This window comes from Pinus tabuliformis, chromosome 3_2, assembly GCF_031772625.1.
Source record: "Pinus tabuliformis cultivar Carrire ecotype Pingquan chromosome 3_2, CPIR1, whole genome shotgun sequence".
Lineage (NCBI taxonomy): Eukaryota > Viridiplantae > Streptophyta > Pinopsida > Pinales > Pinaceae > Pinus > Pinus tabuliformis.
The window spans coordinates 64,100,598-64,172,686 of NC_142302.1; the positions used below are offsets into that span (position 1 = coordinate 64,100,598).

At 38.0% G+C, this 72,089-nt stretch overlaps 2 protein-coding genes and 1 pseudogene across 2 annotated transcripts; 2 read left to right on the forward strand and 1 right to left on the reverse strand.

Moving 5' to 3' along the window:
* Positions 1–29,679: 29,679 nt before the first annotated feature.
* LOC149179856 (fatty acid elongase 3-like pseudogene) lies at positions 29,680–30,664 on the forward strand (annotated as a pseudogene).
* Positions 30,665–30,812: 148 nt separating this feature from the next.
* LOC149179857 (fatty acid elongase 3-like) lies at positions 30,813–37,190 on the forward strand. The gene is made up of 4 exons (XM_089415824.1): positions 30,813–31,309; positions 32,723–34,465; positions 35,253–36,803; positions 36,938–37,190. The coding sequence occupies exons 1-2, from the start codon at positions 31,109–31,111 to the stop codon at positions 33,407–33,409; spliced, it is 888 nt and encodes a 295-aa protein (XP_089271950.1). The 5' UTR covers positions 30,813–31,108; the 3' UTR covers positions 33,410–34,465; positions 35,253–36,803; positions 36,938–37,190.
* Positions 37,191–40,384: 3,194 nt separating this feature from the next.
* LOC149179858 (putative disease resistance protein At5g63020) lies at positions 40,385–41,017 on the reverse strand. The gene has a single exon (XM_089413670.1). It carries the CDS (start codon positions 41,015–41,017, stop codon positions 40,385–40,387), a length of 633 nt encoding a protein of 210 aa, XP_089269796.1.
* Between the last annotated feature and the right edge of the window lie 31,072 nt (positions 41,018–72,089).

Consider the following 72,089-nt stretch of genomic DNA (forward strand, 5'->3'; position numbering starts at 1 on the left):
CAAGTGATGAAATGCCTCCACTAAAAATCCTTGCGCTTGCAAGAAAATTACTACTAGTGGCTGCTAAATGGAACTGGAATATATGCTCAGAATGAGCTAAAAATTGGTGGGTGGCCTCCTCACTAATAACCTAGTAGAACCCATAAATATCTCATGGACCAAATGGTAGAATGTATCGCCCAATAATCACTGTGCCACGCTTTGGAAATTTTGTTGTTATTGTTGGAATGGAGCTGATATTTCGACCTTCATACCTACTCAATTTTTTTCGCAAAATTAGGAGTGACTTTCTCCCTCCAAACCCACAAAAACCTAGTAACAGTTTGGGCAGAACCCAAGTACTAAAATTGACCCCTAAATAGTGCGAGTTACCCAACCGACTTACTGAAATGGGAAATTGTCTGGAATGAATAGTTGGAAATGACCCTTCACTTTGCACTACTGGAATCCTCCCAAACTCCTCTAAGAATCACTCGGAAGGCCCAAATCCTCAATCTTCTTCAACTCCTGGATATGCCCACAAAATGCTTGTGCAAGGTTGCGCAATCCATCTCTACGCATTGCCAAAATATAAGGGAATCATCCCACAAGATTGGCCCTACTATAGTCTCGTAACTTGACTCCAAAATTTCAGCAAAACAACAAGAAGATATCCCTGCAATTTATCTCTTAAATCCCCACATTATCCTGTGCAATAGCCATATCGATTTTCCCTTCTACACCTAGGAAATGTGCTCCACTAAAGTATCCCTACAATACAACTCATGGATAATCCCTAGATGGAGTCCTCAATTCTCCACTAGGGAGACACTCGAAGTCCTCTGAAAAAAGGGTGGGAATTCCACTCGAAATTCCCAATGCTAAACAACACTCGCCTTCTTGTGCTAAACAACTCCAAGAGAACTATAATTAGAAGTTAAAATGATCAAATATACCCAAAATGAAGGCTTCCATGCCCTATTTATAATTCATTGTCCCTCTCCTCCCTTGGTGGTCCCCACTCTTCACTAATTCACACTTCTCCTCTTGATGGGTTCCTTCTTCCACTAAGGTTGCAATTCTCCTTTTCTCCTAAGTCCCATATGCCAAAATTGTCCCCAATGCCCAAAATTGAAGAATTGAAATACAAATTAAAAATTTGTGAAATTTGGGATATCATAGTCCTCCTCGCTGAAAATTGTTTTTCCTCAAGAAATGCCTAAATGAGTGCTCTCTCTTTTGAATGACCCAAATTTTAGCTACAAGCAATACCAGGGTCCCAAATGTGCCACTACGTCATGTCAAATTTGCACACTATCCCACCATAAAGGAATACCTCGATACTAGGATCCCAAGCTATCCTGCTCAATGCGAATCCCCCCCCACTCCATGCACAAACCAAAAATGTATGGGCGCAAGAGACTGCCAACATACTACCGGCAAGTAGAGTACCTTGATACTACCAAGCCCCTGTCAACTCCTCAAAACGTTGAGCTGCTGATAATTTGATCTATGGTACCTCAAGAGAGAACTCCTGGAGACGCAACTTAAGCCTCATAGAATGAATCCCTTGCTCCTGTGATTCAATCATGACCATCTTCTACTAGTCATATAACCACCCACAAGAAGCACTACCCCATCGTGACATGTCCCAGAGAAGTGAAGTGCTTGCTGCCAAATGGAAGCTCAATGGAAGATTTGGGTGACCTTCCCTTATGGGAACCCACACTTCCCAATCTATGACCCAACTTATCATCCAATCATGTGAGCGTTGTGTCAGTATGGCATGATTGCGACACCCTCGTGCTCTTGTAGATCCATCCATTCCCATAATCCTTTGTCACAACCCCATAAAGGACAACTCTATAGTGCTAAAGAAAATCCTATAATGTCATCCCATCTAATCTATCATTTATCAATCCTTGCTTAGTCTATGGCTAGAACAATAGCAGGGATGACCCTCCTCGGCCCATATTGATAATCCTGATGATCCCTGACCTTTCCTCCTGAGGGAGGTGTCGTCTTGTCACTGTCATCTCTATTATCCTCTCAAAGTAAGGTGGTCTACTTCACCAATGGATCCCTAGAACCCAAAGCCAAATTGAAATCCCATTGCTTCCAATTCCTATCACTTGCCACTATGTAGGATTGATGTCCACTGGGAACCTCACGTGCCATACAACTAATCCTTGAATGCTAATAATAGATGGATATATGATACCCACAACCAAATCAGTGTATGTGGATCTATCCTGCTCCAGCCAATCGTCGCCACTAAATCTACCATTCACACCCTCAGTAATGTGCCAATACAATGTCTAAATCCCAGGTACCCATTGGAAAATTACATCAACCGTACACAATATCCTTTGCTCATGCAAGATCCTAACAAGCCCTACTGAAGTAGAGGCACATGTCTCCCCCATGATCAGCTCCCCAAGTGTGGGCTCAGAGATGAACAATATGCCACCCTTGCAGAAGAACACCTCATCTCCTAGCCTATAGCTGCCAACTTGCATATCGACCTTGCTCCTCCATTGGGGAATCTCTATCATGCCCTTGATACACTAAATCTCATAGATTCATCTCAAGCAAATCTCTCAAGTCCTGTTATCCACAAACTGGGCCTCAATCAAACACAACAAATCTCCCCTCAATTGCCTGTGATGCCAACGAGTGAGAGATGCGAGGGCTCCAACAAGTATGGTGGAGAACTTGTGTAGACAATATTGACTAGCCTCATGACCGATCCATTCTCCAAACCAGAGTATGTCCACCTCAGTGACATGCCTAATGCTCTCATCAAGATGTCTCCCTGCTAGCAGGACTCCCCCAGTCCGTAGTGCAACCCTGCATGCTACTGCATATACCCATGTATCCTCATGCCCCTTAGCATACAACTACATCTAGTTTCACATCTCTGTTCATTGTTGGACCCTGCTACATGTTGTCGCATCACCCCATATCAACTTGCATCCCTCTTGTATTGATGTGTCTTTCATAAGATGAGGAAATGCACTCTAATGTGAATCGATCCTCCTACACCCCGGTGTGACCCTACACACCACTATGCAAAATCATGTGCCTCTGTGCTCCTCTACATATCTTTGTGCATCATTGTAAGCCCCTATACACCCCTGGATGCCATGTTCTAAAACTGATTCAATAAGTATCAAACCGCATCTTGTCAGTATCACCATATTCACTCTCTTACCTCCATAACCTCGGATGAGTGGACCTCCCCTCCCGATCCTCCCTAATGTTGGAATTTCTAAGTCTAACCCATTAGAAATTCTTCCTGTACTATCTGGTTTATTTATTCCTATTTGTTTAATTACTTAAAAAGTTATTTACCATGTAAATACTGAAAATAAACACAAGTATAGTATCAACATCTACAGATCATCAACTAAAAGAAAACAAGCACACAAGTGACACTGTTATTTTTGGACCAAAGTCCCCGAAAAACCCAATGCGGGAAAACCAGTGTAGCTATTTAGAGATTTATATTATTATGCAGTTTATCAAAGTACAATTGGGTGCCTAAACCGTCTCACTCGACAGAGAAAAATATACGGCAGCAATACCTCTATATCTGGAAACAGGTATTCAAAAAACTTGTCCCATGAAACCCTCTTCGGCACAACTAAAGCTCAGCGTTGGTCCTTCTAGCCACTGCGTTAGCCTCCTGCTAACCTGCGTTAGCCTCCTGCTAACCTGCGTTAGCCTCCTGCTAACCTGCGTCAGCCCCAGGACCCTCTGCATTAGCCTTTTGAGGCATTGTGTAGCCTCTGGAAGCCTCTGCATCACTCCCTCTGCCCTTTGCATGGACGACGCAGTCTGTCTAGGCTCTGCGTAGCCTGGACTGACTGTTGCTCTCGCTCTCTCCACTTTTGTGCTGCTATCACAGTATTGTATCTGCCTCTCTGCCTCATACTCACTGCCCCTCGCTGTTGATCACTGATTCAACTTTGCTTAGCAATCCCACTCTAACAAACTGAATGACTGATCACTCTGATGTGTTCTCCAACTGACCCTCAAACCTCCTCTTATACTTTTGTCGTTGGTCCTTCAACGACCGAGATTAAATCTCTAATCAATGGATAAGATTAGATTTGTCTTGATCCATGAATTTTGGAACCTTCTAACCCAGTTTTATATTGATACTCATTAATATTTTATCTTTCCTAAGTTTAGACTTAGGAACTCCATTAAAAATATTAATTATTTTAATATCTCCCAAACCAGGTACAATATGTCCAAACCATTTCTGGGTCTTGGATATCTCATGTGCTTTAGACTCTCCACCAATTTTCATGGCTAGATCACATCCCATGCTACCCTTAATCAACACTCCCTCTTAGCGAGGTTTGTGCTCTAGTAATATTCCTCACTGAGCATCACTTTGAGCATCCGACACTGTACATGTGCTGATGCTAGGCCTCCCCGCCCAACATCCTTTGCACTGCAACATCCTGTACTATTGCCCATGGCCCTGCCACTGCTACATTAGTACGATAGCTCCCTCTGCATTCGTGTTGCTGCTGGTCCATCCTCCCAACACTGCATCTGCACTACATCCCTTCTCATCATGTTGCATCATGCTACTGCAAACTGATACTCCACTGCAACTTAGTTACTTAGCAGTAAGTAACTGATCCACCCAACTCTAACATTCCTGTCAAGCTAGAAACACTCCCGATGTTGAAGCTCCCTCTGTCGCTAACAAGTCCTCCCTCTACTGACCTCTGCTCTACTGCAACAACTCCCTACATCTCACACTATTGCACACCTCTTTATACCATTCTGCACTGGTGCAACACTCCCATGCCTCTCGCACTATTGCAGCCTGCTAACCTCGTGCTGTATCAGGACTCCTGCACTATAGCACTCTTTGTTTCTCCATCCACATCCGTCTCTACCGACATCTGCCAGTCCTGCTACTCCTCTTCGGGGCTCCCGTAGCAAGGTCTAATCCAAGAGGTTGGGTACCTCAAGGATCCTTCCCCTCATCACCTGTAGTCCTCCTAACTACAGCTTGATGTCTCCCCACTTCTTCTTGAGTGGCACATGAGCACTCATGGCACAATCATCGTCCTCCTTGACGTCTTTCTCTGCCTTTACAGGTGTTGCCTTCGAGTCCAAAGCCTCTCCCTTGCTCTTCTTCCTATGACACTGGTTCGCAAAATGACCCAGTTCCCCACAATGGAAGCACTTGAACCTAGAGAGGTCCTTCTTCTTCCTCTTCTCCTTCCTTCCTGCAGACGCTAGAGCCGCACCCTCTTCTTCCCCCCTCTTTATTATGACCCCTTTGCAGCTACTCCCTGCCTTGGTCAACCATCTGATCTCTTCTTGATGAAGAGTCACCCACAGTTCTTCCCAATTTGGAAGACTCGTCCTGCCCAGTATGCTCTGGAAAAATACCTCCCAATCCTCAAAAACTGCATTCAGTGTAGTCCTCACCATCAATTCCTCATCTGGCGTGGCCCCTATGGAAGTTAGTTGGTCACGAATCTTCTTCAAGTGACCGAGGAAGACATCTATCTGATCTCCCTTCTGCATCTGGTATGCCCTTAGTTGATTCTCTAGGAGCGTCTTCCTTTGCGTGAAAGTATGTTGGTACAATGTCTTCAAGGCATCCCACATCTCCTTTGTCGCTTCCTTCTCGGCAATATGTGGTACCGCATGATCCTTGATCCCATCAAGGATGATGCACTTAGCCTTCACCATTGCCTCCTCGTACCTTTCATTAGCTACCAGGTCAATGTGGACAACTATCACTTTCGTGACGAAGCCCTTAAGGCAATGTTTGTCTAGAATGGATAAGATCTTGGCCTTCCAAACCACAAAGTTGTGCGCTCTGTTCAGCCTATCCTGATCTCTCAACCCATTCACGGCCATCTTGATGCTCTTCTTTCGACTCCTCCGAGTCTCTCTACTTCCCTTCTGGAAGTCCTTTGTTCGACTCCTGCTGAGTCTCTCAACTTCCCATTTAGAAGTCCTTTGTTCGACTCCTGCTGAGTCTCTCAACTTCCCATTTGGAAGTTCTCGGTTCGACTCCCTCTGAGTCTCGATTACCCTTCTGCAAATCCCTCTGCCAATGTCAATTTTCCCCACTTTGATCGTCTGTGTAATTGCACCACTGATCCAGATTCCTTGGCTAGAAATCGCCTCGGCAGCAACTCCCTCCACCTTGGTCTTGCCTTGTTAGGTATTGTTCTGACCACAGTACCTCACCAGCTTTGATCTGCAAATTTCCCACAGCCTCCTATACCCTAGCAACTGAAGGATTGAGCCACTTGGCTCTGTGCAATCTCGGCACTGGCAAATCAGCTCCCCCAGCCAACTGTGTTAGCCCTCCTAGGCTCTGCGTGAGCTTGATACTGCCTCCCTTAGCCTCTGCGCTGCCTTTCTCTGGCCCAGAATGATGACGTAGTCCCTCTGCGTCACTCCTTCCTCTGTCACCTTCTGCAAGGATCAGCTTTGTCACTTGGGAGAACTGAATCTACTACAAATGCTCTGCTTGGATGATGCCTTCATTTTTCTTGTGATCTACAACCACGCTCTGATACCATGTTGGAATTTCTAAGTCTAACCCATTAGAAATTCTTCCTGTACTATCTGGTTTATTTCTTCCTACTTGTTTAATTACTTAACAAGTTATTTACCATGTAAATACTAAAAATAAACACAAGTACAGTATCAACATCTATAGATCATCAACTGAAAGAAAACAAGCACACAAGTGACACCATTATTTTTGGATCAATGTCCCCGGAAAAAACCCAATGCGGGAAAATTGGTGCAGCTATTCAGAGGGTTATATTATTATGAGTTTTATCAGAGTACAACTGGGTGCCTAAACCGGCTCACCCAACAGAGAAAAGTATACAGTAGCAAAACCTCTATATCCTTGAACAAGTATTCAGAAAACATGTCCCACGAAACCCTCTCCGACACAATTGAAGCTTAGTGCTGACCATTTTGACCACTATGTCAACCTCCTGCTGACTTGTGTTAGCCATAGGACCCTCTGTGTCAGCCTTTTGAGGCACTACGTAGCCTCTGGGAGCCTCTGCGTCAATCCCTCTTCCCTCTGCGTGGATGACACAATCTCTCTGGGCTCTACGCTACCTCTACTGGGCTCTGCATAGCCTGGATTGACTGTTGCTCTTGCTCTCTCTGCTTCTGTGCTGGTCCCCCAGTATTTTCCCTACCTCTCAGCCTCGTATTCACTGCCCCTCGCTGCTGATCATTAATTCAACTTTGGTTAGCAACCCCACTCTAGAAAAATGAATGATTGATCACTCTGGTGTGTTTTCCAATTGACCCTCAAGCCTCATCTTATACTTTTCTCATTGGTCCTTCAACGACCGAGATTAAATATATAATCAATGGATAAGATTAGATTTGTCTTGATCCATGACTTTTGGAACCTTCTAACCTAGTTTTATATTAATGCCCATTAATATTTTATTTTTCCTAAGTTTAGACTTAGGAACTCCATTAAAAATATTAATTATTTTAATATCTCCCAAACCGGGTACAATCTATCCAAACCATTTACGGGTCTTAGAAATCTCATGTTCTTTAGCATCTCCACCAATTTTCATGGCTAGAGCACATCCGATGCTACCCCAAATCAACACCTAAGATATTTGATATGTGAATCTCCCTATGTGCCTGTGGTGATATCCTTAGGGTGTTTCTCCTTGGTGACCCATATGGCCCATATATCCATGGGGAATCCTCCTCTCCATACAAGTAACTTTTGGTGGAATACAATGCCACCTCCTCTTGAAACCTCCTACCAAGGTACATTGATCATCCAACGACCCCATGCACAACCAACATGCTAAGACAAGTCATAGAGTCTGCCTGCTCCCCTGTCAGCCAGACTTGTCACTGGTGTTATCCATAACTCTGATGGGAATATGTAAATGGGGGTGATTCTAATAATCGAATCCACCATCAGGTTAATACCATGACTAACCCAATCCATGAAGTGATGGGGGGGTCCACCTGGATCCCAACGATGATATAACCCTGAGCCCCTTTGGCAAACCACAACCCCTACTAAACTATGCTCCTAGTGATGGATTTATCTAGACACCTTTCCATCTCCACTAGGTACCAACTCAATACCTCTTGCCATCCTATCCCAAAAGAGGGATAGAAAGTGCAATATCCTATGGAAAGAACAAGGCCTCTAGGCTAATGTGTTGTCCTACTCAGCCCATGTCACTCAATCATAACAATGTAAACTTTGAAACGGGAACTGATACTGTTACCCGTTTTGTAGATATAGCAAAAAATGACCCGATTTTCAAAAGTGGTGATGCAGAATACACATGTTTTTTTAGAACATGGTTTTTGGAACTTTAATTTTTTTCATGTGCATTAAGTTTTAGAATGGTAGTGATTTTCATGCTGATTTTAAAAAGTGAGTATTCTGCATCACACCCTTTTTTTAAAAGACCTATTTTTTGACTTTAAATTTTCTAGTGTGTGAAATGTAAATAATTATTTCATAACCCTTTTTTTAAAAGACCTATTTTTTGACTTTAAATTTTCTAATGTATGAAATGTAAATAATTATTTCGTAAATTTAATAATTTTGGAAGTGATCTTCTTCTTCATATTTTCTAGTTTTTATTTTTTTTATTTTTATTTTTGTAGTGGGGCTTTTATTGATTTGCATATTTAAAGAAGAAGGTCGATATTGTACATTTTCGATATTGTACATATTTATACATCATTAATTAAATTTTCAATCCACATGAAATAATTGTCTCTAAAAAACAAATATAAAAATATATATAAAAAAAACAAAAACAAAAAATAAAAAATGTTAAAAAAAATTTATATCATAAACCATAAAAGAATTTGGAAAAAAAAAAACAATTATAAATATATATATATATATAATTAAGTAAGTAAATATTGAGAAATAAAATATATATATATATATATATATATATATATATATATTAACAAAAACTAGGAAAAAAAATAGAAACAAACTAGTCTAAAGAAAAAAATAGAAAAATAACGAAAAAAGTTTAAAAAACTAGTGAAATTAATATTTAAAAAAAAAAAAAACAAAAAATGTAAAAAAAATAAAATCTCACAAACCATAAAGAATTTGGAAAAAAGAAACAAAATTAAAATATATATATATATATATATATATATATATAAGTAGAAATAGAGAAATTAAAAAAAAAAACATTAGAAAAAACTAGGAAAAAAATAAAAATAAAAACAAACTAGTTAAAAAAAAATAAAATAGAAAATTAACGAAAAAAATAAAAAAACTAGTAAAATTAATATTAAAAAAACAAAAATTAAATTAAATTATAAAAAAAATAAACCAAAAAAATGGTTATTTTTTATTAAAAAAAACAAAAATACAATTATCTTTTATTAAATATACCTATTTTATTTAAAACTAAATAAATAATTATTTTTTTTAAACAATCTTGTCTTTTATTAAAAAAAAATAAAAAAAATTTAAACAATTTTTATTATTATTATTTTTTAATTTAAAAATTCAAATTATTAAAACTACATTTTATATTTTCAAAAAATAAAAATAAAAATTAAACATACATTTTATGTGGGCCGCCCCGCCCTGCCCGACGGGCGGCGGGTCGATTCCGGGAATCGACCTGCCGCCCATCGGGCGGGGCGGGGCGGCCCGGGGGTGGCCCTGCGCGGGTGGAGGAGGCCGGGGAGGGGGCGGGGGGAGGGAGGGGTGGGCGGGGGGGCCAGGGAGGGGGCGGGGGTAGGACGGGGGGGGGGCCGGAGAGGGGGCGGGGGGAGGACGGGGTTTTTTTTTAATTTTTTTTTAAATAAAACATTAAAAAATAAATTTAATATGTTTTAAAAAAATTAATTAAAAATTTAATATGTTTTAATATTAATTAAAAAAATTTAATATGTTTTAAAAATTTTGTTTTAATAAATAAAAAATAAATTTAAATTTTGTTTTAAATTTTAAATTAAAAAATTAAAATTGGTTTTAATTTTTTTTTTTTTTTTTGACATAAGTTTAAAAAAACATTATATTTTTTTTTTTAATTAAAAAAAGATGGTTTAAAAATAAAAATGTAAATTTAAATTTTTTGTTTTTTTAAACATAAAATGTATGTTTAATTTTTTTTATTTTTTTTGAAAATATAAAATGTAGTTTTAATAATTTGAATTTTTAAATTAAAAAATAATAATAATAAAATTGTTTAAATTTTATTTATTTATTTATTTATTTATTTTTTTTCATAAAAGACAAGATTGTTTAAAAAAAAAATTTATTTGTTTAGTTTTAAATAAAATAGGTATATTTAATAAAAGATAATTGTATTTTTGTTTTTTTTAATAAAAAATAACCATTTTTTTGGTTTATTTTGTTTATAATTTAATTTAATTTTTGTTTTTTTAATATTAATTTTACTAGTTTTTTTATTTTTTTCGTTAATTTTCTATTTTTTTTTTTTAAACTAGTTTGTTTTTATTTTTTTTCCTAGTTTTTTTTAATGTTTTTTTTTTTTTAATTTCTCTATTTCTACTTATATATATATATACATATATATATATTAATTTTGTTTCTTTTTTCCAAATTCTTTATGGTTTGTGAGATTTTATTTTTTTTACATTTTTTGTTTTTTTTTAAAATATTAATTTCACTAGTTTTTTAAACTTTTTTCGTTATTTTTCTATTTTTTTCTTTAAACTAATTTGTTTCTATTTTTTTTTCCTAGTTTTTGTTAATATATATATATATATATATATATTTTATTTCTCAATATTTACTTACTTAATTATATATATATATATATAAAATTGTTTTTTTTTTTTTTTTTTCCAAATTCTTTTATGGTTTATGATATAATTTTTTTTAACATTTTTTATTTTTTGTTTGTCTTTTTTATATATATTTTTATATTTGTTTTTTAGAGACAATTATTGCATGTGGATTGAAAATTTAATTAATAATGTTTTGTTTTTAGTATATATTTTTATTTATGTTTTGTTATTTTTATTTTTTTGTTTTGTATTTTTTCATTGTTTTAATTTTAATTTTAATTTTAATTTTTTGAAATTTTAATGTTTTTCGGGGTCATGATAAAATATTTTATGCTATTATTTTGAAATGTTGAAATTTCACCCTTGAAAAAAAAATTGTTGTCCCAGCATCAACACTTTTCGTTTTGAGGGTGTTTTTTGCACAAAATTTACCATTGAGAAAAAAAAATGTTATTCGAACATCAACACTTCGTTTTGAGGGCGTTTTTTGGACAATTTTTGCACCAAAAATTGGTTTTCACCGTCATTTTTAAAACATGTTGAAAATTTAGTTTGGAAAAAAAAGGTGTTATTCCAGCATCAACACTTTTCGTTTTTAGCACTGTTTTTGATGTTTTTTCGGGGTTTTTTGGCCAGAGTTCCCGTTTTGAGTTTATAGTTCCCGTTTCAAAGTTTACATTGTTTCATGCTAATATGGTCATCCCATATGGTATGTCTAAACAACTTTACTTCTTTCAATCCAATGCGTAGGGGTGGGATAATAATGTTGTAGGTCCCATTAGCGAGCCTATGAAGTGAATTATGATGAAATCCAATTGTGTGCCCTCTATGTTTCCCCTCATAAATGGCTATCCCAAAGGATGCCTACACATCCTCCTCCATCATGGGCTCAACATGAGCTTAAAACTGCTCCTCCATAGATAACTCAATGTGCAAGACATTCTCACGAGTCGGTTGTAGGTAGCTACCATCTTGAAATTTTTTCATAGACCTAGATGCCTCATCAATGGATACCTCAACAACAGATGGCACCTCATCAACGATGGACATGTCTCTTGGCACCTTATCAACGGGTGTATGCTCAACTGTCTCTGCCAACGTGTCAACTAAAACTAGATCTCATATGGATGTTCCCTCATCCGACATTATACCTGTCTCTATGCCCCATGGATGCATAATCAGAACCTCTGGAACATACCTCCCTGTAAGTTGCTATACAATCAGGTGCTCCTCATTTTCAAATATCACAGGAGGTTCCTCTATTCAATCATGAGTGTCCTTGTCATCATGATTGTTTTCCATGGGAAATGAAGAATGTCCACAACTCATTCCCATACAAAGTTTCTTAACTTGCAACACTGGTTCATCTCGAGCTCATGAGTAAGCCTACAAACTTCCTCCTCCTTCCCTTCTAGTGCATCATGGTACATCTCAACAAGCATGAGTAGGTGGTGTCTATCCAAAAGGAGGTGTAGGTAATTGGTTTTCATCTTTGCCAATGCCTCTTTGAGTGTTTGAAGGTTTGCAAGTGAAGGCTCTCCTCCCAAACTGTCAAGTGTCACTGCATTCCTCCAACAATATTCTTCCACTAATTCCTGTGTATCATCATAATGCTTTGTGGCCGCTACAATCTTGTCAGGGCTTACCTTCAATTGGTTCTCCAAATTAAGGGCACAGGTAGGTTCATGAGAAAAACCTTCTTCATTAAACAAATCAACTGTTAGATTTGGGTTCTCATAGCTAACTACATGTTTTTTGTCACCTATGCACATTGCTTGATTGGAAACTGGGGTAGCATCAACTGTCGTGAGTGTGGTCTCATAATCCCCCTTGTACTCATAATCCAACTCATCAATCTCACTAAGTGACAAGTAATATGTGACAACATCTAACATTACCTCATCTAAAACCTTTGCATCAACCTACTGGAGTGTATCTGGGTGAGCTCCTTCCTCAATGGGTATGTCTTCTCCTAACTTGTCATTGTCCTCACCCTCTATTTTTTTTTCTTGCACTTGCAATATTCATACTAACATTTTGTTCAATGATCATGCTTCTCTCATTTTCATCACCTGCAGGTCTGCAACTATGTTTTCTTCTTATTTCCCTTGCTGATGCCAAATCTTCAAACAAATCCACCATTTTCTCGAAATTCCTATTATAATTTTTAATTTTCTCAAGGAATTCCTCTTGCTGAAACATTTTTGTGCATAAGTTCAATATGAAGAATAATGTTGTACTATTGTTTCATCCTCTAGAATTTAGCCTCACAATAGCAACTTTGGTGTTACCATGATTTAGATTCACAACTAGCCAAAATCATGCTCTAATACCATTATAATATTCCTAATTGGAAATATTGAGTGGTTAACAAAACATGCACTACAATAGCAACTAGGAAATGCAACACAAACACAAAAAATTAAAACACAAGAGAATATACACCAAACTCCCAAGTTATTTTATTAATTCTAAATGGAATGGAGTACATATAAGAAGGAAAAGAGGAGCCTAGGTTTTCTATAGCAACAAAGCATAACCTAAGTTGGAAGTGAGGTGTCGAAGTGATGAAACGCCTCCAACAAAAATCCCTGCATTGGAAATAAAATTATTGTTGTTGATTGTTGAATGGAACTGGAATATATGCCCCGGAGAGTGCCTAGATTGAGCTGAAACTTGGCGGGTGGCCTTCTCACTAATAACCTGGAAGAACCCATAAATATCTCACAAACCAAATGGTAGAATGGCTCACCCCCTAATCATTTCAGCCTTCTCTGGAAATTTTTCTGCTACTACTAGAATGGAAGTGAGATTTTGGCCCTCGAACCTGCTCAGAAAATTCTGCAAAATTAGGAGTGACTTCCTCCCTCCAAACCTATAGAAACCTAGTAAGGGTTTGGGCGGAACCCAAGTACTGAAATTGACCCCCAAATAGTGAAAGTTTCCCAATCGGCCTACTGAAATGGAAAACTAACTAGAATCAATAGTTGGAATACCCTTCTCTTTGCACTACTGGAATCCTCCCAAACTCCTCTGAGAATCACCCAGAATGCCCAAATACTAACTCCTCTTCAACTCCTAGATCAACCCACTAAATGTATGCATAGGCTTGTGCATTCCACCTCTACACACTACCAAAAGATAAGGGAATCAACCCACAATATTGACCCTAATCCAGCCCGGTAGTTTACCTCCAAAATTTCGGCAAAACAATGAGAAGATATCCTTGCAATTTATCTCTCAAATCCCCTCATTAGCCTGCCCAATAACCAGATCGATTTTCCCTGATGAACACAAGAAATATGCTTTGTTGAAGTATTCTTGCAATACAATTCCTGGAGAAGCCCTAGATGGAATCCTCAATTCCCCGCTAGGGAGACCCTCAAAGTCCTCTGAAGGAAGGGGGTTGAATTCCACTTAGAATTCTCAGTGCTAAACAACACTCGTCTTCTTGTGCTAAATAACCTTAAGAAAACTGTAATTAGAAGTTAAAATGAGAAAAGATACCCAAGATGAAGGCCTCCATGCCCTATTTATAATTTGTTGTTCCTCTCTTCCCTTGGTGGTCCCCACTCTTCACTAATTCACACTTCTCCTCTTGATGGGCCCCTTCTTCCACTAAGGTTGAAATTCTCCTTTTCTCCTAAGTCCCATATGCCAAAATTATCCCCAATGCCCAAAATTGAATAATTTCAATATGCCTTAGAAATTTGTGAAATTTGGGATATCACATTCTTGATCCACGTGGATGTTGGTGGCCACCCACCTATTCAACTTGGAACCCCACCACCGTCTCTTTTAGTTTTTCAATTTCATTAATTGTAGCACAATTTTTCAGGTCCTGAACTTCTAGAGCCGTTTTAAGGCCCTAAACGAAGTTTTTTTTGGGAAAACCAGGGAAAAAGTGACTCTTCAGTTGATGCTTGACATTCAAAATTTGTATTCCTAGAACAGATCTTTATAACGGGGTATTATGCGTGTCAAACGAAGATTATATGCCAAAGTTACGACCCTAGGAAGTTGATGTACCAATTTACCCAAATAGGGCCCATAGTTTGGGCACTTCATCTCCTAGGGTTAGTTTTTTGGATGTTTATGGTTTTCTATTGTTTCTCGATAATAAATAGGCCTTCAAGCCTCATTGTAACATAGTTCAAAGGGATTTAGCCGCCACATCTCTTCTTAGAGATAAGCTACCATTGCCCGAGCGAGTTTGATGTCCATTCTATTTGTAAGCATATTTTAGTATTTGAAATTAATGAAATGAAGCATTATTTCTGTTGCATCTATGTATTTATGGTTATATCTGTAATTTGTTGCATTATTGTTTAAGTTCAGATTAGTGGCATCAGAGAAATCTGCTCTTTCTTTGTTTTTCTTTGCATGTCCCCAACAAAGTCAAGATATAAGGGGTTACGACTCGAATTGGTCGAACCTTTGCAAGGTCAACCTCGCAAATCCCAATGGCCTCCCATGGCAGAAGAGAAGAAAGACGAGGGGGCAGGAGATATTTTCGAAATCTTGCTCAAAGAAGTCCTTAAGCAACAAAGGAATGCGATAATGGACAACTTTTCCCAGATTCTTCAGCGGCTACCCAAAGGTGACGCATCTCCTTCGAGCAGCTACTCTAGAAGCGCCACAACCTTTGAGGTACAAGTTAACTTTGACATCCCCATATTTGAAGGTCAGATAGATGCGGGCACCATCGATAAATGGTTAAATAGGCTAGAAGGATGTTTTTCTGTTCATGATTTTTCCAACCGGGAAAAGATTACTTTTTCATTTCTCAAATACGCCCCCCACATCAAGGACTGGTAGGAAACCTACTGTGATAAGAAGGACAAAGGTACACCCTCACTATTTTTAGCTGCAACCACTTGGAATTCATTTTGGGACACCATCAAGGAGTAGTACTACCATGTCAGGAGCTATGAGGATAAATACATAAAATGGACCACGCTGCGGAAGGGAAGGGATCAAGATGTGTCAGAGTTTACTAATTATTTTCTTACCCTTCACAAAAAGTTGGGTGTCAAGGATTATGAGTGACATTTGGTACTCAAGTACCGTGGATCCCTACACAGGTACAAACATGATGAGATGGATTTCCTGGACATCTCCTTGCTTGAAACAACATATGGATACACTATCAAGATTGAGAAGAAGTTTAAACAAAAGAAGCGAGACTTTGGATCTGCGAACCCAAAGCAAGGGAAAGGCGCCCCCAAGCCATAGAGCAAAGGACAAAGCCAAGGCAGGGCGACCCAGGACAACCCGTTGAATCCGCAATAAAGAAGAACACCTCGAAGATAAAGAAGGACACGAGGAAATGGTGTGAGTTCCAAAAGAGCTCCACTCACAACACGAGTGAGTGTCGGGCCAAGCAGTCGCTGGTGGTTGAGCTGAAGGCTTGCAAATCAGATGCGTGTTCTAACTCTGAGTTAGAACCCAACCAGGGGAATGAAAAAGGGAAGCAAATCATTGATGCGGAGCCCAGTGCCACCGTGGCTACCACCAAGATCTAGAAAAATGAGCCTGAGGATACAGAGGAGGAGGAACGCCTCTTCCACTCACAGATGTGGGTGAAGGGTTCTCCGTTGTAGTTCATTATCGATAGTGAGAGCCAAAATAACCTCATTCCAGTAGAGGTCGTGAAGTAGTTGGGCCTAGTGACTACAACACATACATAGTTGTAAACCATTGGGTGGATTCACCAAGGATGAGATCTCTGCGTAAGCCAACAATGTGGCCTTCCCTACATCATCAAGCCCTTTACGTATGAGGTACTGTGTGATGTTGCCCCTCTTGAAGTTTATGATGTATTATCAGGAAAACCATACTTGTGCAAGAAACATGTTGTATATGAGTCTAGACCTTGCTCTGTGATTTTTACTTTGGGCAATAAGTTGTATAGGATACCAGAGATAGCCCCGCCTACCACCATCCCTTTGATCACTGCAAAGAAATGCAGTAAGATCATTTCACAGACTAGGAAATTTGTTTTCCTTATGATTCGCCCTGAGGGTAAGAAGAAGATTGTGGCCATGGCTTCCAGACTAGGTTCTTCTGCACAACAATAGTAGATGGACAAGGTCATGAAAAAGTACATGGAAATTTTCTCCTCACATATGGGGGTGCCTCTGCACTGTCAGGTCAAGCACTCCATCGATATGACCCTGTGCACACCGCTATCCAATGGACCGATTTATCGACGTTATGTTATGGAGAACGATGAGTTCAAGAGGTAGATTCAAGATTTGTTGTAGAAAGGGCACATCACGCCAAGCTCATCATCTAGTGGGAGCCCAATCATATTGGTACAGAAGAAGGATGGGACCTAGAGACTCTGTATTGACTATCAGGTGCTGAACAAGAGAATTCTATGGAAAAGGTACCTGATCCCACTGATTGATGAATTTCTGGACCAACTCAAGGGGGGCAAATATTTCAGCAAGATTGATTTGAAGTTTGGTTATCACCAGGTTCCTATCAATCCCTTCAATGCGTGGAAGACTGCCTTCAAATCTAAGGAGGGCCTTTTCGAATTGTTGGTCACGCCCTTCGAGTTGACAAATGCCCCCACAACCTTCATGAGATTGATGGACGACATCTTGCGACCCTTCACTAATGCATTCATGGTGGTGTATTTAGATGACATCTTGATCTTCAGCCATAGTTGGGAAGAGAACCTCCACCATATTCAATAGGTTCTTCAAACCTTGCGACAACACAAGCTATGTGCCTATTTGGAGAAATGCACTTTTGGCATGACCAAGGTTTAATATCTCAGGTACATCATTGATGAGTAGGGTGTGCATATGGACCTAGCCAAGATACAAGTCATTCGGGATTGCCTAGCCCTAAACACTCTAACAGAGCTCCGCAACTTTCTCAGCTTTTCCAATTTCTACCATAGGTTTATGTTGGGGTTCTCCCATATCACTTTCCCTTTAAGTCAAGTCACTAAGGGAGGAGTGAAAGAAAAATTATTTTGGTCCAAAACCCAACAGAAGGTGTTTTCCGGGTTGAAGCATCGCTTCTACTCTACACTAGTGCTCACATTACCAAACCTGCAAAAACCATTTGAGATTGAGACAGGTGCCTCTGACTATGCTATTAGTGTAGTTCTTACTCAGCAGGGGCATCTAGTGGCTTACCACATTGAGACATTTTCAGACACAGTCTGAAAGTATCCCACCTATGACAAAGAAATGTATTCCATTGTGCAGGTCTGCTTTCAATGGAAACATTACATTTTATGGAAGGAAACGAGGACCCACATAGACCACCGACCCTTACAGTCATATAGAACAGGGAAAGTTGCAGAATGATCGCCATAAGAAATAGTCCACATACCTGCAACAATTTCATTTGAAAATTAAGTATAATAAGGGAGGCACAAATAATGTTGCACAATGCCTCAGTTGACCACCAGTCATGGTGTTGATCACTGTGCTCGACTCTTGTGGACATAAGACTTCAGGGTGGACACATCTTTACAAGAGCGATCCAGAATCCGACAGCACATACCAGACATTCTTGGAAGGTAAGAAAGTTCCAAATTTTCACCTCTAGGATGCATTTTTATGCCACCTGGGACACATCTGTGTTCCTTCAAGCGAGTGTTCCAAGATGATTTGGGAGGCGCACTATAGTCGGTTTGTTGGAAATTTTGGAGTAGAGAAAACAATGGAAGTACTGCAAAAGTATTTTTATTGGCCGAACCTTCGTTAGGATGTTGGGAAGTACATTTGATCCTGGATTGCTTGTGCCATTACCAAACCAACCATCAAGAAGCAAGGCCTATATACTCCTATGTCTACTCCTAGTCGACCTTGGCAATCCATCTCCATGGATTACATGTCGTGCCTTCCTTCTACTAAGCAATGCAACAATTGTTTTTTTGTGGCCTGCAAGAAGAATATCACAGTAGAGGCCACTGCTAAGCTCTTATTTGAGCGAGTGTGGGTACACTTTGGGATCCCACAGTCCATTGTCTCAGATCAGGACAACAAATTCCTAAGTGCATTTTGGTCAAGTCTTTGGTTGATCCTAGATACCAAAATTACTAAGTCCAGGACTTCCACCTCCAAATTGATGGCCAAATAGAGGTCATCACATTTTACGCGTGTACAACTAAAAGCATCCACACACATGGAATGAAAGCCTCCCTTATGTCTAGCATAGCTACAACAAAGCTCTCGATAGCTCAACAGGACACAACCCCTTTTAGGTAGGGTTGGGATTTCAACCATTATGTCCCATCGATGTGGCCATACCATTTGCAGCCACTTAGGTAGGTTCGGCTCATGTATAGTCTGAAGTTAACAAGGCTAACAACTTCATTTAGTGCATTCAACACATCCGACAGTAGGTCCACGATATATTAGACATAGCCAATGCTAAGTACAAGTAGTTCCATGATCAACGTCAGGTGCCGCACAAGTTCCAAGTGGGTGACAAAGTTTGGCTACATTTGTAAAACGAGCACCTCGTTGGACCCCACCGCAAGATTCACCCGCTCTGATATGGGACATACACCATCACCAAGGTTGTAGGGGACAATGCCTTCGATCTCAACATTCCACCTTTCCTTGGTCTACACCTAGTGTTCAATGTAGACCGCCTTCGGCCATACTTTCCACCATTGATGGACACATTCGACATTGCAGAGCAACTCACACCAACATAGTTAAACCCAAAATGCATGGAACAAGCCACAATTGATTGGATCATGGACACACAAATAAAAACCACTCACCAATAGAAGATCCAACTATATCAATTTGTCAAAGCTAGCCAACTCCTGCACCAAGACAAGTGGCTCACAGGGACCAAGTTCAGTAGAAGTTTCCCCATCTCATGGAGGCACACAACACAATGGGGACCATTACCTCCTAAGGGGGGAGGACTGATCTAGGTGGATTTTAGTGGCCACCCACCTATTCCACTTGGACCCCCACCACTATAAATTTGAGTTTTTCAATTTCCTTAATTGTAGCACAATTTATTATTTTTGGCAATTTTTCGGGTCCTGAACTTCGAGAGCCGTTTTGAGGCCCTAAACGACATTTTTTGGGAAAACCAAGGAAACCATGAGTCTTTTATTATGTTTTCCATGAGAAAGTTTTATTCCTTTGATATATATTTCTAACGAGGTATTGTGCATGTCAAATGAAGATCGTATGCCAAAGTTATGACCTCGGGAAGTTGATGTATCAATTTACCCAAACAGGGCCCATAGTTTTGGCATTTCATGTCCTATGGTTAGGTTTTTGGATGTTTAAGGTTTTCCATTGTTTCTCAATAATAAATAGGCCTTCGAGCCTCATTGTAACACAGTTTAGAGGCATGCAGCTACAACATCTCTTCTCAGAGATAAGCTACCATCACCCGAGCTAGTTTTATGTCCATTCCATTTGTAAGCATATTTCAATATTTGATATAATGAAATGAAGTGTTATTTCTATTGCATCTCTGTATTTATGGTTATATTTGTAATTTTTTTCATTCTTGTTTAAGTTCGGATCAATTCTAGTGGTGTAAATAAGGATGTTCTCCCACCCTTCCGATAAAGTTCCATTTGACCTATACAACCCCATCATCCATGTCTGAGTCATTTGACCAAGCGATTTACTTGTGCTTGAAACCTCTATCATGCCATTAATAATCATATTAGAATATTAATTTTAACTTTAAATTTTTGTATCAATAGTTTGCAACTAATGAAACCAAAGGTCGTTGACTCATCACATGTAGGTGCATTTGGGTGGTCTCTTACCACTCTCAATATTCTCCAGTAATATCTTCTCATAATGTTATTCATTGATATAACTGCACATACTAAATTATCATCATGACATAATCATCAACATAATCTTTAACTATAAGTAAGAAACTAATTTTTAGAATATGTAAATAAGACAACCTAATGAATTCATCAACATGATTACACGTACTCATCAAACAGGTGTATCACAACCATCGTCATCATTACATCAAATTGGTACATCACAATGATTATCACATCCACTCATAATCAAATAAAAATAACTCGATTCTCAACCAATGGTCCTCACAGAATAATGTATGAGCCCTAAAGCTATATCAAGGCTAATGTAATATCAATGTTAGTCAACCGGAGCAAGAATTACACACACACCCTCTTAATTATAGGTTTCTCACCGAAGTCCTCATAATAGGAAAGGAAAATGGTGATGCATCTCCTTGGCATCCCCCCATGTAGCCAAACTGGGACTATAAATGTCCCACTAGACCTTCACTTTTTCCACCAATCATCGCTTAAGTTATAGAGTTCACCGGTATAATATGCAAATTGACTCGACCATCATTGTGCCTTCATTCGAGACTTGCAACTTCTTGATATTCATGGCATCTTCGCCTTGTGCCTTCCTCTTTTCTGTGAAAACTTTCTCTTCTTCTGTCTTTTTAGATTCCTTATTTTTCTCATCTCCTTCAAGAGGATCCTGGTGATATTCGTCATATTTATCCTCTTCCTCTGATTCCTTCTCATCCTTATCTTTGTCCTTTCCACTTGCTTCACCATGTTGTGAGGTGTCCTCCTCTATCACACTATCTTTTGCCTCTGCCTCCAACGAAGTCATCCATTCTGCGGGCCACTATTGTATCTGTGCGAGGAAATCATCTGTTGTTACTAAGTATGGCAATGGATGTTATTTCTTATTTGTTTCCCTACATCCCTATATATATACTTTGTGGAAACCAGCTTTGAACTTCACAGCAGAGCTATACTACTCATATAATCTCGGTGATATAATAGAGTGTTTGTTCACTAACATATGTAAGTCCATATGATATAATATGAAAAACATTTTGTTCTCCATTGCTCGCGATGGTTGAGTGGTATACCATAGCAAGGCATACCACACAGCTTCACAAACATTTGAAGCTACTAGAGGGAACTACGAATCCTATGGCTCTCTCCATGCCAGCATTGCAATTATCAATATCAACTATGCATAATGGAATGTGGTACATTTCTCCTGGACCTCGCGGCAACCATCCAAAAATTCGTTGCAAAGGTATTCAGCCCAATTGTACTAAAGCCCATTAGCGCACTACGTAGCTAATGAAACCACCGACGCGGGGACTTCATTAGCCCAAAACTTTCTCATGATCTTCCCAGCTAATATGTGTGCCATGAAGCGAACTTCCTAGTCACTGATTGAGTTTATATCATATCCCCTCTTTCCTTTTGTCAGACCAAAATTCTTCTTCATGTTGTCTACTATGGCGTGGTCCTGATCTTTTCCAATAAATTCTTCTACGGGGTTTCTCCCTTGATACAGAAATATGGTGATTCTCCATATCAACATTGGATCTATATGGATCTTATTTCCAATCCATAAGAATCCATTGTGCACCATTACGAGCAACTATCACACACAAGCTGTGCTCCCCAGACTTCTGCCAATGTGCGACACATTTAACATGTTCATCAATCCTGACTGTGCCAATCCATTCTCCCACTGTTGTGGATCTAACCTTGTCACACCACTCTTCGGGCAGTTTACTTCTTTTAAATATCGATCCGGTGTAAACCATGGGTATTTCTTTCTATCATTGATGTTGTAGTCTGCAAACTTTAGCTGCAGAATTTTCACAAGGATTTCTCCAATGAATGGCACTGATTTTGGAAATATGGGTATGAAGGTGCCAACTTCACATCCTTTGAGTCTTTCACTGGTTTTGCACTCGGTTTTCTCGACATAATATATGGTGGGAGAGGTGATGGAAATGTTGCGTCATTCATTTCCATCTTGATCCAAAATGGATCTTGGATAGACTTCTAAGTCTAAAGTGTTCCTCGCAGAGGAAAATGAAAGTCCAAGGATGCTCTTGGAAATAGTCCCATTGCGTAGATATTTTCATTCTGAATCTACTGCAATTTGAATGGGCTAAAATGGACTTCGGATGAAGAAGTTATCGCAAAAATAAGTTAGAAGCTTGCCTTTGTCCTTTGAAAAGGAGGCAAATTCTTTTATAAATGGGACTTAAGGGAAAATGTGTTTTTAAACATAAAAAACCTTAGAACCCATCACATCGCATTATTTTATTGCATCGAAATAAACTAAGGTTGAAGGACTTAAAACAGGCACAAAGGCCTTCAGCGGACCCGATAGATTTATAAATCAAACAAGTGAACCTTTTGAGTTCCAAAAGGAAGGGGAAGTAAGCGGTATTTCGGGCGGGCCTCGAGCAGTAAGCGGTATTGGACAGGCTCCGCCCGAATCCATACATTGACTGATGCGTGGCATGACGAAGGAGAGAGGAAACTACTTTTTCGGGCGGTTAATCCCCGTGTAAGTTACGCGCCCGAAATGGACTGTCAGCTGTCGAATTAGAGGTTGCAGATCAACGGTTGAGATCTAATCAGCGGATGGCCGAGAGAAGCTCAGAGAGAGAGCCATAGCCAGAGCTAGAGAGCTCACAATAGACTTCTAAGAGCCATGGAGCCATAATGAAGCTGCAGAACAACAAAGGGGCGAAATGATCAAGTTGTTGTTGGTGTCCAGAGTGTGCTGAAGATATAAGAAGGCATTCCAGAGACAGTTAAGAGGATTCTGAGGGAGTTGGTGCAAGCTAGAGCAAGATCGCTCAGAGCACTGATTGAAGGAGTCTAATCTAAAGAAGCCTAGATCTGTCTGCAGAGTGAGGACAGCTAGAGGGGTAAGATGGCATTTTAAGCCCACAGGTTCAGTGTAAACCAATGGAGTTGAGCGTGGAGCTTGTAAAAGGACTTAAGCCATAATACCAGAGAGCCTAGTTGAGTTGACTAGAGCTCAAGGAGACGTAGCCCAAGAGTTTTGGGTGAACTCCATATTATATTGCTGTTATGTGTGATTGCTTGTTGCTGCATTGTATCTGCTGCTTTATTTGTTGTTATATGTTTTATATCAGTTCAAGCAAATAAACTTAAAACACATAAACAGTTTAAAACCAAACATAAGCATACACCTATTTTCAAGCAATTTTTAATTCCGCAAATGGTTAATCATAAGGTCTTGGGAATATTTAAGCTTTGGAAGTGGGAGAGGTTCTTGTAAGCTTGACAAGAAGCCTTTAGTGCCCCATTTTCAGATCAGGTGGTATCAGAGCCTAAGATTGGTTAACCCCACCTTCAAGAAGGTGATATCAAAGCTGGTTATACCAGAGCAAGTGGTATTAGATCAAAATGCTTGATTGACAGAGCAAAGATTGCTTGTCTGAAAGGTGTTTGGGAAATCAAGGATTGATTGTCTGATTGACTGTATGCTTGTTTGCAGACTGACTATTGTTTGAGTTTGCAGAGGTGAAGGGAAAGCTATTGATAGCTCAATCCAGGAAGGACAAGAAGGAAGAAGGGATGAAGGCATTCTTCTATCCCAAAGGACCTCAAGGCAATCCTTGAAGCACAAGAGGTTTGTTACAAAAGGTTGCTTGAATAAGCTCTTTGTTAATCTTGTTTGAAGTTCTTTTGCTCATTTGCATAATGACAACTTCTACAAGTGAGTCCTCAAATTCCTCCTTCATCACAAGATTCTTTGATGGAGACATGAAGCAAGACTTGTTCACCATGATGGACAAGGTGAGAGAAATGTATGAGGATGGAAGGAAGAGCAGCATACTTAGAGAGCAGTTGAATTCCGTGGAGGAAGAGAAGCAGTTGCTTTCTAACAAATTGTAGGAAATGGAGAGGCAACTTCATATTGCAAATATGAACCTGAAAAGGATGCATGAGTTGGAGTCACGACTCTTTGTTTCCAAAGAAGCCTTAGTCAAGTATCAGCTTGAAGAAGAGGTAAACCATTCCTGTTTGTCTTCAAATTCTTCTAAGAATGCTTATATTGGTTCTTTTGAAAAACATACCAGAGGCATAGGTTCCAAGTTAATGTCCAAGATGGGCTATTAAGGAAAAGGCTTGGGTAAACATGCACAGGGTATTGTTGAGCCAATAATAGTTGAGGAAAGGCCTAAGTATTTGGGTCTTGGCTATGGACAGTGTTATGGAGGAAGTTCCAAAGCTGCGATGAGGGCCATTGAAACAGTTCCAAGAAGGAGTTTCACTTCAGGTCCTCTACCTCAAGAGTGTGAAGATTGTATTCAGGAGGAATGCAATAGCTTGAAACATCATTTGTAGGATGCAGGTGTTCAGAAGCACACACTTGAACCAGAGAGTTGTGGAAACTCTAACAGCCTTGAAGAGATTGATGGTGTTCCAAAGGGAGCCACTTCTTCATTTGCTTCACCTCCTCATGAAGGAAATAAAGGTGAAAGAGAAAGGTATAAATCTGGTTCTAATCATCTTCCTTTTTATTTTGCAAAGCATGATAAATTTCCACATAGATATGGGAAAAGAATTGCATGTTCCTTTTGTGGTTTGGATAACCATAATATTTCTAGATGTTGGAAGAGGATAACCACATGCAAATTTTTTTTGAAGGAAAGGAAGCAAGAAGCCAAAGGTCCATTGGACAAGGCAAATCATGCTGTCAAGAGGATGCACATGTGTTTCACTTATTGCCATAAGCAAGGGCATCTTGCTGAAAGGTGTTGGACTCTGAATCCAGCAATGCTTCCACGAAACTTGAAGAAGGTGGAGAGAGAGAATGGAAGGGATGGAAAGGAAGTTTCCATGAATGATGTGTTTCAGAATGATTCACATGTTGATGCTGATGTGTAGACAAAGGAAAGACCTTTGAAATGGGTTGGTAAGAAATGGTTAGAATTCTTATCCAATTAAGATTGCATGTCTATTGATGCATCTATTTGAATTTCTTTGTTAATGGAATGCAAGTTGCAGGTTTTTACCAAGATGGTGAATGGAAAAAGGTTGAGTAGGAGACTCACTTTGTTGCTGCAACATTATATTTCATTTCAGCTTCGAAAGTATAGTGTGCTTAAGCGAAAGTTGAAGGATGAAATGCATGCATAAGCTTGATGTGCATGAACACAGGGATGCTGATGATTTCCTTGTATTTGAACATGTATGTGTAATTAACTTGCAGGGTTGATTTCTTTGACATGCATGTGATGCAATGTTGACTTGGGAGAAGTTAACTTGGTCTCCAAGATGGAGATAATGATGAAGTGTTTCATCTTTGGAAAAGCATGTAGAAAAGATGAAAATACATGCTTGACTTGTAAGGTCATTTGTTTAAAGGCATGTTTTGTGGGCTTGTTATCTAGTCCATCATTTGTATGCAAATGTAAGACATGGAGGTGTTCACTAGATGTGAAATCTATTTCTTTTGTTGAAGCAGGAGTTTAGTCCATCCAGTTGTTGTTTGTATTTCTGTTGTTGTTAACAGTTGTTGTTGATAGCTTTTCAAACAGGTACAAATGAAAATATTGTGAAGCAGATGTAATTTCACATTTGTTTGAGCCACCTTGGATCAATGATCAAGGAATAGAAGTTCAAACTACCTTCTGTGACCATCTCAGCAGGAGTTCTGCATGAAGTCAAGGAGGAAAACAGTTCTTCCTAGGAGGACTAGCAAATCCAAGAAGGAAAATGGTCAAAGGCTTTGGTTTAGAGACACTATGCAAGGCAAGTGTATGGAGGCTAAAAGAAGAGGGTGCTGTTACTCTCATTTACTGTTCAGATCAGTATATCAGTCTTTTGGAGACCAAAAGTTCTTTAGTGGGAAGGCGTGATCCAAAATGGATCTTGGATAGACTTCGACGTCTAAAGTGTTCCTCACAGAGGAAAATGAAAGTCAAAGGATGCTCTAAGAAATAGTCCCATTGCATAGATCTTTTCATTCTGAATCTATTGCAATTTGAATGGGCTAAAATGGACTTTAGATGAAGAAGTTATCACAAAAAGAAGTTAGAAGTTTGCCTTTGTCCTTTGAAAAGGAGGCAAATTCTTATATAAATGGGACTTAAGAGAAAATGTGTTTTTAAACATAAAAACCCTTAGAACCCATCGCATTGCATTATTTTATCGCATCACAATAAACTAAGGTTGAAGGACTTAAAATAGGCACAAAGGCCTTTAGCGGACCCGACGAATTTATAAATCAAATAAGTGAACCTTTTGAGTTTCAAAAGGAAGGGGCAGTAAGCAGTATTTTGGGTGGGCCTCGAGCAGTAAGTGGTATTGGATGGGCTCCACCCGAATCCATACATTGACTGACGCGTGGCACGACAGAGGAGAGAGGAAACCACTTTTTCGGGCCTGTGTAAGTTACGCGCCTAAAATGGACTGTCAGCCATCGGATTAGAGGTTGCGGATCAATGGTCAGGATCTAATCGGTGGATTGGTGATTGGTGTGACCAAAGGGAAGACCCCTGGGGTTGTTGCAACAGTGATATGTGATATGGCGATGTTCCGATGGGCCGATCGGTGAACCCCCGATACCAGGGCCAATGCACATTGTGATTGCGACTTGCGATATGCCGATAAAAAGGCGAACCCGATAAGAATTATGGACGTGATTTCATAACTTTTGAAGTCTGGATTTACGGGATTTTTGTGTATTTCCCGTGTATTGGGTTCTTTTTTTCCATTACGCCATGCGATAGAAATAAGCGATATTTGGTTGGACCCAATAGGTTTATAGGGCCGATTCCATAATATTTGAAGTCCAAGCTAAAGGCCCATGATGTGTTTTGCATGCATTTCCTGTGTATTTCCGTTATTTGGTTGACATAGCCAGAGGAAGGCAAAAAGTTTGGATTCCCCCATGCCGACGATTCCTTTCCCTTGTAAATGGATTCTTGTGGTGAACAGTCGGTTTTTCCATGATGGAGGACTGTAACCGACGTGTTACAAATGCACAGAGCGCACAATTGTAGAGCAGGAGCTGGAGGACTGAAAAAGGTTACTGGAAGGTTGTCGAGAGTCACTTGGAGGTCAACCGAACTACAGAAGCATGCAGAGGCTGAGAGAAGCTCAGAGAGAGAGCTAGAGCCAGAGCTAGAGAGCCAGAGCCAGAGCCAGAGCCAGAGAGCTCACAACAGACTTCTAAGAGCCATGGAGCCATAGTGAAGCTGCAAAACAACAAAGGGTCGAAATGATCAAGCTGTTGCTGGTGTCCAAAGTGTGCTGAAGATAGAAGAAGGCATTCCAGAGACAGTTAAGAGGATTCTAAGGGAGTTGGTGCAAGCTAGAGCAAGATCGCTCAAAGCGCTGATTGAAGGAGTCAAGTCCAGAGAAGCCTAGATCTATTTACAAAGTGAGGATAGCCAGAGGGCTAAGATGGCATTCTAAGCCCATAGGTTTAGTGTAAACCAATGGAGTTGAGCGTGGAGCTTGTAAAAGGACTTAAGCCATAATCCCAGAGAGCCTATTTGAGTTGACTAGAGCTTAAGGAGACGTAGCCCAAGAGTTTTGGGTGAACTCCATATTATATTGCTTTTATGTGTGATTGCTTGTTGTTGCATTGTATCTGTTGCTTTATTTGCTATTATATGTTTTATATCAGTTCAAGCAAATAAAATTAAAACACATAAATAGTTTAAAACCAAACACAAGCATACACCTATTTTCAAGCACTTTTTAATTTCACAAATGGTTATTCATAAGGTCTTGGGAATATTTAAGCTTTGGAAGTGGGAGAGGTTCTTGTAAGCTTGATAAGAAGCCTTTAGTGCCCCATTTTCAGATCACATCTGCTCTAAGTGCTATTCTTCTTCCTCATTGTCTCTGACTTGCTCGAGTTCTTTTTGAGGTTCGACATGTTTCTTATATTGTTTCTTCTTTATTCCTTGGTTGGTTTCTTCTGTGGAGATCTCCGTTGTTTCTGTGATGATGTTGTTGTGAGTGATATTGCTGCGGAATATCAAATGATGTTGCAGGCGCACCAGCTACTACTTCCATAACTCCAACTAAGCCCTTTGTGTTGAATATATGAATGAATTCTTCAGTTGACAGGATGTTCATGTGGAAATTCTCTACAATTTCTTCACAATAGCAACACTCGAATTCTCAATTCAGCAAAGTGTTAAATCTTGGCGGGACGCGTCTTTTTATAGAAATTTCGAGTTTCTAACCTCATCATTAGCTCATATTGTGTTCAAATTATGTTCATTAACTGCATATCTATCCCTAGATCTTGCCAATCTGTCCTCATAAATGCAAATTTCCATGTCTTTTAACGTTAACTTTCCCTTTTAATAGTCATACTTTTGTTTTTCCAGCATACTTCGACACATCCATATTGTAGGGAACATCATGTCTTACGTCACGACTCCTATGAACTTCGACATAATCCAGACTATAGTGAAGTAACTTCCTATGTTGAGGCTCTCTGCAGTGTAGTTTATAGTCCAGTGCCCACTTTCAACTATAGGTGGCACTAAGACTCTTATCCTTTATTCTTTAGAGCGAAGTTGTAGGGGCAGGGTTGTCCCTGTACAACTTCAACCTACTACCATTTACTTTTCCCTGAATCAATTCTCCATTTAACTTTTCTAATTGAACTGTGCCTCCATCAGTAATATGCTTGATAATGTATGGGCCTAACCAATGCATCTTGAACTTTCCTGGAAATTTTACAAACTTACTGTCATAGAGGAGAACAAGGTCTCCTACTTGGAACTTCTTCTGCTTAATATGTCTGTCATGCCAGGCCTTTTCTCTTACTTTCTGTACCTGCTGATGAAATCCTAATATAAATATGTCTTCCTCCGAAGCAATCAATTGTGACATTATTTCATTAATTACGCCGTAAGGCGTTCCCTCTGGAATCAACACCCCCAGCTGCTAGCGTGGACGATTATGGACCATCGATTATCTATGTTAGACGATAGAAGCATCTTCTACCGTCAGATTAACCAGCAACTATACATACCTCCACGTGGTTACTAACTCCGGCGAAGATCGATACAGTTACATGGACACTCCTCCTGCTCTGTATCCTGCAGAGCCCGTGGCCACCATTCCTTGGGTATAGCGCCTGGTTTTCCTGATCTATCCACCAAAAGTTTAGGATTGATAGACTCAGCGCCTGATTTCGGAATGGTTTCATTCTCAAACCTGGCTCGGGATATCAGGTACTGGACAGCACAATATCCCACAATCACCCACTTTCAATGGAGCAGCACAAGCACCTGGGGGGCCTCCTGGCAGTTTTTGATCGCTGCAATGGTAAGTTATTTGCTCCTAACTGCAACTTTATGGCACATAATGAAGAAAAAAACATACCCAATTCGCCTTGGTCCTATTCCCGCAATTCACAACATGATAATACTCTCTCTTTCGGCTCTTATGGTGGTGGGTTCCTGGGAAGCTACAAGCCTTGAGATGGAAGAAACACGGTGGTTGTGGGGAAGGCCATATGCCTCTAAACAGTGGATATTCTGTTTCCCAATAGGTACGCGCCCAAAGGGAAGAGTCTTCTTCTGGTCGTATGTGTTTTATCTAAGCAAATTTTATGAATTCATGGACACCATTATCCTTGTTCTCAAAAAGAGGCCCTTGACCTTTCTTCATGTTTATCATCACGCAGTAGTGGTTGTAATGTGCTTTCTGTGGTTGGAGTATTCACAGTCCCTACAGGTGATTGCATTGATTACGAATGCATCAGTGCATACTCTGATGTATGCATACTATCTTCTGTGTAGCATTGGGTTCCAGCCTCCATGGAAGAAACCTGTCACGAATTGCCAGATTGTGCAGTTCTTGTTCAGTTTCTTGGTTTCCATTGTGTTTCTGTGGCTACATTTCACTGGGGATGGGTGTGCTGGAATGGGAGCTTGGATTTTTAATGCTCTGTTCAATGCATCTCTGTTAGTACTCTTTTTCAACTTCCATAAGCGGCAATACAGGAAAGGTAAAATGAGGGTAGGCGTAGCAAGGAAGGTGGAGTGACATTCAGATGGTGTTTTGTAGCAGAGGGCCCGTTCTCAACCCCCCATTTTAAAATTTGATCATGACAAGGACATGAACTTGTTGTCTAAATTTGATTATAACATTGACATGAGTTTGTGGTCTGATGGCAGTGTGGAAAATTAACCAAACGCAGGTCTCAAACCCCATCCTCAATACCGAGGAAGATTTTTGGGGTAACCAGTAACTGGACTTGGTATCCCTTGATCTTAGTGATGAGAGGGATAAATAAATGTCACAACTCCGGCGAAGATCGATATAGTTACATGGACGCTCCTTCTGCTCTGTATTTTGCAGAGCCCGTGGCCACCATTCCTTGGGTATAGCGCCTGGTTTTCCTGATCTATCCACCAAAAGTTTAGGATTGATAGACTCAGCGCCTGATTTCGGAATGGTTTCATTCTCAAACCTGGCTCGGGATATCAGGTACTGGACAACACAATATCTCACAATCACCCACTTTCAATGGAGCAGCACAAGCACCTGGGGGGCCTCCTGGCAATGTTTTCATTCTCAAACCTGGCTCGGGATATCAGGTACTGGACAGCACAATATCTCACAATCACCCACTTTCAATGGAGCAGCACAAGCACCTGGGGGGCCTCCTGGCAGTTTTTGATCGCTGCAATGGTAAGTTATTTGCTCCTAACTGCAACTTTATGGCACATAATGAAGAAAAAAACATACCCAATTCGCCTTGGTCCTATTCTCGCAATTCACAACATGATAATACTCTCTCTTTCGGCTCTTATGGTGGTGGGTTCCTGGGAAGCTACAAGCCTTGAGATGGAAGAAACACGGTGGTTGTAGGGAAGGCCATATGCCTCTAAACAGTGGATATTCTGTTTCCCAATAGGTACGCGCCCAAAGGGAAGAGTCTTCTTTTCAAAATAAAAATTAAATAAATTAACAACTTAGATCCCATGCGTCGTTCTGCTTTTTGCAATTATAAGGTTTTGTATCAGATGAGATTGTCGAGTGCGCAAACAGATCAATCGAATTGGACCTCTCGATGGACTCCCAGGTGCGGAATTTCAGGTAAGATTTTACAAACCCTATAGACCTGATCTTTCTTTCCCTTCCCATGTTTGTCATATCAGATCAATGGCCCTTTCTGAAACGGAAGGAACGATTTATAGCAGTTACAAAATGTTTATAGCGTGATCTATAAGCGAAGCTTTTCACAGTGCTGTGAGGTGTAAGTCTTTCCCTTCTTTTATTTTTCTCTGAATATTTGATTGTGTTTTGGCGGTGGATGGTCATTTGAGGAAACCAAGTTTTTCGATCCTCTGTCCAGCGTATAGAATGCATGATTAGGGCACCCGACCCTGGGTCGGTTCCAGTAGAGAATAGGCCAGATCCATCCATCCCATCTCTCTTTTTTAGCATATTTGTTTTAGGTGGGGTGCTTGGCAGCTGTTGTGCTTGTTATTTTTGCCTTCACATTTCATGGGCTTCATGAGCACAGGTTGGGTTGGCAATATGGGCAACAGCTGATGTTGATAGGTTGGCTCAGACTGAGAAGATGCCAGATCCGTCCATATCCTCTGTGTTAGTAATTTTGTTTTAAGCAGGGTGAGGGGACTAGAGTGCTGTGCAACCTTAGGGATCGTAGGTTCTATGATTAAGGATGCTCAAACCTAGGGAAAGACGTGGCTTGCAGATGTTGACCGAGTTCGTTTAAATGGTGTAATGGCATGCTGGCATTGTGATAGCATCTTTGTTATAAATGATCTGTAACAAGTTTAAGGGAAGTAATGTCCTCTATGATGCTATTTGGGTCACAATTTTTCAAGATTTTAAACATCTTTGATTGTTGTTGCAGGAAACAAGAAACTATTTGAGGTATTGGCCGAGTTGTGAAATCACGATCGCATTCCCTACTCGGAGGAAGGATCTGACACTGAGAAGTCCTTGTCACGAATTGCCAGATTGTGCAGTTCTTGTTCAGTTTCTTGGTTTCCATTGTGTTTCTGTGGCTACATTTCACTGGGGATGGGTGTGCTGGAATGGGAGCTTGGATTTTTAATGCTCTGTGCAATGGTAAGTTATTTGCTCCTAACTGCAACTTTATGGCACATAATGAAGAAAAAAACATACCCAATTCGCCTTGGTCCTATTCCCGCAATTCACAACATGATAATACTCTCTCTTTCGGCTCTTATGGTGGTGGGTTCCTGGGAAGCTACAAGCCTTGAGATGGAAGAAACACGGTGGTTGTGGGGAAGGCCATATGCCTCTAAACAGTGGATATTCTGTTTCCCAATAGGTACGCGCCCAAAGGGAAGAGTCTTCTTCTGGTCGTATGTGTTTTATCTAAGCAAATTTTATGAATTCATGGACACCATTATCCTTGTTTTCAAAAAGAGGCCCTTGACCTTTCTTCATGTTTATCATCACGCAGTAGTGGTTGTAATGTGCTTTCTGTGGTTGGAGTATTCACAGTCCCTACAAGTGATTGCATTGATTACGAATGCATCAGTGCATACTCTGATGTATGCATACTATCTTCTGTGTAGCATTGGGTTCCAGCCTCCATGCAAGAAACTTGTCACGAATTGCCAGATTGTGCAGTTCTTGTTCAGTTTCTTGGTTTCCATTGTGTTTCTGTGGCTACATTTCACTGGGGATGGGTGTGCTGGAATGGGAGCTTGGATTTTTAATGCTCTGTTCAATGCATCTCTGTTAGTACTTTTTTTCAACTTCCATAAGCGGCAATACAGGAAAGGTAAAATGAGGGTAGGCGTAGCAAGGAAGGTGGAGTGACATTCAGATGGTGTTTTGTAGCAGAGGGCCCGTTCTCAACCCCCCATTTTAAAATTTGATCATGACAAGGACATGAACTTGTTGTCTAAATTTGATTATAACATTGACATGAGTTTGTGGTTTGATGGCAGTGTGGAAAATTAACCAAACGCAGGTCTCAAACCCCATCCTCAATACCGAGGAAGATTTTTGGGGTAACCAGTAACTGGACTTGGTATCCCTTGATCTTAGTGATGAGAGGGATAAATAAATGTCACAACTCCGGCGAAGATCGATACAGTTACATGGACGCTCCTTCTGCTCTGTATCCTGCAGAGCCCGTGGCCACCATTCCTTGGGTATAGCGCCTGGTTTTCCTGATCTATCCACCAAAAGTTTAGGATTGATAGACTCAGCGCCTGATTTCGGAATGGTTTCATTCTCAAACCTGGCTCGGGATATCAGGTACTGGACAGCACAATATCTCACAATCACCCACTTTCAATGGAGCAGCACAAGCACCTGGGGGGCCTCCTGGCAATGGTTTCATTCTCAAACCTGGCTCGGGATATCAGGTACTGGACAGCACAATATCTCACAATCACCCACTTTCAATGGAGCAGCACAAGCACCTGGGGGGCCTCCTGGCAGTTTTTGATCGCTGCAATGGTAAGTTATTTGCTCCTAACTGCAACTTTATGGCACATAATGAAGAAAAAAACATACCCAATTCGCCTTGGTCCTATTCCCGCAATTCACAACATGATAATACTCTCTCTTTCGGCTCTTATGGTGGTGGGTTCCTGGGAAGCTACAAGCCTTGAGATGGAAGAAACACGGTGGTTGTGGGGAAGGCCATATGCCTCTAAACAGTGGATATTCTGTTTCCCAATAGGTACACGCCCAAAGGGAAGAGTCTTCTTTTCAAAATAAAAATTAAATAAATTAACAACTTAGATCCCATTCGTCGTTCTGCTTTTTGCAATTATAAGGTTTTGTATCAGATGAGATTGTCGAGTGCGCAAACAGATCAATCGAATTGGACCTCTCGATGGACTCCCAGGTGCGGAATTTCAGGTAAGATTTTACAAACCCTATAGACCTGATCTTTCTTTCCCTTCCCATGTTTGTCATATCAGATCAATGGTCCTTTCTGAAATGGAAGGAACGATTTATAGCAGTTACAAAATGTTTATAGCGTGATCTATAAGCGAAGCTTTTCACAGTGCTGTGAGGTGTAAGTCTTTCCCTTCTTTTATTTTTCTCTGAATATTTGATTGTGTTTTGGCGGTGGATGGTCATTTGAGGAAACCAAGTTTTTCGATCCTCTGTCCAGCGTATAGATTGCATGATTAGGGCACCCGACCCTGGGTCGGTTCCAGTAGAGAATAGGCCAGATCCATCCATCCCATCTCTCTTTTTTAGCATATTTGTTTTAGGTGGGGTGCTTGGCAGCTGTTGTGCTTGTTATTTTTGCCTTCACATTTCATGGGCATCATGAGCACGGGTTGGGTTGGCAATATGGGCAACAGCTGATGTGGATAGGTTGGCTCAGACTGAGAAGATGCCAGATCCGTCCATATCCTCTGTGTTAGTAATTTTGTTTTAAGCAGGGTGAGGGGACTAGAGTGCTGTGCAACCTTAGGGATCGTAGGTTCTGTGATTAAGGATGCTCAAACCTAGGGAAAGACGTGGCTTGCAGATGTTGACCGAGTTCGTTTAAATGGTGTAATGGCATGCTGGCATTGTGATAGCATCTTTGTTATAAATGATCTGTAACAAGTTTAAGGGCAGTAATGTCCTCTATGATGCTATTTGGGTCACAGTTTTTCAAGATTTTAAACATCGTTGATTGTTGTTGCAGGAAACAAGAAACTATTTGAGGTATTGGCCGAGTTGTGAAATCACGATCGCATTCCCTACTCGGAGGAAGGATCTGACGCTGAGAAGTCCATTGAAATACAACCCCTCTCTGGATAAGAAGCGTGGATGTTTGCAAGAATAGCTTTCAAAGAGGACCATGCTCCTATGGAGTTGGAATACTCTGTTGCGGACGAGTATAAATGTTTTCCTTTGGCATTAGACGCAGTATCCGCAGCCATGAAGGGCAAAAGATGTGTAGATGAATGGGAGATTTCTTTACCTTTGATTGAAACCCTCAGATCCATCTTTTACACACACTCATGCTCCCGTTGATCAAGACCTGTATCAGCGATTAAAATGGAGTTATGGTTCTTTGCCCCTTTCAAACGTCGAGATTTGCTTCTTCTCTTCTGCCATTCTTATGGGAGACGCAGATTCGATGTGGACAAATTAGTACAAATATAGATTGCCCAAGGGCTTGCTTTGAGCAAAAAAGAGAAACTATTTAATGGGCATGGCCATTGGGTGCAACTATGGAAATCTTCAGGGAGCTTATGGAAATCTTCAGGGAGCTCGTGGTTTGTTTCAGAATTTAAAAAATAAGGGGACTTAGGAAGTCAATAGGGCATGCCATCGAAGAACTCATGATAATGTTCTTCGTGATATGGCAATTTACATTTGAGTTCTTCACATAATGATTCAAGGGTTTGCCTCTAGAGATTGCTATATTTCTAGATTTCAATTATTTAATGCTTTCATTGTTTGCATATTTAGAATCATTCCCATCTCAGATTGGAGAGCTTGAAAATCTCAAGTTTCTTAATTTAAATGGACGCTTGAACTTATGGATGATTTCACATGAAATCTCTAAACTAAGCACTCTGTATTCAATAGTCAACTCCTGGATTAAGTGTAGAAACTGAAGCTTCTGCAAATGTTTGGAGTTTGAAGGGTCTCACAAACCTGTTACATCTGTTTGTCAAATATTAAACCAGGGAAAAGTCAGGAATTAAAGAAAGCATAATGGGGAATTGGCGGGAGAGGACGCACCTATGGTTGAAGTACAAGGAAAATTTATATGGGGTTTGGAGTTTGAAGGTTTCAGAAATCTGTCACATCTATTTGTCAAATATTAAACCAGGATAAAGTCAGGAATTAAAGAAAGCATAGTGGGGAATTGGCTGGAGATGACGCAGCTATGGTTGAAGTACAAGGAAAATTTATATGGGGTAATGAAAGATCTTCCCCAAAATATGGAGGACATCAACCAAGGAAAATTTATATGGGGTAATGAAGGATCTTCCCCAGGATATGGAGGACATGAAGAAGCTACCCAGTTTCATTATGGCTTGTTACCATGGGTATCAAACAATGGACTGTGGAATGATACTGCCCAAACTCTGTCCGTGTCTTGAACATGTATCATTGACCTTCGAAAAGATTTCCGACAGCCTTGGAGAAGCTACCCAATTTGAGTCACAGGAAACAATATTTTGCAAAGAGAATAACATGAAACTGCGCCTCCAACAATTATTCAGAAAACTGGGGAACTGTAAGTAACTGTAATTCTTATCCTTAAACTTTCATCTTTTTCTGTTATAAATGTGATGGTGGTTAAATGAATGTATAAGATTTTTAATATGTATGACCTTTTCTTATAAATTTTGGTTAACAATTGTTGTACAGGAAACCACGGTGGCGCTAATGGAGATGAGGAAGAAGAGCCACAGCATTCGAAAGAAGATCCTTGTGGCAATTGAGCTTAGCAGCAATGCCCTGCCTTGCGGGAAAACCTGAGAATTTCTCATTAGGTCCTTCTCTAGAGATATTCAATATTTGTCATGCTTGTATTAGTAAGTTGGCCTTATGAGAGGTGCATAACACAAAAATTGTGTACATTAGGAAAATTTCTTTCAACTTGGAATATTGTTTGAAGTTCATTTTATGGGGATGAGGCATTGCTCACTACCAAAGAGTCTGAATTTGCATGATTGAAAAGCGTTGCTTGGATGATGCTACATGCACATGTTTACAGAAGAAAACTAGTCTATGTGTTGCTTCTCTGTCAAACACGGATGTTAGATCTGATATAACTGTCACCATTCATAATTTGACATATGACTTGTCTGCATGGTCTGTCAGCATATATCCATTGCAAGAATGTGGCATTCAATACTGCAAAGGTGAGTTGGTTTTCCTTGGTTGCATGAAGGTTGATTGAATTGGCATTGAACTGTTACCCATCTAGCAGTGTTCTTAATCATCATTTTGTGTATTGCATAATCATCTTACATTTCTGAAAAGTTCTACTTTTGTATGGGGTAATTTTGCTGGGCTATGAAAGTGGTTATTATTAGGGGTCTGAGTGGTCAGGTGTTAAGATTTAGAAAGCGTGTGGTTGTCTATTGGTAGATAAAATTAGGACACCAAGCAAAAGTTATCAAGCAACCACAAATATGGTGTTAATATTTAGAAAGCGCGTAGTTATCACACGAAGCAACAGTGTGTGCTTTCCTTAAATATTTGCAACCAATTGATTAAGAAAGTTGAGGTAAACTCTCTTGCTGATTCATCATTGTATCACCTTTTATTGAGTACTTGCCACACTCCCTTTGCTGGTTTTTTTGTTTTGTCCAGTATATGTTGGTTGATTATTGTTCTGCTAATACTGTTGTCAATCTAGGAGTGTATCAGTAGTGAGTTTGTGTATTTCCCTGTTCTTTCTGATGGTCATAACATAAATTACGAAGAAAACATGAAATACTGTGATACTGTTGCGTAAACAATGAATGGGAATCAGTCCTGTAGTGTGCTTTGTTAGGTTTCAGATTCATTGTGTATACACTATATAGTCAACTAATTTAATGTATATATGAAGTACTGTTCCATTAACTTATTAAGTTATTTGTGAAGGGCAGTTGTTACTCTGTTCATGTAAATATCAGCAGTTGTCAGGTCTGAGGTGACTCCATTGTGAAATTATTTCACTGATTTGCTTCGGTACAACATGGCATCACATATTTAAGGAATTGTAGTTTTAACGACTCACTGAACATATTAAACCGCAGAACAAAAATTGATGATAATGGCAATAATGTGCTAGTGGTTTCATGAAAACTATATTAAATATGTATGCATAGTCTTTGATAAAGGGAGTGCATAGTCTGTCTGGGCGGTCTTGTATCTCTATTCAAGGTGGTAGTTTGTATATTTACCTGTTTTTTCTGATGGTAATAACATGAAATACTGTGATACTGATGAGTAAACAATGAATAGGAATCAGTCCTGTAGTGTGCTGTGTTAAGTTTCAGATTCATGGTGTATACACTATATAGTCAACTAATTTAATGTATATATGAAGTACTGTTCCATTAACTTATTAAGTTATTTATGGAGGGCAGTTGTTACACTGGTCATGTAAAATCAGCAGTTGTCAAGTCTGAGGTGACTCCATTGTGAAATTTTTTCGCTGATATGCTTCCGTACAACATGGCATCACATATTTAAGGAATTGTAGTTTTAACGACTCACTGAACATATTAAACTGCAGAACGATAATTGATGATAATGGCAATGATGTGCTAGTGGTTTCATGAAAACTATATTAAATATGTATGCAGTCTTTGATAAAGGGGAGTGCATAGTCTGTCTGGGGGGTCTTGTATCTCTATTCAAGGTGGTAATTAGAGGTGGATGAGTTTAGTTTGCATACGAGATTGAAGACCCTGATAGGCTATAACTAAAAACAGCCATACACAAAGCCAACAATGGTTCCAACATGGCTGTAATGGAGTCTAAATTATCTTGTGGCCTCGTACCTAATCTGGGTAACATCTTAACAGTATCACTATCTAGTTGGTTACGTTTTTGCTCAGAGTAATCCTGTTGACCCGGAATATCTCTAAATCATCCTCATTGGATCCAACAAAGTCACTCTATGAAGGGTTGAATAGTAAAATTCCATAGCCCTCCTCTGTATGCCCTGAAGAGAGGGCATGCCCTTCTCATTCAAGTTTTATAGTACCATAGATCAAAGGGTACACTGTGCTATAGCATGCAGCTGAGAGAGCATACATAAAAGAACAGTGTGTGGGAAGTACCCCTGAGTCTCACACTGATAAACTCATATTGGGTTTGGGTTGTTGTTATTGATTCACTGTTTTCCATACATTTGGCATGTAACATTAAATAAAAGCGTGGAAAGTTTGCATTGGGCCTCACTTTAAATGTCCAACATATGCCTCACTGATTTGCTATAGGGTATGACAGATGTGGCCAGATTTGACTGCCAAGGCCAAGGAAGCAAGTATTGATGTGATTAGAAGTTATGTATTCTGGAATGGGCATGAACCAAAAGAAAGCACTTTATGTTTCATTTACTATCGTACAAGTAATAAATATCAATTCTCAAATGTTTGGGTTTGTTTTTTTCTATGTTGTAAGGAATTTGTCCGTAGAAACACCGATGTAACTTGTGTCTCTGAGTTCCTGGGTTTTTGGATCCTTAAGAAATATCCTCAAATTATTGGGGACTTGCTGGCCGTCCACTTGTACATTCTTTACCTTTATGAGACACAAGGTGTAGTTTGAATGCACATATACTCAAATTATTGGGGACTTGCTGGCCGTCCACTTGTACATTCTTTACCTTTATGAGACACAAGGTGTAGGTTTGAATGCACATATACAGGATCCTCAATTTTCTACAATCCCAACTTCTTGTGCTTCATAGAATTAATGAAACTATAGGAGCTCAATTCTGTTCCATTGATAAAGAGCTTGCCACTTGTGATAGCATACGAGTGGCAAGTCGTTGCAAATAAACACCATTTGCCCCATGACAAGTCCTCCATTTAAATGAGTTCATTGTCCTCCTTTCATCCAAAACTGATGTCTACAAAATCTTCTAACCGAGCAACGAAACAAGCAAATTCTTCCTTTGCATCAATTTGTAAAGAAGTACAACCTTTGAAAGAATTTTTTCACTCCATTGGCCACGTTCTTATGTTGGGTCTTCCTCTTCCCATTGCTTTGAGCAATGAATTTTTTATCATAAAATTTTGGATTTAGAGGATGTGTGAAAGTGTGCAATGGAGTGTTAAAAGCCATTCCACTTTGTAACAATGATGTACTTCACATGCTCCACAAAATTAAAATCAATAAAAGAGCTAAAGCATCTTGTGTAATAATTTCCTTAGTTTTCTCAACCATGGTATTTATGTTTGCTGGCAGATTTCCATATAAATAGCACAATTGCAGGTCAGCATCCTCATAGCCGAGTGCATCATAACTCAACCTAACACAATTGTACACACTGTCCACGTTTGGCAGCCTTTGGACAGCCCATTCCCACTGTTGTGGATGAGTACTCCCGGCCATTGCCCTGCCAACCACTTTGATAGCGAGGGGAAGCCCTCTGCACCTTTTACACACAAGCTTGGCTTTTCCCTCTTCTATGTTTGCTGGCAGATTTCCATTATTATATGGAAAAGTGTGACAAGCAAACAACTTCCAACTCTCATCTTCCGACAAGTCCTCCATTGTTATTGTGTATTTATTTGCGACACCTGTTTTTAAGAGTGCAGCGCGAACCCTGGAACTGACAATGACTTTGGAGGTGGAGTAGTTCCTTACAGGGCACAGTACACCTAATTCCTCTAACAATTCTGCAGCATTGCATCCCCATACATCATCTAATAACAAAATAAACTCGGTGCTCTGGTGCACTGTCTGATTCAACCATCGCTTTACCTCTTCTTCGTTCATATTTTCGCCCAAATTTACATTTTTTGTGTGGCTATTTGGGTGCGGAGTGCATTTCTAAGACTTGTAAAAGAGGGACTTTGGGAAACAGTGAGCCAAAGTAATAAACCATCCTTAGAATTACTGCGTACCTTTTGGCTATTGAAGAGCGTCTTCAAAAGAAGAGTTTTTCCAGATCCACCCTTGCCAACAACACCAGCTTTTCGAGAATCGAAAATGCTTTATCCCGTCCCACTATAAGGGGCTCTTCGATCAATTTCATCTTTGCAGAGCCTGTTGGAACAACAGGGCCATGGGAAGTACTTGAAGAAGAAGAGCTCATTGCACCAAAATTCACCATACAACCAACTTTCCCTTTTATCTCACAATTGGGAATATCTCTTTGTAATTTCTTCCATGTCTACCATAGACATTGCCATCACTTCTACATTAGTGTTCTCTCTAGTTCCTATATTTCTTATTGGACAACCAAAAATTCTTACTTTCTGAAGTGTCTTCAGATCCATATAACTCTCTGGTAATATATTTAATGTTGTACGTGCCATTATATTAAATATTTTAAGTGAAGCCATTGCACCTTTCTCTATTACAGGCAACTCCTTTAATGTAGGTAGCCAAGCAAGAGAAAATGTTTCCAGAAGAGGAAATACTCCTTTGTGACCAAACTCTGTTGGAAACAAACTTACTCTAGGACATTCAATGATCTCCAATTGCCTCAAACCCTTGAGTTTATGTAGATCCAGCATGCCAGGGTTGATTAAATTTCGAAAGTCAATTAAATAGTCAAAAGTTTTAAAGCTGTTGACTAGATTTGTAGAGTAAGTGAAATAGTCAAAAGGCGCTTTAAGTGACTGCCAGAATCAAAGGTTGTTTCCGAATGAGCACAAGCTAGCAGAGCCGCTCGTGATATTTCCGGAGGCGTTTATCGAGGTGGAGGAATTGCCTGGACCGCCAAAAGTGGTCGGAATCCGGGCAAAAAAATTTCAAAAAATTTCATAAATCCTTCACTTTGAAGATATCCCCGTTGGAATCTCCCTGAAACATAACATATGATAAAAAAAAAATCAATAAAGAAACAAAATCGCATAAACTTTTGACTTCTTTCTTCTATGCTATTGTTTCTCATCATTGCCTTACGGCGTTTTCTTTGCAACATGTGGTGCAAATGCTAGTTATGTTAGGGTCCGCCATATCTATAAAAGTTGTGATCCTCAATCTAGGGACAATGTACTCCATATGCATCATAACTTCTTGCCCATAAACTAATCTGAAGGGTGTCTAACCTGTCAAATTTTTGCATGTGGTCCAAAAGTATATTTCTAAAAACTTATGGATGTATTTCTTAAAAGTTGTAACCACCACTCTAGAAAATATAGCAGGGGCATTCTTTAATCCAAAAGGCATTACTGTTTATTGATATGAGCCCCATTCTATAGCAAATGTGGTCTTATGACGATCTTCAGGTGCAATCCTAAACTAATGATAACATGAAAATCCATCTATAAATTAGTAAGCTTCCAGATCTCCTACAATGTCTAGTACTTCATCTATGAAAGGGGTAAGGAAGGGATCATGTAAACATGCATCATTCAACTTCCTCATATCAACATAGATCCTAATTTCTCCTTGAGTCTTCTTCTCTTGCACCACCATAGGACTCACCCATTCTGATTCTTCTACTGGTTCAATAATTCTTGTTTCTATCATCTTATCAAGCTCTATATTTACTTTCTCCTTATACTTCGGGTTCAACCTGTAAGGTCTTTGTTTGATTGGCTTCACATCAGGCTTAAGGGGAATCTTCATGACTCCTAGATCTCCTATTATACCCTTCATCTCTGAAAACTTGGTGGGAAACAATTCTTGGTATTCATGAAGTAACTCTGTAACTTTACTGACTGTCTCTTCATCCCAATAGTCTCCTATTGTTACAAACTTAGGTTCCTTCTCTGATCCTATATTCACCTTCTTGGTCTTCAGTGGCTTCATTATATCTGGTATTTATGGGCCAAGTCTAATTACTTCGCTTTATCCTTCTGATTCTTGCATGTCGATGTTGTGAGAATATTCTTCTTCATTTGCAGTAAGGTTATAACATTCCAATGCATTTTCTATCTGTGCATCCCAATCAGGTTGTTGCCATGTTAGTGGGGTTACATTCTCAAAGATCTTCTTCTTAACTATCTGAAGGGACAAATCTATGTATGGGAAATCATCCTTAAAGTTGAATGTTAATATGAATCCATCAACCATGTCTTCACAGTTCATGTTACCATGTCGAAGCTCTATCTCTAGGTACCAGTACTTAGGGATTGTCTCTAATGTATGAATGAATCCATGTACCCATTCTTGTTGTGGATTCTCCTTCCATTCTGTAGTGCATAGTTGGATATGCTTCCTAGGATTAGTTTCACCATCATATTTGATATCTATATGTCCAAACCTTATCCACATCACTCTTCAATATTGTTTCCAGCCTTCTATATTCTTCTTGTGTGCATTCCACCATATAGCAAGGGTAGCTTTAAGAGCTATATCCAAGGCTAACAACCTTTGATTTTTAGGAACTTGTTCTTCATATTCATCAAGAAAAGTATTTACATCACCTAAATCATCATAAGAAGGTAGGTTACATACCTCATATATCATATAGAAAACTGATTTAGTAATTCTTGCACATCGTCTTGTGGATACTTCATGAAATCTATTCTGTTAGTTTTCCAACTCTTCTTCTTAGTTTGAGGTACGAATACTATCATGCTCCCAACTCAACTTGCCTTCTATAGTAGGGTTAACAAAATCGCGTTCCTTTATTGTCATTTGATAGATATTGTCTATATCAGCTGTGCAATATTCTTCTTTGATTGGTTCTATGTATCTTACTCCTTCTGAGGGATCTAAGGGAACAATTACTCTTACATTGTTTCCTTCAAATATCATTTGTCTCTTCTTTATATTAATTATGGCCATATTATCAAATTCCCAGTCAATTCCAAGCAATGTAGGGTAAGGGTTGTTGTCATTGACGATCTCTATTACTTCAAAATCAGCAATAGTGTGAACTCCTTCAATATCTACTGTGACACCTGGTAGTCTTCCTAGAGGGAAGATCTTTTGTTGATTTTCCATCCTTAACTGAATAGGTGACCATTGTAGCTTTGGCTTACCCATTAATTCCCATGTCTACTTCGTCAAGACATTAGCATCAGATCCTAGATCCAAAATAATTTGATCCATCTCATATACTCTTATCTACACACTAAGCCTCATCTCTCTTATGGTTCCTTTTTTTTAATCCAAATTATTAACTATGCGCATATCACTTCGTAGTGTTTCTTTGGATGCACAGGAATCTATCAACTCCTGAAGCCCTTCTATAGCCTTTTGATCTCTTAATAATTTCATACAAGTCTGCAAAAAAGACTTTAAAATACCTGCTTGATTTTCTAAATCCCAGCCTTGCTTCGAAGCTCGATCATGTGTCGAAGCTCGGTCTCGTGTTGAAGTTGATGACATGTTGCAAATACTTATCTGATCGGGCTATGTGCACTATATGTCGAAGCTCCAACATCCATAAAACTTCACTTTACTTCCCTAAATACCTCTTTTTATTTCTGAATATAAAAAACGAGAACTTTCTCAGCAGTTTTTATAACCCATGTACTTTCATATTCTTTCTTCTCATCTGTATTATCACTTCCGATCACAACTCCACTTTTAGTGACAATACTAATTCGAGGTTCGTCAATACTCCTTTCAACAACCATCATTTGAATATTCTGTGTCAGCTGCTAATTTATTTTTTCTTGCATATTTTCCATAAGTACAAGGCATTCTTCAATTACATGGTCAAATGATTTACATTACTTACATGTCATTGTAGGGTTTTGACAATCTCTCGCAAAATGACCTGCATAGCCGCAATTATAGAAAATGATTTTTCCACATCCTCAGTTAGCTTTAGCACCTCGACCTCTTCCTTGGTAGACTCCTTGACCACCATTTTGTCCATTACCTTCATGTCCATGTTCTTATGCTTACATTCTATAAGTTTTAGCACCACGCTCCATCATTAGTTCATAAGCTCGACAATTATTCTGATCATGTGCTATTGATTTACAAAATTTTCAATATAGGTTCCTTGGAGTCTGCACATATTTCTGTAATAGGTAAAATTCTTCTTAGAGATGTTGGCCTTTGGTCTTACATATCTCGCACCACATGTTGGATCCTGCATTTAAGGGATTTGATGCCCCACTAGCCATGTAATCCCTGAAGATAGGACATTGTTCTTTAGAATGGCCCTCCGATCTGCACTTCGTACACCATACTTATTCTTTGACTTATTTTATTTTCTTGATATCTTGTATCTATAGGGTTAGGTTCACCAGCTGACTCTAAATCTGTTGCATCCCTGCACTAGTATCTCCTATAGGCAAAGCTTCCAATTTCATTTCAATCTATAGAGCTTCGGTTTGACTTGTTATATTTTTTTGCATCAATGGTAATATGATATGCGATAACAACACAAGTATAAACCATTCTTGATGTTGTTGTGGAGCTATGTCGAAGCTCACTTGATCCAACAATACCTTAAATCTCTTATCAAATTCCTAAATAGACAGTAGGTTTCTGTTTAATTTCTTTCAACTTAGTGATGCACTGCGACTGAGACTTCGTCTTCTTAAATTCTCGGATCAACACTACTTTAATATCTACAAATGTTCTTATCTAATTATTTGAATACTTCATATGCCATGTCAATTATCTATCTCAGAACTTCGTAATGAGTTGTGCTTTTTTAATATTTTCATCATTGATCTGCTTTGCGGTCCATATAGCTTCACATAAAAAAAAAAAACTATTATTGATGCTCTAATCCAGTTCCTTTGAAAACGGGTAGCTTAATATCATCAACCATATTTATTTTTGGAGGGAGAAGGGGAGAGCCAAAAACACCCTGGCTATTACTCGATTCTGGCTTCTATGAACTCTCAGGTTGGGAAGGTGAATACTGCGAAGTTACCCGTGGTTTATCAAGGTGGCTATCTTCTCTTTAACTTTCAGATTGACTCAAAAGAGGACTATACTCAATCTCTACCAAGGTCTCCAGGTCTTGTCAATGAGCTCTCTTTTTGGTATCTACTTTATATCTCTTTCCACTTTGGGTTATTGCGATCTCTAGTTTAGATTTATTCTCTTTTCTTCCAAACATAAGTAAACTAGCAATCTGAGTGCATATGTAAAACTCCCTTTTCACACAGAAGCATCTTAATCCAAAGTTTCAGAGATTTCAAATACTTACCTCGCAGTCCCTTGAAGAAGTTGTTCTTATTCTCTATAGGACACAGTTGAGTCTACTGCGAACTCAGTAATGAATCCTCCCAAGATGCTATCAATCCAAAAAACAACATCCCTTTAAATCCTATTGTTAGTGCTCTTGATTAGTTGTATTAGTTTAGGAGTCCACATCGTAGGTTCTCCATATTTAAAACGGTTCTTTATTTCGGTCAACCTTGATATCCACTCATACAACTAAACAAGAAATGATGTGAAGAAAATCTCGTATTGATCCGTAAAAATATAGTTTTGTAACCAAGCTTTAGATGTCAGACGAGGGTTATCTTGATCCACAAATTCTCGCTCTTTCTTTTTTTTTCTTTTTTCATTTTTCACGTGTGGTTCACGGATACCCATTGTCACTGGGTAGCCGCTAGGTCCATGGGACAACACTAGGGTGGATCCCACCCAAAGGGGATCACACCCCTCAGCCTATTCACTGACTTGACCCCAAGAGCTTTCGAGAATTGACCCTGTGACCTCCCGATTGGTGAGGCACTGATTTGACCGATTGAGCTAACTCTTGGGGCTTCTCGCTCTTTCAATTCTAGCCAATCTTGAATTTCCTTCTTCGACGAGTGCCACATCCACATATCCCTCAAAAAAATCCCGGTCCCGGTGATGGAACCATTTTTTGGTTATGATTTGGGTTGACCCAGGTTTGATCTATACTACGCACCAACAAACCCCTTAATCATTGGCCTTTCGGCAACGACCTATAAGCAAATCACAGTCTCACCCGAAGTGACTATGGAAGGATGCAGAACTAGGTTTTTGTAGCCTTGAGGGACGTGTAGATTTGGTATTTTTATGTTTTCTTACACTTAACATTCATACATCACTTCGCCACATTACATTAATCATTTAAACATATCATATAAATCCATAAAACATCATTATGCTACAATAAAGTGCAACTGTAATAAAATGCTACACTACAATAGATAATAAGAAAATATACACATGAAGACACCAATTTTACTGTGGTTCACCATAATGTGGGGCTACATCCACAAGAACTGTTGCTAATAATATTGAATCTTTGTACAACAAATAGGTCTTGACCTGCACACTAAGCTGCAGGTCATCTGGTCACTCAGCTGCAGGTCATCTGCTCACTCAGCTGCAAGCTCATGCCTCTACACACTCAGCTGTAGAGCCTCGCCTCTTCTTCCAACTATAGATCACAAGAATTCGACCATAACACAGATCTGGATCATAAGATTGATTTTTCTTCTTATTATTTGACCCTATATATACTATTACATCGAAGGGTACATCATTATAATACCATGGTCCAAATACCATGGACTCCCTAATACAAGTAGCTATGGTCCCAAAATCCATTGATCTTTTACATTATTACAAAATAAGAGGCTTTGCACTATCCCGAAGCCCTTATACCGTGTGGTATATTCAAACTGCTCTGGCACGCAGTCCACTTCACACTCTGTTGCACGCTCCACTTTGCACTCCGTTGCACGCTCCACTTCACAAAACACAGAGTCTTTGCCAAAAACTAGGCCAAGTTGGGCTCACTCCCATGTGAATCTTCCTGAGTCACTCAGCTACTTTGCCTCTAATTTTTATTGCAATACTATTGTAGGCCTCGTTGAACTGCTACAAAATATATGTTACCTGCTTTTCTTCACTGCACACTTCCTCCAGCAGTGCTTTTGTCACATGTTTTGCTGCCTTCTACACCATCATTGTCTCCCTCTGTCGAAGCTCTTGAAGCTTGTCATCTACTGTTTGTGATAGTTGAAGAGCCTCATCGTGCCATGGCTGAGTTCTCTTTGTCAAAACCTATTCTTCCTTCTTCAGTTTCTCAATCTTCTTCTGGAGGGCCTTTCCCTCATTGATCTTCGCGAGCTTCTGCGAAGGTCTTCACAGTTGCCCGAATCTCTTCTAGCTATTGTTGCTTCTACTGAATGTCTTCTTGCAGTTTCTGCACATTTGGATCTTCCTGCAGCGAAGTCCAAATCTGTAATATCTCATCTAGAAGCTTCCCATAGTCTGCCACTGTTGTGGAGATGTTGGCCACTACAGCCTTTAGGTTGGTCTCCCTCTACTCTCTTACTTCCTGCAGTGTGGTTGGTTGCAGCTTCATATGCAGCTCACTGATCTGCATTTCATATTTAAATTGTACTGCGATGATCTTTTCCTTGTACCCTTTCACTGCAAGGCCGAGCTTTGCGACCTTGTTTTCTACTGGCTCCTCTTCTCATACATCAAGGTTCGAAACTTCTCTGCATGTGGCTTCGACTACTTCCTTGAGCTTATGTTGTTGTTGAACTACTTGATCCCCTTCCTGGATCACTTGGTTGAGTTTCTGTTGCAGCAAAGCTCACTCTCTTTCTACTTGAATATTCAGCTGCAAGGTATGTTGTTCGCGCAGCTTCAGCTCCTCTATTATCTCCATGTGCAACTTTTGTAGTCTTTGCAATGGTACCATTGCGATGTTCATATTGACATTCCTCCATTCCTTTGCCGGCTGCGGAACCTCGACGGAGTAAAACTGCAGGGCTCTGGCAAGTATCGATGTTGTCCTTGTTGCAAGTGTAGGCTCTATTTTCCTTTCTTCTCCAATCCTCTCCACTACCTGTGTGAGTTGTCTAACTATCTGTGCCAAAAACTAGGCCAAGTTGGTCTACACCCAACACTATATATATGTGTGTGATGTTATAACTTTATAATAGTTATATATATATATATATATATATATATATATATATATATATATATATATATATATATAACTATGGTATGTTAACTAATTTTATGTTATGTTAAATAGTTTTAGAATATTTTATGTTATGTTATAAATAATATATATAGAACTATAATATATTTAGCTATGTGATATGTTGTAACTTTATAATTTGATATGTTATAACTTTATAATATGGTTAAATATATATGGTTATATTTAAATAATTATATAGTTACATAATTATAAAATAGTTATAATTATGTTATATGCGTGCTATGTTAAATAACTTTGTATTATAGATATTAAATAATTATAGAGTTCTATGTTATAACTTTATGTTATGAACTAAATAGTTATGGTTATATATATATATATATATATATATATATATATATATATATATATATATATATATATATATATATATATATATATATAAAATTAATTAATTTTATGTTATATAGAACTATAATATATAGCCATATATATTAAGTTAAATAATAGTTACATGTTATCTTAAATAGTTATATATATTATGTAAAATGTTATAATTATATACATTAACATAATGTTATATAGTTTTTAGTTTATACATATTTATATATATATATATAACAATTTTTTCTCCTTTAGATTGTTAATTTTAAAGATTAATATTTTATTTTTAAATCTAGAATCATACTATATTTATTATTAAAATAATATTAAAATATAAATTAACTTAAATTTAAACTAATAAAATAAAATTTCTTATTTTATAAATAAAGGTTCACTATGAGAAACCATATTCATCATGTCAATCTCAAACTCCTAATTTACTTATTTATTGGTTATAGTTTTGTTGTTTTCTGTTTTGGAGTTTTTTGGGGTATATTTTCAATCAAATTTGTTAGAAATTTAAAATGCATTTTAAATAACAAAAATAAAAATAAAAATGAAATTTTATTTCACAAAAATTTCTAAAGAAAAACTTTAAAACCTAAAATAATTAGAAAAATAATGTTTCTACCATTTAAAATTAGAAAATATGCATTTAATAAACAAAATATTGCAAGTAACAAATTTAAAACTTAAATTATACAATTTTTGGGGGTTTTGAAGTGTTTTATAGGTTGTTTTGAAAGGTTTTTTTGATGGTTTTCTAGATTGGTTTTGTGGTTTTCTAAGTTGTTTTGAAGGTTTTTTTTTTTATGGTTTTCTTGGTTAGTTTTGTGATTTTCTAAGCTTTTTTGAAGAGTTTTTTGTGGTTTTCGTGTTTTTTGTCTGTTTGTTTTTTATTTTTAATTTAAAATTGGTTTTCATGTTTTATTACATAGTTGATTTTTTTAAATTGATTTGTTACATTTTTCAAAAGAAAATTAAATAAGAAAGACAAAGGACATAGTACCAACCTTCGTTCGAACCTCTGCAATGTTGGCGGGGTGGTTGGCAAGATTGTTTTGAACGATCCATTGCTTGATCGAGCTCCAATACTCTCGGTTGAGCTACTCTCAAACTCTTAGTCGAGCTCTTGCGGTCTACGCAAATGGTACGCGCAGACCGCAAGAGTGGTATATATTAAAAAAAACACTTGATTGAGAATTATAGCTTGATCAAGGGTTAGTTTTTAACCCTCGATCGAGCTTCCTTTTTAGCGCCCAAGGAGCTCGATCGAGCATTTAAAAGAGGCTCGATCGAGCAATTGAACAACTCAATTGAGCCATTTTTTTCCACCCAAATGCACCCTCTTTCACCAAAAAGTGTAACCCAACTCCATGCTTTCGCCCAATATTCATCATAAAGAGACATGTTAAATACCCATTATTTTGAATCATTTTTCTCCTGATTTGGATTAGGTCTATATCTAGTTTTAATCAAGATATGATAGATTAGTTTTATTTTACTTCCTGCATCCAAATTTGCATTTAAATTAATTTAATGCATTTTATAAAGTCTCCTTAAGCAGGAGCAATTGTATTTGTGGCTTGGCTGAGCCCTTGTTTTAGCATAAGGATTTCTTTCTTGCAAGGGCCCTACAAGAGGGTAATTATGATATCTCCCTTCTTGTTGATAAATGATTAGATATATCATAAGTCAATTAGAAGAGTGAGGGGGTAAATTGACCCAATAGAACGAGTCGGAACCGCCAAATCAAACGGATAAAAGATTAGTTTGGGGCTCTGACTGTGTGGTCTTCCCAAATGTTAATGAGGTCATTTTTGGGCATCAACAATTTCCTAAATCTCTTTTACATAATTCCTTACCGATGCAGGCCAACATCCATCCTTTTTGCATTGAAACTACCCAAATTCCATACCTTTCACATTTACATTGCTCAAATTCCTTTTTCATAACCTTCACGTTCCATGATGAAAGTGTTAGTGAATTCAAGCATGGCTAGCCTGACATGGGTAGTACACATAGCCTCTTTTAAATCTTGAAAATAATATCTAGCCACATCATTTTAGTTGAAGGAATTCTTCTTGAACAAGGTGGTTAACATCGCTACAATTTTACCATAGTTTTTGGACAAACGTTCTATAGTAACCACTGAGGCTTAGGAATCCACAAAAATGTTTAAGTCTTTGGGTGAGGCCGATTTTCAATTCCTCGATTTTCTTGGGATTAGGATGCACTTCCTTCCTATTGATAATGTGCCCCAAAATTCCCACTTTTAAGGTGCCAGACACACATTTAGAATGTTTAAAGTATAGTTGGTGATTGTGGAAGAATTTTAAGACCCAATCTACATGCACCTCCCATGTTTTGTTGTATACAAAGAAAAGAATGCAAGGAAAAAAGGTGTAGGAGGGGTCAAGATATATTGTTCATGATGCTCTAAAAAGTGGAAGGTGCATTAAAAAGACCAAAAGGAGAACTTTTAATGAACTTCATGTCTATTGAAAATAGTTTTAACAATTCCTACTTCCTTCCTTATAATTTGGTGATAACGGAAACATAGATGAAGTTTAGTGAAGAACTAAGTTCCATGAATCTCATCTAAGAGATAATCAATGATAAAAATGGAAAATTTATATTTGGCAATCAATTTGTTAATATCTCAAAAGTTGGGACATACAAACCAAGCACCTTCTATTTTAAGAACCATGATTAGTGGAGAGAAATAAAGGCTAGTGCTAGGATGGATGACACGTACTTCCAACAAATCCTAAATGATCTTTCTAGTTTCATTTTTTTATGCAAAATGATGGCAGTATGGATGCATGTTTGGTGGTTGAATACTAAATATTAGTGGGATACTATTATCATGCTCCCCTTGTGAGGGTGGTAGTCCATAGTGAAGCTCAAATACTTGTTGATGTTTATCCAAAATTAACTACAATTTAGGATGAACAAATTAAGAAGTGTCCTCAAAGGCTTCAATATCATGGAATTGTCCAATAATGTCGAAATGACCCTTCTTCAACAACTTTTCCATATTATGGTATCTAAGTATTTCTAGAGAGTCTATTTTGAGACCTTTGAGAGGCAATACTTGTCTTTCTTGAAACTCATACATAATTCCATAAAATTCATGGTGACGAGGCCTCTCGATCTCTATTATTTATCACTGAAAACAATATCTCGACTATCCATTTCAATGTTAAACATTCGAGTTTTCAAAAAATTATTATCCATTTGAAGATTCAAATTTTCACTTTTTCCACCACATTTCATAGAGCCTCCATTTGTAATCATAATTTGGAAGTTACTATTGACATGGATATAGAAACATGTTTCTTTCACAATGTAACAATGAATGAAAATGTGATTTCTACAATTGCACTACAATTGTCAGTTATGACAATGAACTTTTGTTGCTTAATAGAGCCAAATATATTTAATGTCTAAGGATAAGACATGTTAGTTAATTCATGAAGGAAGATTTGGTATTATTCGCCATATCTTCTAGAATATAAATATTTTTTTAGAAGATGTTATGTCCTCTAGAGTCATTGCAACAAATTTATTGCAAGAAACATCCATGGAGATGGCCATGAATAATTTATTCTCCTTATATTTACGCATAGGGAAATATTTTCCATTACAACTGTAACATACACCCTTGACTTGACATCTTGTCATTTCTAATTGCATCAACTTATGGATCTTGAGCGGATGAGCATGTCGTGGAAGAAGCAAATTATTTAGGTGTGGATGTGGATTAAAGCTTGGGAATTTGGAATGACTATAGTACTTAGTTTTTGTGTGAGAGAAAGATAAGATCCATCCAACCAGGTCGCTAGATGATTCATATAAATGTGGGATTTTATTTCTCTCTTGAGACCAATATTATTAAAACATTGTTTGAAAAAGTCATAAGTTAAATTTTGAGAGTTGATTTCCAAGTGTTCACATGCATCAACATATTTTTTGTCTGTGCTTAATTGATGACAACTTCATAGGTTGTCCCCCAAAATTAGTATCCCTTACAAGTGAGAAAAGAGGGATTTTATAAATAGATTCCATGCAATATATCCCATAGAGGTTTTCTTATGCCATTGCCACCACTACCAATATTCCCTATCTAGATATAAGAATCCCATTTAGATTTTCCTAAGGTCATCCTTTTATAGCATGGAGAGAAAAAAAATTATTCCATTTGATCAACCCAACTAGTTGAATTTTACCTATAAAACTTATTTACATCAATGTTAGGTAATTGAGTCAACATATAAGGGTAATGAATATAATAGGAATTACCATTGCAAAAGCCTTCACACATGAAATATTCATCATCAATATGCTTACCTTATGATAGCCTTCACAATAATCATGCTTACCCTTTATCTTATTAACTCTATCGAAATAAATGGAGATTTTTTAATTAACAATAATTATGTGGGACTAACATTGGTCCATTGTTTGGCTAAGGGTTTGTACCCTTTTGTAAGATCATCCATAGCCAACATGTTTCTAATGTAAGTCATGGGACCATGGGGACCACTTAGAAATTTCACCCAGTAGTAATTTCAACATAATCAAAGTCACAAGGGGAGTTTGTTAAGATAAATAATAAAGAACTATCTTGTTGGGCCCACAAAAAGGTTATTAGATAGTTATACCAATGTGATTATCATCATTCAAGTAATATTTTGATACACTCACAAATTCCCAAATTCTTGATATTCCAAAAAAATATTTTATTTTTTATTTTTTTCAGCGACTTATTCTATATACGATACAGTTTGTAGAGTAATAAGGATAGAGGATTGGTCAAAAGTGGTATATCTCTAGGATATACTAATAAGTTTCCGCTAATACTACTTAGTGGAATCTCTCATGGTGATAAACAAGGAAGATAAACTATACCTTTAACCACACTACCCAATTCCCAAATATGACAGAGTGATCTCCCTAATTGTTATTCTCAATATATTGTAACAACAATATGGCCAATAGGTTTGTGTAAAATTAGTTTTAAGTGTACCTATAGGGAATTCCAATATACTTGAGGGTACATGGAGAATATAATACATAAGAAAATTTTGTTTGATGCAATACTACTTGAAGGGGTACTAATAAAGGTGTACAAGTTTTTCCAATCATGTGACTCCACGTATACATTTATCTGCGTGTATGCTTCCATAGACATACTTTTAACTATTTAAAAATAAATCCATGTGTCTGAGGATGTAGATGTTTCTAGCCTTCAAAAAAAATATTCAAAAATTTGGATGTGCTTTGGCATGTGAAATAGCTTTGATACCACTAATGGCATTTCTTAGTTGAAACATAGTACATATACCAATATATATAGAAATATAAGTGTGAAAATCTAAATATAGCAAATCCAAAGTAATGGAGCAACAATAGTAAGAAAACCTTCATTAATATTATGAATAGGAAGAAATATTTACTTGTCTCTTCAAGGGAACAACCTACGATTCCATAAAATTCCCATAGAATATCAAACACTTGTATTATACCATTATATGACTGTAATTGATTGACCAACACCCTAACCGCTTGATGAGCCTTATTAAAGAGGATACAATAACTAGCTAGCAAACATTTTTAAATGAGGCCACCTTAAATATGTTGATCACTATTCTAATTACCATATTAGGCCTCATTCAATACATGTGGACATAATACAATAGGTATAAACCTATCCTTTAACCATGGGAGTTAGGATAAGACCCCCACGTTATATTTATCAATGTTGGAATATAAAGACCAATTTGGTATATTTTATGAAATAAAGCTAGATTAACATAACTATTGCATTTTTTTCCACCAACACATTTTTCTTAGTAAAACATCTCATCAGCCACTCTTTCACATCGATAATTAGATATAACAACATGGACTGTACAAGGGAGATATGAATTTGCCTGATATTTTATACCAAAATCAAGAAATGTATCATAAGATAATTCAAATTTAACATGGAAATGAAAACAACATATGTTACATACAACAATAAGTATAATTTACCATGATTTATGCTACATAAATTTGTTGACCAAGATATCAATATTGTAATACTCTCTTTGAAATTAGTTAAAAATTCAACATGAGTAATCTATGTGGTTCATACATATCTCTCGATAATTGACTTTGTATTATATCATTTACATTTAATGAAGCATGATAATTTGACAACAAATACTCTTATATAGTATTTTTAAGAGGTTTTGGAAGTTTATCCTTGTATAGTTGCCCATGAATTGAGCCCAACAGGTAAGGCTACCATTCACATCTAATTGCATATTGAATTTTTTTTATACTTGCATACTATTTTTCTTGAGGTTCCCAACATATTTGACATGTGGGTTGGTACAAGTTTTCTTAAGGTTGCAGGTGTAATAACAATGACATGTATAACTCTACTTGGAGCCTTCATGTTAGATGTCCATGATCTTCCAAATGTTTTTATTAGTATATTTAGGTTTTTAAATACATTATGATTTATGTTTTCCTCTTTTGTAAATATTTGAACATTTATAGTGTGGTGGCTCTTTTCAATTTCTTGTACTTCATTAAGCCATATAAAATTTGCACTTTTTCTATCACTAATTAATCTTCAAAAAAATGTTGTCGAATTATCATAAGCACACCATACAATACGAGAAAAATATTGGACTCCAACTCTTTTTTGGTTGTATCAATGTCCTCAATGAAGTTGTCATCAAATCAGATATCAATATAACTACTAATTTGTCCTAAAATCCATTACGTATTAACATCTTCATTTTTTTCTTCATTTCCATATTTTGTGTTAAAATCCTCTTCAATTTGTTCATCAATTCCATGTTGTTCTTCATTGGAGCTAAAGTCCATTTGCTTTTCATTAATGTGATTGTTAGTTCAAGGATTTAAATCTCTTGGTTGAATATCATCAATTACATCTCCAACTTTCAAACATAATTTTTCTACTCTTTTTTCACTATGCTTTCCTTATCTTATTTTGTTATAGATACCACTATCTTGGTATCAATGAGATTTTCTTTAATGACTTCACCATTACTTAGGAGATCTTTAGATCTCAAAAATCCAAAGTGTATTTTTTTACTATAGTTACTAATTTTAGGCGAAATGTGACCTCAAAATGAGGACTTATGCCCAGAAAATCCATATTTTTTGGATAAAAACACCAAAATCAACCCTAAGTAAAAAATGGTTTACTACTAATAGCACTTATTTTTTTGGAGATGATGATTAAAATTCCAACTTAGAAATTACAACCTTTACAAAAACCTTAAACTTTAAAATTGACACTTGAAATAAAAAATAATACTACACATGGTACCTTTTATTTGAATTAAAATTACAACTTAATTGAAATTATATTTTTAACAATTAAACACTGGTCATGTATCTTCATGGATGTTGCTTGATAAGAGAAGATGATCGTGGAAGATGTTCCTGGAACATAGATTCTGTGCCTATTAACACTGGTCATGTATCTTCATGGATGTTACTTGATAAGAGAAGATGATCGTGGAAGTAAGAAGCCTACTTTGACTTCACTTTCTGCATTTGAACCCACTTCAGCTATCCACGTTGTGAATCTGAAAAGAAAAGTAATATGAAGTAAGTTTGTGGATGTTGCTTGTGGACTTTGTTCGATAAAATTTGCAAAGGAAAATAGAGTTATGAGATGATGGTGTTACGTTCGAAACATTTCAAGTTTGTGGCCGAAGATGTTTAAGGATGAAGAAAATTATTTTGGAACTAATTAATCGTTAGTCGAAGAAGAAGAGGCTAGATTGACTCGAGTAGAATTTGGATTACAAGAGAAAGGGTGGCTCTATGTTTTAATGATTCTTCAACTTATGTGTATTGTAAATTTGGAGAATATCTCGGACAAAAGGTGTTAAATAGTAAATTTGAAGAATAGCTTATAATTGACAATTTGGAGAATATTTTGGACCAATAGTGTTAAATAATTGATTTTTGGTCAAACAATTGACTTTTTTTTACAATCAAATTCCAAAATCTACCACTAACGTATCCCAATTTCATTCCCAAAACAAAATACACTAGCTATTTCCATGCCTCTTGATGCTATATCTATATCATAAAGAGTCTTCTGGTTGTTCTTTATTTGACTACATGTAGTCAAATGTTGTTGGTATTTTTCTTAATACGCAGTGATTCTATCTCTGAGCAAGTACTTGGAAGTTTTAATATTGACGAGGAAGGTTGAGGTTGAGGAGATGAAGATTTGAAAATGGAACGTTCATAACCAAAGATGGATAGTTCTAGATTGTTGGTACAGTATGACTACATCCTTTCTCATGTTGATTTTTATCTTTGTATCAAATTAATATATGACCTGAATGAAGTTCGATGTAGTTCGTGGTTTGACTCGACTAGGTTAAAGATCAACCATCGATGATGATAGAGTTTCTTAATTTATTTTTTTCCAGTGTTAGGAATCTCATCTATGAAGTCTCCAAGAAACCATAACAATTGGTGCAATTGCCAATTATATATTTTTCACCCATTTTCATTTTCATAGAAACATGGGGATAAGAGTGAGTCCAGTCATAGGTGTCTTCATGTTTATTGTAGATTTTGAGAAGATCTCAAAATATGGTAGTCCCGAAAAAGTAAAATAACTAACCTTTCTCCTCACCATCAGATTTTGGGATATTTTAAAAATCTAGAATTAACATAAATTTAGCATCCAATCATATAACTTTAACTATAATTCATTGGCATTTCTTTCTTCCTCTAGCAGAGGTGATTGATAATAAAAATGCCAATGTGGAAGAGTTCAAAGATGTTACAATACATAAACTATCGAATGCAGGTGGCCATTGAGGACACAAGAAGGTCAATTTTATTTTGTTGGTTATATATTTTTTGTGAAGTCCATAAATCAAAATTGTGGATAGTGAGTAATGAAGAAACTTATCATAATCAAGTTGAACTCATAATGAAGAAAATGAGATAAACATTGTGAGGCTCATGAAGATGACCCTTGGTAGATAATAAGATATGCTTCTTTTGTTAAATGAGGATGCAAAATATGTTTTGCAGCCACTATTCTAAATGATTTTATTTGTGGCCTGAACCGTGTTGAATAATGTGCTAGAACAAGTTGTGCATGCTACAAATTCAACGCATGAGGAGTGTGGGACTAATTGTCTTTGCATAAAGGTATCAGGTGCCTTGTGTGCTATAGTTGGTCGGTTGAAGATTATGAAGTTGATGACGTGTACATTTTATTTAATTCACGAGATTCATTGGTTGTAAAAGTGAATTTCTCTTTCTCTCTTTCTCTTTCCTCAGGGCAGGTTAATTCAATTGTGAATCAAATCATTGGTGCTACCAAAATGTCAATGGCACAGTGTAGTGGCTAGGTCAATATCGATAGAAAAAGGAAATGTTTGTGACTAAAGTGCTGGAAAGAATGCAAACCTGATATATTTGAACCATGCAAAGAACTAAATTGGCCCATGGAACTTCCATCGACACTTTGGTAGACATCTAACTCATGGAGTCGATAGAGAAATGACATCTTTATCATTTATAAAAAAAAATATAGTCAATTATATTCTTATAAAGAAATGTAGGGATATTATATGTAATGGAGTTTGGTACCAAAAGAGAAGCTAAAGGTTTTGAGTATGTAACTACTCGTTGAGTGTATCTTTTGGTCATATTTTGTTATTTAAAATTCAGGAGAGGGTGAAACATGATTCTGGTTTAAAGTGGGAGATTTTATTCACTTTATAATTGATTAAATCAATAGTTATTTATATAATATATTAAATATAGATTTTATATATTTTTATAAAACATATTATATTAAAGAAGTAGAAAAATATACTGAAGTTGTATTATTGACTGAAATAGAGTTGGTAGAGCATTCAAGATGAGCAACCTAATTTTTTTGGCAAAAACACTTGCAATGGGTAAGGAGTAAAGAAAGCAGTAAAGAACGAGACCAAACAAGATGAACACACATGCAAAGAGCTAGATGAACAAGACGATGACAACAAACAATTGAATTGATTAAGCCCCTAGTATAAGACTAGTAGAACAATTTTTTGGGTTGTCACCTTGAAAGATAGAAAGTGAAAAATTGGTAGGTTGGTTGAGGAATGATCTCCTTATTATTTGGATAGTAGATCAATCTACATTCTCATCACATCATAAAATATGAAAAGAGAGGGAATTTAAAGGTGGTCCTCCTTGCCACCTTGGAGTCACATGCCAATGCATGTGAACTATCTTGTCCTTTTTGACATTTTAACAACATTCACTCTCAAGAAGAGAGGGTATTCCACCTAGCTCACTTTGTCTCCAATCTCTTAGAAGAGATTCCCACCCCCCAAAAAAACAAGGATGCAAGGATGATCTTGCCTCTTGTGCTAAGCCTGTAGTACTTTGATAATTTGGCATTTGGTGATTACTCTCCCCAACACAAATACTCTCTCTTGGGAGGGTGAAGGATTAAAGGCTTATGCAATGGCTAATGGAAGAAATCAACTACATGCCAATTCTTTTTGAACTAAGGTTTCTTCCTCTTTCCAATGCCTAGTCCATGCACTTATAAGAATGGGCTCTTAATTCTATTTCTAGTTAGGATTTGTGTGTTGTGGAAAATATGAGGCTCCTTGATGCAGGAGCATCTAACCCCCCTAATCAAACAAAGGAATCCAAAGCAGACATGGACCATCGAGCTAAATAAGGGGACTTTCTGTTTAAAATAGAGCTTAAAGAATGGAATGGATAAGTCTCTAGAAGACTTAATTAAATGTAATCTGCCATATGTATTATATAGCGAGCTTTAGGGCTTTAGTTGAGAGATTTGAGGAAAGGATGTGATCGGATCCTTTACAGTGATCCGATCCAATGTATTCTTATAAATAGTGAACCTGCACATTCAATTAAGATATAGCGAGATAGATAGAATATATGTAAGCCTACAGGCAGAGTCGAGAGGAGGCCACAATATTGAAGAACAGGCCTGTGTGTGAGGCACAAAGACCTCATTCTGTAACCATTGTTTATATTGTTAATATAATCATCTCAATTCTGAGAAGAATGCGTGTTTCGAGTGTTGGATTTTATGTGAATTTGTAGGTTCTGTAACAGGGGGTTGCAGATAGAGTTAAATAGAACACGCAGAGGAGCAAAATGATTCAGAAGAATCATAAAGGGATCATTGAATCCAAGTGAAGAGACAAAGTTAGTTTTGGAGAGGAATTGCGAAGCAAGAATTCGCTAAGGAGCCAGCTCAGAGGAAACAGAGCAGTGGAAGCAGAAGGCAGAGTTTGAGGGACGCGCAAAGAAGAAGAACAATTTGGAGAAATCATATTGATCCACTTGAAGGATCAAGAGTTGCTTTGAAGTGACAGAAATTAGAGGAGTATGCGAAGTGAAGCCAGGAGGAAGAGTCGCAGCGAAACAGCGAAGGAGGAAGGACCTCTGAAGAACCCAAAAGAACCGCAGAAACCATTGGAAATGGCATAAAAACTAAGTTATTAGTGGAGAAGTGAAGTGTTAATCACTTAAGAGTCGTTAGATCCGTGAGATCAATGGTCCAGATCGTATCGCATTGACGAAATCCTTTTGGAGGCATCGAAATCGGCAAGCGACTACCGATTTATCGTGGACCGTTGGATCGGGACCAGATCAACGATCACGATTTAAATTGCAATCACATTTCGGAGGAGATAAAAGGTTGGCGATGGTGCATAGTGAAGGGCCGATAGCGATATTGCGATATCGCGAACCTCGATATAGCAATAGCCTATCGGAGTTCAGAAGTGTTGGTGAGTCAGAGATCAGAGAAGTGGCGCGATGGAGAGTCCAGTGAGGAAGCGGACCCGACGACAAATATAATTGCGGGTTTAGTGAATTTGAAGTCCGCTATATGCATTGGGCGGAGTATTCCTTTGTATTTGTGTAAGGGTTGTGTCGAAGGTTTTAACACTAAGTATAATTCAAAGGTTCCGATAGTTAAATATCGGAGTCGGTGATGTAACCATATATGTGGTGTGCCTGCGATGGAAGCGAATGCCGATTGCAATGAGGTTTAACCTCGGTTTCTATGCGAAGGTTATACGAAAGGGTGAAAGGTATGTTTATGTGCGTATTTCCTTTGTAAATGGGTTTCTAAAGGAAAATGAGTGCAATAAGGATTTTGTGTATTAATATATATGTAACCAAGGCTATGAAAGGGGAATGGTTATATATATGGATAATGGTTTATATAAAGGTTCTGAAGGGTTTTTTATTCCTGATAGAAAGGTTTGGCGGGGTGATTGTGTTCCGATACAAAGGAACCGTTTAGAAGGCCTTAACCATTTTATGTATGAATATTTGACTCCATTGTAGAGTCAAATACTTGGGACAGTTGTGTTATGCAGATTATTGCATGTTGTGGGTATGTGCGGGTTTTACCTTGCATCACTCCTCATATTTCATTTTCTTCTATTTAGGTTTAGAAATGACCTACTCCTATTACAATAGTTATGTCCAAGAGAATTGGAAGCCCTTGGTAGGGACCTCAATCATTGCAAGCACATAGTGGATGTGGCTAATGTCACTGCTTCTCATGTGTCTATCTTAACTTATGGAAACAAAGCTACTTTGAAAATGCATGCTTGCAAGGGCCCTGTTAGCTCTGCTACAGTTTCATTGTTTAAAGGTCAATATCAGATTGGACAATGTTGTTTTGGTCGCTATGGTGCTCGCAGCTGTTGGCTTCCTTTGCCCCTTGTTCTCCTTTTAAACTCTATTTAATCCTGTGTGGTCTCTGAGCCTTGATTTCTCCGCTTTGTTTCCAAAATTTCTTCTTTCCCCTGCGGCCTTTGTTTTTCTTTTCAAACTCTGTATAGCTCCTTTTCTTTAGGCCCCGGGCGCTAAACTTTTGAGCCCGCGCTCATGTGACCCACCCCTCCGTAACCCTTCGCAGCCCTTTTCCCGCACATTAAACATTGTGCATTTTCCCTTTCATCTGACCGTCCATCGCCAGATCGACGGTAGTCGCAAGCCCTCTTCCCGTAACTTGCGCGTCCGTTAGGCAGCGGGGAAGGCGGTTTCCCGCCGAACCTACTTGCCACACGTCGCAGCCTTATTCGATCGCGCCTCCGTGTACGTAAACCGCCCAGCGCCGATAGGCAGTGCGGGGAATACCGCCCGCCTCCCTAAACTGCTCTCCTACTGTTTAAACTTCGTGCATCTTCCGTCTGCGATGACCGTCGGATCTGCCGCGTCCAGATCCGACGACCCTCGTTAACTCCGATCGTCTGCCTCCCGATAGCTCTTCCCGATGCGATCTCCACCATTCATTTTCGCGATCCGACGGCCCACATTCGCCCGTCTGCTAAACTTCCGATAGCCTCTGTCAATTGATCGTAGTCGTTGATCTCTGCGATCCGACGGTTGTTATTTACTCCGTCTGTTCTTCCCGATTCCTCCTGCCAGCGATCTCCGTCATTGATCTCTACGATCCAACGGCTGAGATTTATCCCCGACCTCCTCTTACTCCCGCCATGAAATCTCATTTCCTTTTGACCGTCTCGAGCTCGCGAAGGAGGGAGGAAGCCATCATCTGGTGCCTGCACAGTTAATGGCTCCAACAACCACATTAAACAACAAAATGGCCGAAGGACAAACAAGATGACCTCGAGCAGTGAAGAGCATTTATCAGGCATGGAGTTTAATCCATAATTCATTCCAGCTGCCAGAGAAGGACATCAGACAATCTAAATAGGCCATTTGCCCATTAAAGCTCTGAGAATTGCAGCAAAGGCCCATTTCATATTGTAAATGTGGTTGGTGGTCATTTATTGACACCTCCACGCATAGCCTAGCAAAGCAACTTTGTAAACAGATTCTATATATATCCAGAGACGCAATGTAATCAGGTTGATGAGTGTTGGATGAGTGGTTGATGAGTGTTATTTTGATGTAAGGTTCAACTTCTGGAGATTGTAACTATTGTGATACCTGCAGCATCTGGTCTTCATTTTCAGCTAATGCAAGCTTCTTTTGTTGTTAATTGCTCACTGTCCACTTCTTCTTCTTGTTCCAGGTTGTGCCTGTCTTGCATTTATTCATGTGCTGTTAATGTTAGCATTAGAGGGGTTGTCATCCCACCTATGTGTTAGGATTTATCATGTATCATTGAATTTGTATGCAGGTTTCTGTTCTTTTAGTGCCAGAGAGCTGTCATCCTGTCTGTGTATTAGAAAATAGATTTACAGACCTTTTAACTGGTTGCAGCCAGCCATCACAAGATCCTGTGCATCTACTGGTGTGGTCAGTCTTCTCCATTATCACCTTATCCTCAAACTATGAGTAATTGGTGGTCTAAAGCCTTGTAGTCTGGGGGTGTTCACCCATGTCTAGGGTCAAGCACAGTAGAAGTGGTTATTTGGCTTGAATATGCAACATTTCTTTCATTCATCCACCATTTTCCAACATTTTTGTTGAGTTTGTAATGTTCCCGAGCATCTCTGATATACAACCTAGGAGAGTTTCTTGGGGTGATAACATTAATTGGTGCTGTTGCCGGGGAGAGGAGAATCGAAGCTCAGCTTCCCTGGGAGAACGACACAGCTTCAAACTTTGGTGATAGACAAGGTTTGAAGACATATTTTGGTTGTAATCATCTATCTGGCGACTCCATTGGAGGAAGACCATCATTTGGCGACTCTACATTGCAGTTCTGGCGCAGTTGGTGAAGCATGCTCGAAGAAATCCTCAAAAATTATCAGCTGAACTAGTCCCTGATCCTGAGAATATCATTCAGCAGAAGGGAGTATCGCAGTAAGGGGCATCAGGATCAGGTAAGCCTTAAAAATTCCATGTATCTCTATTAGTGATTGTCACCTTCAGAGATTCATGCAGCTCCTTGTTATTCATTTCCCTTTTGGACCTCAGTTCACAGAAAGAAGCACCATGATGTCCATCATATTCCTTTGTCTCCATTATCCTTTTCATTGATTCATTTCACTCAGTCCACCAATATCGTTTTTGTATACCTCAGTCATGGTAGGCCAGCAAGCTCTTACAAAGATAGAAAGAATAGTTGCTGCTAGGTATGGACCCTTGGTCGTGCCTTCCCCTTTGAATGCCATGCTTGCAGGAGATTATCAAGAATTTATGCCAAATTTTACTGGTGCAGAAGGAGTAATAGCTGAAGAGCATTTAGAGTCCTTTTACAGCTATGCTGATAACCTGGATATCAATGAAGAAGATGTCTGGATGAGGGTTTTTGTTCAAAGCCTAGATGGGGAAGCTAGAAAATGGTTCAGAAATTTACCCCCTAGGTCTATTGTAGACATTGATGCTTTAGATGATGTATTTTTAAAGCACTGGGGAAATAATAAAGATCTTCTCTTTTATCATGATGAACTCGGAAACTTGCAGAGAGAAGATGGTGAGCTGCAGTCTGATTTCTATATCAGATTCAATCATATGTACAGCAGAATGCCAGCTAAAATAAGACCTACCCCTTCTTCTGCTATGATTACTTATGCCAATGCTTTCGATTCTCAGTTCTGCTTGCTGTTGAGAGAGAGGAAATGTGCTTCTTTGGCTGACATGCAAGATGCAGCTTTTGAAGTTGAATCGAACATTCTTGCTGCAGAGAGACTTGAAGGTGATGCCGAGAAGAGAAGACAGGGAGGTGAATCCTCATCATCCTCAGAGCATGAGATAGATGAATTATCTAGGATGATTGAGTTTTTGACCTCTGAAGTTTCCAAACTAAAAGCTGAGCGGTATTTTGATGAAGCAGGAGCTCATTGTTCCATTTCTTTTCCAACTCCAAAACCACATAGAGGGACACATGAGCATTTGCAGAATTTGCAGAGAAATAGAGATGCAAACGAAGATCAAGGGGTGAGGCCCCTTTTACAGAGTATAGTCATGGAAGAGGTGCACCATGAGGAGGAGGTCCATTTGGAAGGTGCTCCTTTCTTAACAAGGGCTGCTTATGAGAAAGCAATATCCAAGGGCACTGCTCAGCAATTTGTTATAGCTGCAGAACAACAAGTTGACCAGCAATGGCAGCCAGCAGCAGATCCCTTCGTCCTCCGAGAACCTGTGCCTAAGGCCAGCTCATCTTCACATGGCTATGAAGATCTGCAAGTCGAACAGCCTGCTTTCATCCCTAGTCCAGTGATAAAGAAGGGAGAAGATAACTCCCCATCATCTTTTGTCCCTCTGTCTGCTCAAAAAACAAGCCCTCTAAGTTGCCCCATGAACACTGAAGCAGAACAAAATCCAATGCTCAAGGTTGAAGCTGATCATCTCAGTCTTGATATTTTGAAACCTGCTCAGGTGGCCTCTACACAGATTGAAAGGGCAGCTTTTCAGATGACAGAAGAAGCAGATGTGCAGTATTGGAATCCCTCCTTGGATGAGGATTGTTCAAAGCAAGATGAAGGAGCAGAAAAAGTCTCTGTGTCCCCTGCACAGGAATACAATGGTGCATCTTTCATATTAGTTGTGCAGACCACAGATGACACAAATAAGTACACAACAACACTGATTATTCAACAAATGTACAAAGGCTCCTCTAAAGAACATTCAAGGAGGAAAATACACAGAAGGGAAATGAAATTTGATCCCTATCTACCCATCAAGCTCAAATGTCCTAAGCTGTTTGAGGTGGAGGATCAAATAAATCATGTCTTGTTGATTTATGATGAACCGGACAGGCAACAATTTTGATGGCCCAACAAATGGGCAATTTTTGAAGTGTTAAGTTTTTCGGACTTAATGATTGTAATCATGTTCTTTTACAGGTTTCTATTGTATGCTTAGTTGACTCCATGCCCAATGGATACTAGGCAAATGTTTTTAAAGCTGAGTTTTGCATGAAGGCATTGGTCTGCAGTTCTTGAGACCTCGCAGGGAGGATCTCATCCCCAGAAGGAGCCAGTGTTAGCTCTGCTACAGTTTCATTGTTTAAAGGTCAATATTAGATTGGACAATGCTGTTTTGGTTGCTATGGTGCTCGCAGCTGTTGGCTTCCTTTGCCCCTCGTTCTCCTTTTAAACTTTGTTTAATCCTGTGTGGTCTCCGAGCCCTGATTTCTCCGCTTTGTTTCCAAAATTTCTTCTTTCCCCCACGGCCTTTGTTTTTCTTTTCAAACTCTGTATAGCTCCTTTTCTTTAGGCCCCAGGCACTAAACTTTTGAGCCTGCGCTCATGTGACCCACCCCTCCGTAACCCTTCGCAGCCCTTTTCCCACACATTAAACATTGTGCATTTTCCCTTTCACCTGACTGTCTATCGCTAGATCGACGGTAGTCGCAAGCCCTCTTCTCATAACTTGTGCATCCGTTAGGCAGCGGGGAAGGCGGTTTCCCGCCAGACCTGCTTGCCACACATCGCAGCTTATTCGATCGCGCCTCCGTGTACGTAAACTGCCTAGCACCGATGGGCGGTGCGGGGAATACCGCCCACCTCCCTAAACCGCTCTCCCATTGTTTAAACTTCGTGCATCTTTCGTTTGTGATGACCGTCAGATCTGCCACGTCCAGATCCGACGGCCCTCGTTAACTCTGATCGTCCGCCTCCCGATAGCTCTTCCCAATGCAATCTCCACTGTTCATCTTCGCGATCCGACGGCCCACATTTGCCTGTCCGCTAAACTTTCGATAGCCTCTGTCAATTGATCGCAGTTTTTGATCTCTGCGATCCGACGATTGTTATTTACTCCGTCTGTTCTTCCCGATTCCTCCCACCAGCGATCTCCGCCGTTGATCTCTGCGATCCAACGGTTGAGATTTATCCCCGGCCTGCTCTTACTCCCGCCATGAAATCTCATTTCCTTTTGACCTTCTCGAGCTCACGAAGGAGGGATGAAGCCATCATCCAGTGCTTGCACAGTTAATGGCTCCAACAACCACATTAAACAATAGAATGGTCAAAGGACAAACAGGACGACCTCCAGCAGTGAAGAGCATTTATCAGGCATGGAGTTTAATCCATAATTCATTCCAGCTGCCAGAGAAGGACATCATATAATCTAAATAGGCCAATTTGTCCATTAAAGCTCTGAGAATTGTAGCAGAGGCCCATTTCATATTGTAAATGTGGTTGGTGGTCATTTATTGACACCTCCACGCATAGCCTAGCAGAGCAACTTTGTAAACAGATTCTATATATATCCAGAGACACAATGTAATCAGGTTGATGAGTGTTGGATGAGTGGTTGATGAGTGTTATTTTGCTGTAAGGTTCAACTTCTAGAGATTGTAACTGCTGTGATACCTGTAGCGTCTGGTCTTCATTTTTAGCTAATGCAAGTTTCTTTTGTTGTTAATTGCTCACTGTCCACTTCTTCTTCTTGTTCCAGGCTGTACCTGTCTTGCATTTATTTATGTGTTGTTAATGTTAGCATTAGAGGGGTTGTCATCCCACCCTCTGTGTTAGGATTTAGCATGTATCATTGAATTTGTATGCAGGTTTATGTTCTTTTAGTGCCAAAGAGTTGTCATCCTGTCTGTGTATTAGAAAACAAATTTACAGACCTTTTAACTGGTTGCAGCCGGCCATCACAGGATCCTGTGCATCTGCTGGTGTGGTCAGTCTTCTCCATTATCACCTTATCCTCAAACTGTGAGTAATTGGTGGTCTAAAGCCTTGTAGTCTGGGGGTGTTCACCCATGTCTGGGGTCAAGCACAGTAGAAGTGGTTATCTAGCTTGAATATGTAGCATTTCTTTCATTCATCCACCATTTTCCAACATTTTTGTTGAGTTTGTAATGTTCCCGAGCATCTCTGATATACAACCTAGGAGAGTTTCTTGGGGTGATAATAGGCCCCATGTAGAACAACAAGAAATCCAACCGTACATCCAACACCTAGGTAATTGAGATATAGAAGCAAAGGTGACTATCTGAACATTTAAGTAAAATTTGAAGTTCTTGAGCATTATGTGGATATTGTAGATGAATTAGTTGTGCACCTGTCTTCCTTCATCAACTTCCTAATTGAGTTTGTCATTCCCTTTGTTCACCCCATCCCTGATCCTCATGAAGAAAATGCAACATTTCTAGGTTCTTTCATTAACATGGAACCAATGGTTCACACCTAAAATAGATAATAATTTTCATTTTCAATATTTTTTGGATATATTATTAATATATTTTACTACCATGGTAATTTATATGGAAACAAAGTTTTGGGAAGAAAATTATAGATACTTTTGTATTTAAACAAACAAAAAAATTATTAAAAATTATAATGGATACTAAGATTTTGCATAAATTTATAACTTCTTATTCATCGCTTTTCACTAAATAAAATATGACCATTTTATTTGAAAATCAGGAAAAAACAACAACAACAACAAATTAAAGATAATTTCTTTGTATTGAAAAATACTAATTCTAGTAACCATAAAATTGCAACTAAAATTCTTTACACAATTAAAATTACCCCTCAATATAACCTTTAACATCACCTCTAATAAATTTCACTAATAATAACCCCTTATAAATTCCTATCACATTTTCTAGAAAAACAACACCTTAAATGATGTTGTTGCCCGAGAAAATTTTCTCCTTGAAATGCGATAAGAGAAGAATAGAAGTTTCTTGAGTGAAAAGAATGCACTCTTGGGCTTTAAACAACTCTCCTTTGGCATGACTAATTAACCCAACGGCTTCACCTTAAGAAGCCATATAATTGAAATATTCATGTGAAAGGCACAACCTCCAAAAAGTGGTATCTTTCCGCATCGAAAAAAGAAAAAGAAAAAGAAATTGTTCATTTCTATGAAAGGAGGAGCTTTCATTTTCTTATTCCCTAATGCAAATAAACCCACCTTGTGCACTACATTCTTATTTTCTTATTTCCTTTTGCAAACAAACCCATCTTGTGCACTCTAAAATTCATGTAAAAGTGAACGATGCCCAAAGTGGTGTCTTCCCCACCCAAAAATATTGTTCAATTAACGTGTGTTCATTTCTACGAGAGGAGTAGCTCTCATTTCCTTACTTCCTAATGCAAATGAACCCATCTCGTGCACTCTAAGATTCTATATTGATTGACTAAAGGTATTTGGTCATTATAGATTCAAATCTATAGTCATCAAATTGAAGGACCAAGGGATTGATATAAATGTTATGGTTACTCTTATTTGTTAAATAATTTTTTAATAATAACAATTTTTAATTTTTTAATTAATAATATTAATTGTTAGGTTAAATTACTTATTATTATTTTTTAAAGTATAGTATATTTTTTTATTGGAATCTGACAAAACAATTTCAAGGAAAAATGTGATTTTTATTGTTTAAAATATATTTATAAATGCATAAATGGATTCAATGCCCTCAAAAACTCATGGTGCATTCGAATTCTACATATTAAACAACTTAAACTCAAAATTTTAAAATTTTTTGTTGGATTTTAGTTAAAAATTAACTAGAAAAAATGTCATGAAAGAGGTCATTTCGTCAATAAGTTAGACTACACCAATATTTAGTCTTTATTTTTATTAATTTTTATTTTGAATATAAAAATATTTTTTTATTAATATAAGTTTTGTCTAAATGAAGCTTCTGCGAGTAGAAATATTTAGATAATTGTCTTCTAGATCCATCACATAACTAAATTAATTGTCGACGCATTTTGAACCAATCAATATAATTCATCATCAAAACGCTTTTCATAAAGAGAATTTGATCAAACAAGGGTATAAAAAATGGGGAATAAGTTAGGATAAAAGTTTAAGAGTTAAATCAAAAGTCATAATAATACTACAATTAGTTATAATAGTTAAGAATGAATAAAGATTATAATAAGGGAATTAAGGGTTAATAAAGATAGGATAAATACATAATTAATAAAATAATGGTATAAATAGGTTAAAAGACTAAAAAAAAAAATTCAAAAAAAATAGTACTAAATATATAAAATAATAATATATTTTAATAAAACAAATAGATATGTCAAGTATTATTAGCACAACCAGTTGAGAATGAGGCTCATTAGCAAGGCGACCTAGGATCAAACCTCACGGAGACCTAGGATCAAACCTCACAGAGACTGTTACGCTCACGCTGGGGGAGACACGCTAAAATCCAGACAACTTAGGGCTGGTGTGGCCCAAGCCGAGTGCGATCCCGAAGTGACTTTGATGACTTAGATGCCCCTTAAGCATGGTTTATCAAGCCTGAAAAAACACAAACAATTTGATAAACAAAAAAATATATATCTATTTAACTAACCGTTATAATTACATGTATATATTAATAGTAAAAGAATTAGAAGTACGATAAAGTAAATAAATAATATTTTATAAAAATAAAAATAATTATTAAATAATTCATATAAGGTAAATATAAAGAATTATAGTAATTCAAAACCACAATTGAAGAATAAATAATAAAATAGATATATAAAATTATTATATAATTAATGTAAATATAATAAGGAATGTAGGCCAAAAATATAAAGTTTAATAAATATAATAATTCAAAATCAATTCAAAATATAAAGTTTAATAAATATAATAATTCAAAATCAATTCAACAATTCAAATTCAATTTAGGAATTCAAAATCAATTTAGAACTAAATACTATTATAAAAAAATTGAATGGAAGATATATAGAACTCTTCTACAAGAGGATAAATAACTAAAAAATAAAAATAAAAATAAAACAATATAGATAATATTAATTTACTTGAAATAAATATTTAATTTAAGTTATTTAGTATAAATACAATTATTTAAAAGAGAAATTAATAATAAAAATAAGATTGAAAAAGGGAAAGACCCAAAGGAAAATAGAATATAAAAAGAACTAAAAGAATCAAGGAGGAAAATTAAGAAGAATACTTCAAGGAGAGAGTAGGGATCTAATTTTTATTGATCTTCCAACTATCATCCTTGTTAAGATTGTTGCTTGCTCGTTTCTCTATTTCAATGGTTTCCCTGAACTTCCTATGATGATAATAAAAAATCTTAGCTAGGACACAAACATCCTCTATACATATGTGATGCTTTGTATTAGTTGAACGCTTAGCAAGAACCAAAGATCGAGAGCAATTATGCTTGATGTCCGTAGCATGTTCCTGAGTTCTACGCTTGATGGAACAACTAGCCTCACCTATAAAAGGCTTCACACAAGAACATAGAATTATGTAAACCCTTTTAGAGTTAGAGGGGATAATCTGGTCTTTAACAAACTTGAGGGAGAACCAAATAGTGGTAAGGGGCATAAAGGTCACAAAAATATTGGTTTTCTTAAGAATTCAAGCCAAGTTTGAGGTTTGAATAAAAGGAGGATGGAAAATAGCTATGGGATTGCTAGAATCTATTTTAGTTCTAAGTCCTTATGATAATATAAATAAAATAGCAGAATATTCAGAGCTCCAAGTTTAATATTTAGAGAAGAATAATATAAGTTTTGTATTGTGTTCTAGTCATTTTTTTTAATTTTGAATTAATCATAAGTTACACTTCAACTAAATAATCATATATGTATATGTTTTATGTTAAAAAAAATTCAAATATATTCAAACTTGTTAATTTTGTGTAAAACTAGCCAATAATTTGGTGCAATTATATGTAGACACAATTTATGTACTTTCAAAAAATTT

What these genes read in the sequence shown, in the direction of transcription:
- LOC149179857 (XM_089415824.1), top strand. Translation starts at nt 31,109, where the DNA reads ATGGAGCAGCACAAGCACCTGGGGGGCCTCCTGGCAATGTTTTCATTC. An exon ending in TAACTGCAACTTTATGGCAC is followed by an intron (nt 31,310 to 32,722) that starts ATAATGAAGAAA and finishes ACTTTATGGCAC; the next exon opens with ATAATGAAGAAAAAAACATA.
- LOC149179858 (XM_089413670.1), bottom strand. Translation starts at nt 41,017, where the DNA reads ATGAACGAAGAAGAGGTAAAGCGATGGTTGAATCAGACAGTGCACCAG.